The following is a 72,089-nucleotide window of genomic DNA, read 5'->3' on the forward strand; positions in this document are numbered from 1 at the left end:
TCCTTGGGGAAGGTGATGAACCTTTTAGCAGCACGAGGCCGAACTCGTGCTGGGGGGGTGAGTTCAGTTCTGGTGCAAAAGCAGTCCTGGACCGGGACTGATGGTAAAAGTGATGAAGCTGTTTGGCCCGCTTCAGTTGTGTGAAGTAGCATTTTTAGCGGTGACTCGTCTCCATTCCTGTGGGAGGCCATGTGGAGTGCTAGTGGTGGAGCCCTTCTCATCTTCCTCCGACAAAATGCCCCATTCTCTAAGCAAATCGATCCCTTTTTCCAGGGATGTGATGGTAAAGGATTGATTATCTTTGGTGATAGAGAGCTTAGTAGGATAACCCCACCTGTACAAGATCTTGTGGTTGCGCAGAATCTTTGTCACTGTGTTGAGGTTTTTCCTCTTTTGCAGAGTATATTGCGACAAGTCACTGAAAAATTGCAATCAGTGATATTGTGGAGGGAGCGACTCTTGTTTCCTCATAAATATCATCAGCCGCTCCTTTACGTGGAAAAAGTGCAATCTCATAAGAACATCCCTAGGCACTTGTTCCGATAGGTGGGATGGTTTTGGTAGGCGATGGATCCTATCAATAGTAACGTCCAAGTCGCTGAGATCAGGGAGCAAGGCTTTGAACATATTGGCGACATAGAGGGTGAGGTCCGACTGTTGTACTGATTCAGGGATGCCCCTTATTTTAAGGTTGTTCCTCCTGGATCTGTCCTCCATGTCCGCCATCTTTGCTTTAACCCATTCCATGTCAGTTTCCCGCTCATCATGAGCATCTACCAAATCGTTGATAGTGCCTGCAAATTCCTCCATTTTTGCTTCCACATGATCCACCCTGTTTCCCAATGCTAGTATATCCGTGTGGAATCTGTGCATGTGCTTAGCCATATCAGATTGCAATGTGCTACGCAAGGATAGTAACATATCCTTTAAAACTGTGTCCAACACAGGCTGGTTTTGTGTAGGAAATGTCTCAATAGGTTCAGGTAAATCTCTAGTGTCCTCCCCTGAATCCGAGGCCTGGCTCGCCGCCGGGCTCAATACATCCTCATCTAGTCTGGGTTTAGCTTTAACCGGGCTGCGGGAGGATGGGGTGGAGGGGGAGGCGGATTTCTCCTCATCTAAGTCTGTATTTAAGAGAGATGTACCTTTCGCCGTCGGTTTGTGTTTAGGTGCCGGTCTCCTCACTGTGTAGGCCTCGGCGCCATCTTGCTCCACCTCTCTCCCGCTGAGCGGATAGAAATCGGTCAAGCGCTGCGGTTTGCGGTGCTGGCGACGTCTCCCCGACATGGTGGACAGTGCTGTGGTGAGTCCCGCTGCTATAACAAGGCAGGGGGCCGTTGAGCTGAGTCGCTATAAGCCGCTGTAGTCCCGGTTCGCTCGGAGCTCTGGGCTCACACGTCCATGCAGCTCCGCAGTCAGGCCACGCCCCCCTGTTTTTTTCACCTTAATGCATAGGAGGCATTAAGGTGAAAAAAAACATGAGGGTTTACAACCCCTGTAATGCAAGATCTTGAGAAAGCTGGGTTTAGGGTAAGTATCTTTTCTAACTTTCTTTGAAGAATATTTTTTTTTAAGGTATGATGCAGCATTTTGATATGGGGTTGGGGGACCTAATGCAATAATAAGTCATTGCTTTTTATTGAAAGGCCCACTTTAAAGACTAATAAACAGAAGATAAAACAACTCTCATAAAATTCACCCAAACCATTATACAGTAGTTGCATTTTGACAACTGCATTTATTTTTAATTACCAATTGAATAATTGAAACAGTATTTAAATATTCTTATCATTGTTTTGGCAACTAATGGTTTGCTTAATGCCAAGCAAGGTTGTTATTGTCAAACGGGAAATCAGATCAGGGCCAGAAAAATAATTAGTTTATAACATGTTTCATATGATTCTTGAATTAATGGTAATCATTCAAGACTTAAAATTAATTGTGTCACTACCCTACCTAGGAATATTTCTACTATATTGGATAGATATGGTTTAAATTATTGTGTTAATTTCAATAGAACATAAAAGCACCTTTTTAAATGTTTAGTAGCTAGGTTCAAATTATGTATGATTACCAATAATGGCTGTTTTAGTGAGCAGGTTGAATAATTTGTAAAATGTTTATGAATCTCGTGCCATCTTTTCTATATCACCTTAGAGAAATATGATGTTTTATTAACATGTCTGACAATACTGACAAAACAGGCAGTAAAATCTGTGGTGATTTCAAACAATAATTCAAATGGATGTTTGAATTGTCTTTAGCTTTTATATAATGTGATTAAAAAAAACATTTTTAGAGCAGAAGCTGTTTCTGCATTATTAAAAAAAAAAAAAAAAAAAAAGATGCAAACAGATCCTCTGCCCTCTGTCTACCATGGAACTTCTACGAAAACATTAATTGGCACTGACAGAATTCCCCAAATGAAAGGGGTTTGCTCTGGATGAAACAGATAACACATTTACCATAGATGCACCAAGGAAAAAATATGAACATAAATGTGGCAAATAAACTGCATGCTCCCTGAAGTACTAATACATATTTTGAGTTCTTTACAGTGACCTTGAAGAACATCCCATGAACACCCAAAATTAAGTATGCCATTTTTTTTTTTAAATCTGTATTTTATTGCTGTTTTGTTAAACAAGATATACTTGCAAAAGTAATACGATTTGATTTACGTTAATTTCCTAAAATGCATTGTCTTTATCTATGCTTCATAATAATGCATGCCTGTAGGTAAAGCCACATTTGCTCATAACAAATGTTCCTGCTTATTGGTTGAATTTTACCAGGGTTGCCAACTGTCATTAAATTCACGGATAGTTTGAAAAATCTGTGATTTTTACAGTTGGCAACCCTGTCATGTACAGTTTCTTTTTCTCTGTACCAGTCTACCAGTCAGCTCTCACTGAATAAAAATGATACGCCTAACTACAGTATATACACTAATAATAAAACCCTTCAGAAATTAAATTACAAAAACTCTGGAAAGAGCTGTGCACCTTCATTCTTAAAAAAAGCCCAAAATTATCAAAATTATACAGGAGGACAAACCGTGCTCAAAAAATGGTAAATTACTGTGCATAAAATCCCAATCACTGTGCTTACCCTAAATTCTAAATTCTTTCTCAATTCATAAACAATAAAAAAAACATGACAATTGTGTAACGTCTACGTGCTGCAATCCACAACAATCAATCATAAAGTGCTTTCTATGACACAAGAACCTGAGAGGTGATTACATTTTGAAAAGTTAATGAATGTAAACGTCAAAATAAAAAGACACTTTTAGTGGGCATTTCCCCACAAAGATGTCATATACTCAATCCACCACCACAGGTTGTGGTGTATAAGTGTGATTTTAATTATTTCTTAATAAAAGCCTAATATACTATACCATGAGGGATTCCTTCATATTCTCCCCTTTTGAATGAGCCATGTATAGGATATTTTCATTTCAAACATTTTTTATTATGTTTTCATAAGTTTTAAACAACAGATGTAAAATCATATCTATAATATATATATATATATATATATATATATATATATATATATATATATATATATATATATATATATATATATATATATATTAGATGATACAATGTTACTTATGACATATATGACTGAAATTAAGATATGTTTATCTTTGTAATAACAATGGAGAATAGAAATAATTCAGTAGAATTTTGTATCTGTGGTTTTGAGGAAATAGCAAGATAGTTAAAATATTTATGGGATTGAGCGTTAGGAATGTTACAGGGCAATCAGGAGAAATAGGTAGGTTTAGGATAGAAATACGTTTTTCCAGGGCCAAGTTCCTACAAATTGGCCTGGCATTATCTGGAAATTTAAGAAATATTTCAGATTATCCCATAAGACACCTACGATAATAAAATATCTAGTGTTAAACGAAGGAGAAACTTAATTTGTGATATGATCAAGGGACATTGGGATGAATAATGGGGTATGTCTCCAGAGGGGGTCAGTAGTCTCAGGAGGTAAAAATTAATGAATTAAGTCATGTGATAGATTATAGGTCTTAAGCCCTTAAGGGACTAATAAAGATGTGTCAAAGCCCGGTGGGAGGAAATGTTCAATCCATGGTTTCCACGGGGCTTCAATTTTAGATATATTATCTAGATAGATAGCTTCTGTTTTTGCATGAATTGAGGATTGGGTATCGCTTTGTTTGATTGATGCTATATTAAGTGAATCTATTTTCCAAGCTTTTGCTTTGACTTGTTTTGCTGCTGTTGTTGTTACAAGGAGCATGAGTTTAAATTGGCGGTTTGGTTTACTATTCTGGAGTGCAGTAGGTGCGTCAGGCAGTAATATAACTTTTAACATTGTGGAAAGAATATTAAATACTTCTGACCAAAAGGATCTGACAGTATTACATTCCCACCAGATATGTGCCTGTGTTCCCAGAATAGAGCAGCCGTGAAGGCAGTGGGATATTGTGGAGAGAATTTTTAAGTACCATCTCGTGAGTACTTTATAATTGATTTTGTGTGCCTCTATATTCGGGGATGCAGACTTTGTTGTGTGCCAGATTTGAGACCAATTTATGTCTACAGATTGTAATTGGTCATATAGGTTAGAGGAGTAGAGGTAATGTGCCATAGCAATTGGGAATATAAATTGGAAATGAGACCACGTTTATGTGGATCAGATTTACAAGCTTGTTCGAATATAGTAAAACTTGGTGATTTCATAGCAGAGGGTACATTGTTGGGTAAAAGTTTTTAATTTGAAGATAGCTGAAAGTTTTTTTATGTGGGAGATCATAGTTTTCATGAAAAGTTGGAAATGGTGTGATTAATGAAGATTTATAGAAATGATGAGCACAGGTTAAACCAGCTCTTAAACATGCAGAGAATGAGGTTGGCGAGGACCAAGCCAGGTAGAATGAGGGATTATGGAGGAAGGAGAGAAGAGAATTATGTCTAGATTGTAGGCCAAATTGGGTTTTTAATCTATTCCAGATGGACAGGCTGTGTTTGGTAATGGGATTCATTACTGTTCGACGTTGCATTGGGTTTAGCTAGGGAAGATTTTTTATGGATAGAGGGTTGCAGTCAACTGCTACCCATAGTGGGATTTCCATCTTAACATGGTATTTGGAAAGTTGTGATAATTAGGCTGCATAATAATATTTTGTAAAATCTGGAATACCCAAACCACCCTGAATTTTAAGAACATATAGGGTATGTTTAGGAATTCAAGGTTTTGTCTTACCCAATATAAAATCTAAGATGGTGATTGTATAGATACAGGGGGTACCCAAAAAAGCTATAGGAGTTTTAGGAGGATGGACATTTTTATCACAGTAATTTGCCTAACCAGGCCAATGGTATGGTTGAGCAATTATTGAGACGTTTATTAAGTTGTGAAAGCATTGGTGGGTAATTTGTAGTATAGAGCTTCAAAGGGTTAGCTGTGAAGTTAATTCCCAAATAGGAGATAAACGTTGTAGACCAGGCGAATGGTAGAGAGTGAAGAAGTTGGGTTTGGATGGCTGGCATCAATAATATATTTAGAGCTTTGGATTTGTGTGGGTTTATTGAAAGGCCTGATACTTGTTTGAATTTGGAAAGGAAGTTCAGAAGAGTTGGCGCTGAAGAATAGGTGAAGTAGGGAATATTAAGACATCATCTGCAAACAGACATAATTTATGTTTATAACCACCAAGTTCAAGTCCTTTAATATTTGGGTTGGATCTAATGAGCTGAGCCAGGGGTTCAATTGCCAATGCAAACAGGAGAGGGGATAGGGGACATCCCTGTCTGGTACCTCTCTCAACATTAATGGGATCAGATTTAAATCCTGAATAGGTGATATATGCTTTCGGATGTTGATATAATGCAGCTATTCATGTATTCATTTATTCATTCAGCTATTCATTTATTAAAAAAAAAAAAAAAAGTTCCACAAGGTCTTCTTCTTCTCTTCGGACCAAAAAAAAAAAAACGTAACTGACCCGTCTCCATGGGAGGCTCTCTCTGTATGACACATCTTTGCTAATGACACTTCTTTGCTTCGACACTTCACTTATAACTGAGATGATGTTCCCGGGTGACCCCGACCCCTCTGACACATGGGAACTTCCCTATGGCTTCCCCATAGTCAGAGCGGGACAGGCCACCTGGTCATGTAAACGGGTGGCCCCGGGCCCCCTCTGACACCCCAGGGAAGCCATTGGGAAGTCCCTGTGCGTCAGAGGGGGGCGGGGTCACCTGGGAACGTCATGGCTGGGCCCGCCCTCAGTTATAAAAGAAGTGTCAAAGCAAAGACGCATCATACAGAGGGAGCCTCCCATGGAGGCAGGTCGGTCACTTTTTTTTGTCCGTCGGCAGAGCAAGAGAAGAAGGAGCGTTCGTGGGACATTTTTATTTTTTATTTTTTTAGTAAAGGTCCCAAGTCGTGTCATGTAATTTTTACAGTTTTCAAAATTTTTTGTACCCCATTACCATTGCACACGGGGGGAGGCCAGTATCTGGGGGTCCCCTTGTTAAAGGAGGCTTCCAGGCTTCCAGATTCTGGTAAGCCCCCCGGCAGACCCCCACAACGACTGGGCAAGGGTTGTGGAGATGAGTCCCTTGTCCTCATCAAAATGGGGACACGGTGCTTTGGGGGGCTGCTACAAAGCACCCACCCCATGTTGAGGGCATGTGGCCTGGTATGCTTCAGGTGGGGGGGGCGCTCTCTCATCCCCTCTCTTTTCCTGCAGCCTGCCAGGTTGCGTGCTCAGATAAGGATCTGGTATGAATTATTGGGGGGACACCCATTTGGTGCGGGGACCCCCACGGCATTTTTCAAAAAAAAATTGGCGTGGGGTTCCACTTAATACCCATAGCAGACCTGAAGGGCCACAATACTGTAGAGAATGGCCCTTGTAGAAGTGATTTCTCTGTAGAGGTCCTACATGCCCAATGCTGAGTCATTGCTAGAGCTCTCCATTTGGGAGTGATGGACGAACTTCCGATGGGACGTTTCGCGAACGCGAACGCTGGGCCGATAGTAACTGTAACGTTCGCGGTGGGCCCCATTGACTTCAATGGGAGGTGAACTTTACAAACCTACAGGTCAAATTTGCAGCCACAAAATAATTACTAGCTGTGCACACATAGTCCCACCACATGGCCAATGACATAACACATGTATGAGGTGAATCTGGGATCGACAACTACAAGCATTCTTTTTTTATATGTGAAATTGTGACAATTCAGGACTGTGGAGCGCATGAAGGCAATGGAGGAGAGGGAAGGTCAGGGTAGGCAAAGAAGAGGGTGCAGGAGATGATCACCAGCAGCGTGACATACAGCAATGACACCTGCACCGTGATAGAGTGATCTGACACCAGCACCGTGATAGAGAGCACTGACATCAGCAGCGTGACATACAGCAATGACACCTGCACTGTGATAGAGTGATCTGACACCAGCACCATGATAGAGAGCACTGACATCAGCAGCGTGCCATACAGCAATGACACCTGCACCGTGATACAGTGATCTGACACCAGCACCATGATAGAGAGCACTGACAACAGCACCATGCCATAAAGCACTGACACCAGCACCGTGATATACAGCACTGACACCAGCACCGTGATATACAGCACTGACACCTGCCCCGTAAGCAGCCCCAGGAGTAAGTCAGCATAGCACAGGGATTGGGGGAGCTCCTCATAATATGCACAGCAGAGGTACAGCCCCAGGAGTAAGTCAGCATAGCACAGGGATGGTGGGAGCCCATCATAATAAGCAGCCCCAGGAGTAAGTCAGCATAGCACAGGGATGGTGGGAGCCCCTCATAATGAGCATAGCACAGGGATGGTGGGAGCCCCTCATAATATGCACAGCAGAGGTACAGCCCCAGGGAAAAGTCAGCACAGCACAGGGATGGTGGGAGCCCCTCATAATAAGCAGCCCCAGGAGGAAGTCAGCACAGCACAGGGATGGTGGGAGCCCCTCATAATGAGCATAGCACAGGGATGGTGGGAGCCCCTCATAATATGCACAGCAGAGGTACAGCCCCAGGAGGAAGTCAGCACAGCACAGGGATGGTGGGAGCCCCTCATAATAAGCAGCCCCAGAAGGAAGTCAGCACAGCACAGGGATGGTGGGAGCCCATCATAATAAGCAGCCCTAGGAGGAAGTCAGCATAGCACAGGGATGGTGGGAGCCCCTCATAATGAGCATAGCACAGGGATGGTGGGAGCCCCTCATAATATGCACAGCAGAGGTACAGCCCCAGGAGGAAGTCAGCACAGCACAGGGATGGTGGGAGCCCCTCATAATAAGCAGCCCCAGGAGGAAGTCAGCACAGCACAGGGATGGTGGGAGCCCCTCATAATAAGCAGCCCCAGGAGAAATATGACACCGCTCAACCTCTTCAAACAGGAGGGTACAGGTATATAGTACGGTGTGCTTTTTTAGTACAAGGAAGTGAGCCAAATGAAGAAAGAAGGTCTGTGTGCTCGATTAAAAAAATCGTTTCTAGACATATATATGGTCTACTGGTCACATGTGTTGAATTCCTCCGAGATCCATGCCTCATTCATTTTTAGAAATGTGAGGTAGTTAACACTGTCGTGAGCTAGGCGAGTACGCTTATAGGTCACGATCCCCCCTGCTGCGCTGAACGTCCTTTCGGACAGGACACTGGACGAGGGGCAAGACAACAGTTCGATTGCAAATTGGGCAAGCTCTGGCCAGAGGTCAAGCCTGCCCACCCAGTAGTCCAGGGGTTCATCACTCCTCAGAGCGTCCACATCGGCAGTTAACCCGATGTAGTCGGACACCTGTCGGTCTAGGCGTTCCCTGATGCTGGATCCGGATGACACCTGTCGATGGGTCAGCTGAAAGAATGACCTCATCTTGCAGGCGCTGTTGAATTGGTACCCACAACACCTTCTCTGGGAGTGGGAATTGCTCCTCTGCCAGCGCACGCAAAAAGTGCTCCATTCTGACAGCCCTCTGTGACTGCGGTAACATTTCCGCCATTTTGTGTTTGTACCGGGGGTCTAAGTACGTTGCCACCCAGTACTGGTCCTTGACCCTTATGCTTTTTATACGGGGTCCCTGTTAAAACACTGGAGCATGAAGGCCCCCATTTGCACTAAACTGGAAGCGGTGTGGTGGCCTGGCACCTGCTCATCATCCAGGATAATGTCGTCCTCTTCATTCTCCTCTCCCCATCCACGCACAACAGAGATCCCAGAAAGGTTTAAAGCATGCTCTTCTTGCTCCTCCTCATCCGCCCCGGCACCATCCTCCTCTGACTCCTCTTCCGACTCCTGTTGTTGACTTGTCTCAGATCGAGTAGCCCCCCCTGGGAATTCATCCAGCATTGCGACTTCCTCATCTTCCTGCTCCTGCTCCTCCACAGCTTGATCAATGACACGACGCAATGCACGCTCTATAAAGAAGGCATAAGGTACCATGTCACTGATGGCGCCATGGCTGCGACTGACCAGTTTGGTGATCTCCTCAAATGGCCGCAGAAGTCTGCATGCGTCGCGCATGAGCAGCCACTGGCGCGGTGAAAAAAAAAACAGCTCCCCAGAACCTGTTTTGCCGCAGAGTTCATACAGGTAGACGTTAACTGCACGTTTCTGCTGGAGCAGCCTATCAAGCATATAGAAGGTTGAGTTCCATTGCATCGGGCAATCTCAAATAAGACGTCTAACCGGCAGATTGTGTCGCCGCTGAATGTCAGCAAGGCGAGCCATGGCCGTGTAAGATCTTCTGAAATGGGCCGAGATTTTCCTTGCCTGCCGCAAGATGTCCTGGACCCCAGGGTATTTGACAACGAATCGCTGCACGACCAAGTTTAAGACGTGTGCCATGCACGGCACGTGCATAATTTTGCCCTGTTTCAATGCGCTAAGCAGATTTGCACTGTTGTCATACACCACTTTACCAACTGTCAAATTGAGCAGTGTTAGCCACTGATCTGCCTGTGAATGCAAAGCTGAAAGGAGAGCCTGGCCAGTGTGGCTCTTGGCTTCCAGGCACAACAGACGCAGAACGGCATGGCAACGTCTCACCTGGCATGTCGAATAGGTTCTGGGGAGCTTGGGCAGCGCAGCGGAAGAAACGCTAGCAGCAGAAAAGGAGGAGTCAACCGAGGAGGAGAGGGAGGAGGATGGAGTAGGAGGAGGAGGATGAGGAGAAGAAGAGCCAGGCCTGCATGCAATCCGTGGCGGTAAAACCAAATCTACACGGGTGCCACGGGTTACATGCTTGACGGCCGTCAGAAGGTTCACCCAGTGGGCAGTAAACGTGATATACCTTCCCTGCCCGTGTTTGCTAGACCACGTGTCTGTGGTCAGATGTATCTTGGCACCGACACTGTGTGCCAGAGATACATTCACTTGCCGCTGAACATGGCCATATAGCCCTGGGATTCCCTTCTCTGAGAAATACTTCCTTCCTGGGACCTTCCATTGTGGTGTTCCAATGGCCACAAATTTTCGAAAGGCCTCTGAGTCCACCAGTTTATATGGCAGTAGTTGGTGGGCTATGAGTTCTGATAAGCCAGCCGTCAACCGTTGGGCAAGAGGGTTATCCGGCGTCATCATTTTTTACGCTCAAACATTAGGCCCACGGAAGCCTGCCTTTTTGCAGAAAAACGTGAGCTTGGCGTGATGGAAGGTGGAGTGGAGGACAATTGTGAGGAGAGAAGAAAAGGAGAAGTAGAAGACGAGGCTGGACGGTGAGAGCCTGGAGTGTGGCTTTGAGTGTGGCTTTGTGTGTTCCGTTGCTCCCACTGGGCTCAGTGATGGCAGCTCATGGGCCTTCTTAAGGCGGTCATCCCTAGGTGAGTGTTGTGCTTACCGCGACTAATGCGTTGACTGCAAAGATTGCAGATGGCAACACTATTGTCAGCAACGGACACGTAAAAAAAAAGCCCACACTGCACTGGGGGTGCACATAGCAGAGAGTGAAGAAGAGGGTGCAGATCGAGAGGATGAGGAGGGTGCAGAAGAGTAAGGCTGAGTGAGCCACTCAACCAATTCTGGTGCTTCCTTTGACGTAATCGCACGCACCTTCTGCAATTTCCCACTTTGGCTCAAGCCTGTTGCTCCTGCCCTACCCCTACCACCCCTGCGGAAGGGCCTGCCTCTTCCTCTGCCTGTCATTTTTTAAATGACCCTGTGACAAAACTCTCTAGAGACGTGCAGTATGTATGTGGAAGAAGGTATATAACACCCCGCTTCAATCTGTTTTTTTTGGGGGCCACTGGTCTATCACACCAGTTACAATACTTTTTTTCTGGATTGCGCTTGTCACTCTTTGTAGTATCGCTGCAGAACCGCTCATATATATATACTATGCTTTCTATATGTGCAAGTATTTTATACGTGTATTACACTATATACTGTACACCAAATAGTACACCCTTACCAGTCCTTAGGAGGACCTTTGTGGAACTAGTAGGTTGTGATTAGCAGACTGTACCTCAGTCCCTATACTGATAAAGGACTGCTGCAGAATAGGGCAGCAGTCAGCAGTAGTGCACCCCAACCCTATATATTGTGGACCTATACCAGTCCTTAAGGATTAGCAGACTGTACCTCACTCAACCCTATATACTCGAGTACGCTATACCTTACCAGTCCTTATAAGGACCTTTGTGGAACTAGTAGGTTGTGATTAGCAGACTGTACCTCAGTCCCTATACTGATAAAGGACTGCTGCAGAATAGGGCAGCAGTCAAAAGTAAAAGTAAAAAGAATGTAAAATGGCCGCCGGATCGTGTCTATTTATAAGTTAGGGGGAATGTCCAAGTGTCCATGTGCTGTAATGTCTCAATTGGCTGTCCTGTACCCCAGATGGATGTGTCATCATAGGTCAAAGTTCTTTTACACAGTAAACACGTAAGTCCGCCGGGCGAACAGCAGCAATAGTCTGCCGATCGGGCGGACCGCGAACAGCCGGAATTCGCCGCGAACCAACCGCTGGGCGAACAGTTCGGCCATGCCTACCATTTGGCAGGGAGCATGCGCATTGCTAAGCTATGGCTATTGTGAGAGCTTTATGTCGGAATCAAAAAGGGTGAATATCAGACCTCTGTGGAGAGATCATTGATTCCACACAAAGAGCAAGCTTCCTTCTCTACAGTGGGTTGGCCAGGGATAGGCTTTTCTAGAAAACAGTTTTTGCATATCTGGATTGTCTTTAGTTGGTTTAACCACTTGCTTACTGGGCACTTAAACCCCCCTCCTGCCCAGATCAATTTTTAGCTTTCAGCGCTGATGCACTTTGAATGACGATTGCGCGGTCATACAACACTGTACCCAAATGAAATTTTTATCATTTTTTCCCCACAAATAGAGCTTTCTTTTGGTGGTATTTAATTACAGCTGGGAGTTTTATTTTTTGCTAAACAAACAAAAAAAGATGCAAAAAAAATAAATAAAAAATCATGTTTAATAGTTATGTTATAAAATTTTGCAAACAGGTCATTTTTCTCCTTCATTGAAATGCGCTGATGAGGTGGCACTGGTGGGCACTGATAGGCTGCACTGGTGGGCACTGATAGGCTGCACTGGTGGGCACTGATAGGCACGGTTAAGGTGGCACCGATAGGCACAGATAAGGCGGTACTGATAGGCACAGATAAGGCAGCACTGATGGGCACAGATACGGCGGCACTGATGGGCAAAGATGGGCACAGATAAGATGGCATGGATGGGTGGCACAGATGGGTGGCACGGATGGGTGGCATGGATGGGTGGCACAGATGGGCAGGGATGAGCACGGATAGGTACCACTGATAGATGGGACTGATGGGCACTGATAGGTGGCACTGATAGGTGGCTCTGGTAGGTGGCACTGCTGCGCACTGATGGGCAGCACTGATGGGCACTGGTAGATGACACTGATGGGCACGGATATGTGGCATATGAGGTGCAGCACTGTTGTTGAGGCAGATTGTGGGCACTGATAGGTGGCACTATGGGCACTGATGGGTGGCACTATGGGCACTGATGGGTGGCACTATGGGCACTGATGGGTGGCACTATGGGCACTAAGGGGTGGTACTGATGGGTGGCACTTTTACTATATGTATGTTGCACTGGCAGGGGGCAGATGGGCACTGATGACTTGGCCGTGATCGGGACTTCAGTCCCAATCACGGCCGGCGCTGATCAGCTTTTTTTTTTCTCCTCGCGCTGTGAGGGTGAGGAGGAAAATAGCCGATTACCGGCTCTGTTGTGATGACATGATCAGCTGTCATTGGCTGACAGCTGATCACGTGGTAAGGGGTCGGGATCGACCCCTTGCTTCGATCCGTGATCAGGCGAGTCTCATATACTCGCTGATCACATGGCGCGCCGCACGCGCCCCTCCGGAGGCACGCAGGCCGCTCGTGCATGGAAGGACGTCAATAGACCTAGTCCTGCCAAAGCAGGTCCGCGCTGTAGCCGCCATTCCCTAGTGGTTAAACTAAAATTAAAAAAAAAAAGTACCTATTATATAATGTTTTTTGTTGGGTTTTATGTCAGCTTTCCCAGTAGTCATAGTCACGAGTCTCTCCTTTAGTTTGCACAAGTGTTTATTTAATCTTCGTCATGTCACTCTTACCCCTAATGCAGGTGGTCAGACACTATAGCTATCTTTAGTGCTGTTCATCTAAAGCAGCCCTTTTCCTATAAGGCAGGCAGGCCTACCGATACTCGTTTGCCCCCAGGTCTTATACACAGTGCTATAGTGCCTAGCCACCATGCTGGGGCAGGTGCAAACTGAGCACAGCAAACGGTTAATTGTGGTGGACAGACAGGCCAACTGGTACACTGACAATCCTGGTACAAGGCAGGCAAGGTTCAGAATACTCAGGGTCAATCCATCATCAAAAGGCAGTCAGAGTTCAGAGAATCGTTCAATATCCGATCTGAGGTCATCAACAAGGGAATCCAATCTAGCAGGACAGACAAACAGGGAGCTTGAGACATGTGTAACAAATGCAATATCGTGAGCATGAGACTGCAGGCTTGGCTGACTTAAATCAGGTTTGGTCTCCACTCAGAGACTAACCACATTAATCACCTTGAAGGTGGACAGACAGACAAGGTGTTGGCCTAAGTACCAAGATGCTTTAAAGATTTAAAGATTTTTCCATGAACACAATACACATCATTTTCATAGTCTCTACATTAAACAATTAATCTCATCATTATTATTATGAAATGCCACAGACCTCTGGTGTAGTGGTAATATTAACAATGCACAATGAAGTAGTTACTGCAGAATTTGCTCATAGAAATGGTAACATCCATGCCTATGCACATGCACATTAGCTAGACAACAAGTTTTATATTGATAGCTGTCAACATGTTTCTGACACCCTGTCATTAACAAAACCACATGGAAATAGATTATTTTAAATGCTTTCTAATGCCGCGTACACACGATTGCACATTCCGACAACAAAATCCATGGGTATTTTTACCAACGGATGTTGGCTCAAACTTGTCTTGCATGCACACGGTTCCACAATGTTGTCGGAAATTCCAAACATCAAGAACGCAGTGACATACGGCGAGCCTAGAAAATTGAAGTTCCATAGCCAGTGCGACTCTTCTGCTTGATTCCTAGCATGAGTAGGAAATTTGTGTGTCAGAATTGTGTACATATGATTGGAATTTCAGTGGTGGATTGGTTGAACACGTTGGTGGCTGTGTTTGTGTTGGCCCACCCACAGCTTAATACCATTGGACTGCCAGTTTGCACACATTTTTTTTTTTTTGATTACAGACTCCGCCCCCTTATAGGCGGGCCTGCCTTAGAAACTTTATAAATTTGATAGCAATGTGGTGGGTTCCATCATGCCCCTGTTGAAGACACTCTTTGTCGAAACGCGTCGGGCTCGCATCTGGCACCCCACATTGCTTTTATTTTGCCTTTGTGATCACTTATCATAATTTCTGTCCATTTTTATGACCTTTTAATAAAACCTGATGGTTAATATTTTTTTGACCTGCACCATTTGGAGCTTTCTTTTTTCTTTGTCACAATTTCCGTGAACCCCCTCCCCTTGTATTCGGGGATGGAATCCCAACTGAGCTACACCTGATTCGGACAACCTGAGGAACATTCCGAAGAACATCCCGAGAGATGCCCCCCAAGGTCTTCCGTCATTTGGAGTCTCCTTGGAATCCAGTCTGATTACCTTCAATCTACCACCTGGTCCTATGTCTGGATCCCAAGCGTTTCTGACTCAACTGTCGTAAGACTGGTGAGTCCACCATATCTGGTAAGAGTATTCTACCTACCTTTTAGATCTCTTCAGACAAGTTGATACATTTGGTTACACTTGATCAGTGAAACGTCTATTTCTTCTGAAGAAGATTTATCACAATTTTTTTGTGCATCAGTTATATCACAGAGGACTTTATTCACTGTTTTTCATAGTATTTATGATTGTACGCAGATTTTTTCTTGTGATTACACTATTATTTAAATTAGCGCTACACTATTTGTTGTTCCTGATTGGAATTTCCGACAATGGATTTTGTTGTTGGAAAATTTGAGATCCAGATCTCAAATTTTGTGTGTAGGAAATTCCAAAGGAAAATGTCCAGTGGAGCCTACACACGGTCGCTTTTTTTCTGACAAAAAGCTCTCATCAAACATTTTCCAGTGGAAAATCCTACCGTGTGTGCACGGCATTACAGTTATATTCCTTTCCATAGATTTTTTATTTTTTTTTTACTTGCAATGTGCTTCTGAACTTGCTTGCTTCATCTGAAGAGTCTATTGCCAAGCACTGTCCCTTCCCTCATTTTACATCATAGCCTTCTACACTTAGGCGAGTGTCTATCTGTGCTACCCCACCCCTCACCCTCCTACATAAAATGTTAAGAAGCTGCCAGTGGAGGAATGAAGGGGAATACTACAGAGTGTCATTTTGGTAACAACTCTGAGATTGCACATATAAGTATTTTATTTGGTGCATTGTTTAATTAAACATTCCTCACTCTTTGTATTGTAGTCGTAGTCCGACAAATATATAAAAATACTTTTTTTCCTTTTTTTTAATATAATAACTGTATCTCAATTACACTATTAAATAGATGGCACTGCACACACACTGCATTCTAAGTATGTATTTGTACTCTGGAGGCTTTATTTATTTTTTTCAGTGAAGCTTTCAGCCTCCATGTAATCACTGTGTTTGAGCTAAAATTGTCTTTACATGATCAGAAACCACTCAGTGGGGACCCTGGCTGGACATGGCATCATGCTGGGGAATGTTGATAAACAGTTTGTTGCCAAGAAGGGTTTAGATTATGACAACAAATAGATAAATCCAGTTTTGTGTAGCATGTGAAGTATTACAATGAGAAAAGAACCGGTGAGATAAGAGTATGGATCAGGCCAACATAATATATGATTGCTATATTGCAAAACATGGGACATAATGTTGTCTGGCCGAACTCTGGCTTATTCAGGAAGCAAAATCATTTGGCCGGTCATTAAGATAAAATAAATCTACTATAATGGGATTTTTATATACAGCTTACCTGTAAAATCCTTTTCTTGAGAGTACATCACGGGACACAGGAGCTTCATTACAAATTGGGTTATATAGGCACCTCTGGTGATTGGACACTGGTTAACCCCAATTAAGGAGAATTCCTCCCCTATATAACCCCTCCCATATGGGAGGCACCTCAGTTTTGTAGCAAAGCAATAACAAACCATGTAAAACCCAAGAGGGGCGGGAGCCCTGTGTCCCGTGATGTACTCTCAAGAAAAGGATTTTACAGGTAAGCTGTATATAAAAATCCAATTTTCTTGATCATACATCACGGGACACAGGAGCTTCATTACATAGTGGGATGTCCCAAAGCAATGCTCAGATTGAGGGGAGGGAGACACAGATCATAATTATAGACCGCCAGGGACCGGAGGACCTAAACTGCAGCCTGCAGTACACTGCGCCCGAAGGCGATATCCTCTTGCCTCTGACATCCACCTGATACAATCTGGTGAATGTGTGGACTGATGACCAAGTTGCAGCCTTACAGATCTGAGCCAGGGAGGCCTGGTGATGCACTGCCCAAGAAGCACTTACAGCTCTAGTAGAGTGCGCTTTCACTTGAAAAGGAGGAATCTTCCCCTTTACACTATAGGCCTGAGAAATAACCTGTCTAATCCACCTTGAGAGAGTGGATTTTGATGCCGCCTGGCCCTTCCCTAGGGCCTTCCGGAAAAATAAATAAGCAATCAGTTTTCCTTATCTGAGCAGTTGCTTGAAGATATATACTGATTGCTCTAACCACATCCAAAGTGTGCAAAGATTCTTCTTCTGCGGACTGTGGAAAAAAGGATTACGTCTTGATTCAAATGGAATCCCGAAACCACCTTAGGTAGAAAGGACCTGTTGGGACGCATGACCACCCGGTCCTTATGAATAATTAGATACGGCTCCTTGCTGGAAAGAGCTGCTAGCTCTGATACTCTTCTAGCCGTAGATATGGCTACCATGAAGACCAGTTTTTTAGTCAGGAGAACTAATGAAGCCAGATGCAAAGGTTCAAATGGTTGCCCCTGCAAAGCCGAGAGAACCAAATTCAGATCCCATTCAGATCCCATGGGCATACCGGAGGTTTGACTGGCGGTCTTATCTGCATGGCCCCCTGGATGAAAGCCCGCACCAGGGAATGCGATGCAAGTGGCTTCTGAAAAAACACTGACAGGGCCGAAATCTGCACCTTGATAGTGCTTATGGCCAAATTCAATTCTAGGCCTGACTGGAGAAAGGCCAAGCTCCTGCTAATGACATACTTTCTAGGATGCCATTTCCTGAGTTCACACCAGGAAACATATGCCCTCCAGATTTTCTAATAAATAAGCCCGGAGGCCGGCTTTCTGGCATTGACCAGAGTAGAAAGGACTGGCCCCGAAAGGCCACAGTCTCTCAGAATGTGGGTCTCAGCAGCCAAACCATCAAATTCAGACTGCGTAAAGCAGGATGGTAAATTGGACCCTGTGGGAGGATCCATGGCCTGCCTATTGCCAACTTCATGATCTCTGCGTACCACGGTCGCCTGGGCCAAGCCAGGGCCACCAAAAGGACCGATTTTGTCTCCCTCTTGACTCTTCCCAGGAACCGCGACAGAAGCGGGCTCGGGGGTAGGCATAGATCAGATTGTACTGATCCCAGGGAACTGTCAGAGCATCTGACCCCTGAGCAAGTGTATCGCTTGTCCTTGGCACAAAATTGTCCAGTTTCCTGTTGAACCTGGATGGAAACAGATCTACGTCTGGAGTACCCCACCTGTGACATATGCTCCGAAACACGTCGGGGTGCAGAGCCCATTCTCCTGGGCATAACTGCTGGCGGCTCAGAAAATCCGCCTGACAATTTTCCTGGAATGAAGACTGCAGAAAGACACGGAACATGCTTTTCTGCCCAGACAAGTATGCGATTCACCTCTTTTTGGGCCACCAGACTCCTTGTACCGCCCTGGTGATTGATATAGGCCACTGCTGTGGCATTGTCGGACTGAACCCGAACAGGGAGACCTCGTAGTCTGTAAGACCACTTTATGAGAGCCATATAAATTGCCCGGATCTCCAGGACATTTATGGGCAATAGCTTCTCGATCGCAGACCATTTCCCCCATGAGCACGTCTCCTCCAACACTGCTCCCCAGCCTGTCAGGCTGGCATCTGTCGTGATAATCTTCCATGGAAGAGGAAGAAAAATTTTGCCCTTCAGCAAATTCTTGGTTTGTAACCACCAGATGAGACTCCTGCGTGTCCCTGGGGAACTGTCCCTGGGGAACTGGCACAACCCCACGGCTGCAACTGTAGGTTGCACTACAGCGCTAGTCATGGAAAAGGAGGCTTTTGATAAGGTTTCCAGCTTCTTATCAGTTGGATCTTTAAATACCTGCGCATTATCCAAGGGACAAGTCAGGTTTTTATTCACGCAAGAAACAACCGCATCAACAGATGGGACCCCCCACTTCTTGGTGAAACTCTCCTCCAGAGGATAATGCATAGAAAACCTTTTAGGAGGAGCAAACAGTTTATCAGGATGTCCCCAATCCTCATACAACAATTCATCCATTAAGGGATGAATTGGAAAGGAATATGCAGTCTGGGGGGCTTTCCTGACTCCCAGGGAAGAAACAGAGGACGTAGCGACTTCAGCAGCAGGCATTCTGAATGTGGTACGCACCAATTCCGTATAATACTGCACCTGTTTTCTGAGCGCCTGGGAGGAAGGGACTCTCTCCTCTTCCTCTGATTCATCTGACTGCTCAAGATCCCTGTCCCAAGACAGGGATCTCTCCTAATTTTCAGAAGAATCATCTGAGAGAGGAATTTCAGCAGAGGGAGGGGATCTACCCCTTTTCCTGCTATCTTTCAGGGAAGCAGAAATAAAATTCATTATTCTCCCTTCAAAACCCTCCAATGTAGCCCTAAGGGAATCCTCAGTGACATAAACCGAGGCTGGGACATTAGAAGAGGCTGCAAAACCTGACAGGGGCACTGACTTGTCTTGAGAGGCTGGCTCCAGGCTTGCAGGGGGGGGGGGGGGTGGTAACTTACAGGCACTTTTAGAACCCCTGGACCTAGGCAGTGATTTACCAGTGCCTTTGCTACCTCCCCCTGAGACCCTCTTACGAGGAGACATAGTCCTAAGCTACAAAGCAGAGGTACTAGTACAAGTGCAATCACTGTTGTGCTTAAAGTCTCACAATAAATATATATGCTTAAACTGCACAACCTGATGCTGAGTAGGTGTCTAAGGTTTTCCTGGATCCAATCCCCTCGGATGCTTACTGCCCACAGCTCCTGTGTCTCCACTTACAGCCCCCTGACGCTCTGGGCTTTTTAAATCTTCCGCCTGGCGCCTGCGCAGTACAGCGCCGTGCACACTGATGTGCACGGCTCACAACCACACTCCCCCCTCCTCCATTAGGCCGGGAACGTGCCTGGAGTGCGTGCATGCGCGCACGCGTGCACGAGGACCGATGGATCCAGGGGGGAAAGGAAAACTCCACCGGATCTGCGTGGGACCCACAGACTACGTGGGACCAATGTGTTACCTTGTTGTGGCAGGGACTGCAATGGAGACGTGAGACAGCTGGAGAACCAGGCTTCACTGAGCGTGTGTACTGAAAGGCATGTAAGTATGCATCAGGCTGCTCTTACTCCCTCTAGTGGTGAAAACCAGGTAAGACATACAACTACTCAAAATTAAGAAATCCATCATATAATTACATACAGTATATAGGATTAACTTCCCTTACCTGTCCTCGCCGCAGGAATTGCTGAAACAGACAAATTCCAGCCTTCACCCATCACGGCGGGCAGTGTTAGCCAACCTTCAGGTTTATCTGGGGCTCTTTCTCGGAAGAGCCTCCTACCTGGACCATGTAAAAGACTGTGCCAGAAACTTTCGTGCGCTCAGTATAAACAGTACATCAAGTCTGGTTTTCCCAGAGCCCAGTCTTCCAATAAGGAGAGGACTTACAGGCCAAACCTCGTTTCTTCGGCTGACGAGGCCCGGGTACCATACCATCTTGGGAGTCAAATATCGTCCCGAGGTATGGATGCGGTTTGTTGTAGCCCTTAGGCTCCCGCAGGGACCTGCACAAAGCTAAAGTTTTATGTGACCAACCACCATAGACACTGGCGAAAAAACTGAGGTGCCTCCCATATGGGAGGGGTTATATAGGGAAGGAATTCTCCTTAATTGGGGTTAACCAGTGTCCAATCACCAGAGGTGCCTATATAACCCACTATGTAATGAAGCTCCTGTGTCCCGTGATGTATGTATCAAGAAATATATATATATATATATATATATATATATATATATATATATATATATCCTTACAATGTTTATACTTTCGTGTCCCAGATCCAAAATGTGTATAAACCCAAGCGCTTAGTGGGCAGCAGTGGAAAAACACAAACACTCTGCAGCTGCTCAAAATTACTAGTCAAAAGAGTAGTAACTGAAAAAATGTATATGTATGATACCATATACCAGAAGTAGTACTCCGTGACCACATAGACCACAGACTACCGCTGGTACCCTGGCAAGCAGCGCTATATAACAGTGTACCTTAGCTGCAAATAAATGAATACAAATACTATTGAATATAAAAATGTGTATGACCGTCTCATATATCATACATTGTACTCACTAAGATGGCGGCGCTGTTCGGTAATCATACAATCAGAGCTCCTTTCAGCTGTGTTTAATGAGCAGAGATGACACGGGGTACATATGGGACCTAAGCAGAGGTATCGGCACCCTCAGATGATGTCCATTAACGGACGGAACGCGTCAGGGTAACGATACAAGGACACACCAGAGTAAGAAGCTAAAGGTACACATTCAGTTGTATGCCCGATGTAGTCCAGGGGAAAACTATCTATGGATTATGCAGTGGTGATGATCTGAATCTTGCCTGTTTTGAATTGTTGTTTGTGAGTGTATTCTTTGTTGCATTTAAATAAATCAGAGTGTTTTTACGGTATTATACTATATACTTTTTCGATTTTCCATTCACGTCATGTCACTATCATTGGGACGTTTGGAGTAATAATCATAACTAAGATCTACGAAGGAGGATTTAAAGAGAGGACCTCGTTGAGTATATGCGAAGTGCTGTTTAGACCCATATATTCCGGTAAGGGTTTTACCAAAAGGGGGTGCTCTTTCCACCTGTCACTGAGAACCCCTGTGTGTGGAAACCACGTGTGGAGGTGTGATAAGAAGAGCGGTGGCGGTGATTAATCTGTTCCAAATATCAAAGAGTCTTTTCGCTTGAAACGTGGATGGTTACTCTCCCAGAAAGAACTGTGGCTTGTATATACAGGCGATATTTGTGCAGTGCCTCTCACAGTGACATTGTATTTAATTTCGGGAGAAGAATAATAAAGGGGAGAGTTTAAATATGCTCACCCGGACTGTATAATAATATCGTATGGGTCAGTACAATGTATGATATATGAGACGGTCATACACATTTTTATATTCAATAGTATTTGTATTCATTTATTTGCAGCTAAGGTACACTGTTATATAGCGCTGCTTGCCAGGGTACCAGCGGTAGTCTGTGGTCTATGTGGTCACGGAGTACTACTTCTGGTATATGGTATCATACATATATATATATATATATATAATGTGTGTTTATATGTATGGTTCAATAACCTAGTTGCCCATCATAAGCCTTGTGATAGCGTTGACCTTCCTTCCTAGTGTCTTGTCTCTGGACTGTTACAGCCTACTTGGCCCCTTACCTGTTGACAAATCTCCTCTCTGAATGGATTTCAAGTTATCTTACTAATTGCTGCCCTCCTTGCCCTTGCCTGGACTTTGAATTATGCTACTTATCTGCACCTGCCCTCACCACCGCTAAGACTGTACTCAGCTCTTAGCCAGTCAAAAGACTAAGATTATTCCAGCATACAGTACCTGCAGTACCTACAATGAAACAAACCAGTTCTTGTAGCCAAATTATGTTGTACTTGGACTATTTCTCTGACTGCTGGTGAGTGTCCCAGCCTGTGAACATAGTAGATTGTGCCATAAAGAAAAAGGAACAAACCCACTTGGGTGATCAATGTACATTATGGGGATTTTAGAAAATTTATAGCAGATTCCCACAATATGCTGCTGTGAAGAAATTGCTTTTTGTATGACCAGACCAATTTTATACCCATTCTGAATGATGAGAGTCTTTCAATAATAATCAGCTGACAGACTTTCTTTGTTCTAAGAAAGCTGCAGTCTGCTGTACATCCCCTTAAAACTGATTAATCCTTGGGTATTACCACACCAGAAGGTACATATATATTGTATGCATGCATAAAATCTCATTTGTATCTTAGCCTTTTGGTAAAATCAGTAAACCACTCACACATGCGGTACATTATATTTTTGAAGCCATTCTGTACACCAACTGTACAAAACACCTTCAGGTTGCTATATTTCATTGCATTTTACTTGTCAGAGGTTTTATGAATAAAAAAAAATTCAAATAGGCCTCAAAATACATGGTCATCTTCCGGTCACAATATCCACCATAGACAATCTGTTTTTCTAACTAAATCAATTTGGTCTACAAACAAGCTCGCTTACCGAACAAAATGCCAGAGCAATGGAGTTTCTAGAATGCACACAAAACTTAAGGTTGGGAAGATGGTCTCTTATTACTTTCGAACTGGGCTATATTTATGAACCAACAAATATTATTTGACCAGATAGACGAAAAATAAATTCTTATATAGGGAGAAGTCTATGCATTTTGTCATTTGTAGACACAACAATTAACAAGCCTGTTTATCCAGTGGCTCACCATTGTCTCAACACTTTGAGAAGACCTCTACTAAAAATAAACTGCTTGTAAAAGTCTACTATTTCCCAGCCCAAATTATTCATATAAAATAAGTCAGTTTCGTGGACTCTATATTGCAAGTGCAAGTCATAAGGTTAACCTCTAGAGATCCGCGCTATAGCCGAATGACAGCTACAGCGCGGACCTGCTTTGCCGGGACTAGGTCTATTGACGTCGTCCCATGCACGAGCTGCCTGCGTGCCCCCTGAGGGGCACGAGCGGCGAGCTCTGTGATCAGCGAGTCTATGAGACTCGCCTGATCACAGATCGGAGCAAGGGATCGAACCCGACCCCTTACCACATGATCAGCTGTCAGCCAATGACAGCTGATCACGTGATCACAACAGAGCCGGTAATCGGCTATTTTTCCTCCTCACGCTGACAGCGTGAGGAGAAAAAAAAGCCGATCACCGGCGGCCGTGAGAGGGACTTCAGTCCAGATCACAGCCAGCTCATCAGTGCCCATCTTCCCCCTGCCAGTGCCACCTAAATATGGAAAAAAGTGCCACCCATCAGTGCAACCCATTATTGCCCATACTGCCACCCATCAGTGCCCATAGTGCCACCCATCAGTGCCCACAGTGCCACCCATCAGTGCCCACAATCTGCCTCAATAACAGTGCTGCACCTTAATGCCACACATCTGTGCCCATCAGTGTCATCTACCAGTGCCCATCAGTGATGCCCATCAGTGCCCAGCAGTGCCACCTATCAGAGCCACCTATCAGTGCCACCTATCAGTGCCCATCAGTCCCATCTATCAGTGGTACCTATCAGTGCCCATCTGTGCCACCCATCCGTGCCACCCATCTGTGCCATCTTATCTGTGCCCATCTTTGCCCATCAGTGCCGCCTTATCTGTGCCCATCAGTACTGCTTTATCTGTGCCTATCGGTGCCACCTTATCTGTGCCTATTAGTGCCGCTTTAACTGTGCCTATCAGTGCCCACCAGTGCAGCCTATCAGTGCCCACCAGTGCAGCCTATCAGTGCCCACCAGTGCCGCCTCATCAGCACATTTCAATGAAGGAGAAAAATGACCTGTTTGCAAAATTGTATAACAAACTATTACCGTATATACTCGAGTATAAGCCGAGATTTTCAGCCTCTTTTTTGAGGCTGAAAGTGCCCCCCTCGGCTTATACTCGAGTCATCGCTGTCTGCCCGCTCGATCAGCGTGTCGAGCAGACAGACAGCGGCCATTCTGATTCAAAAGCCGCGCCTCCGGCTCCGCCTTCGCCTGTGATAGGCGGAACACTGAATTTCCCAGCAGCCTGTGTTCCGCCTATCACGGGCATCTTCTCATCCTCGTACTACGGACGAGGATGATACGACGTCCGTGATAGGCGGAACACAGGCTGCTGGGAAATTCAGTGTTCCGCCTATCACAGGCGAAGGAGGAGGCGCGGCTTTTGAATTTTACAATGGCCGCCGACGAAGAGGGCACGGGACGGAGGCAAGGCAAGGCACGGCACGGCACGGGACAGGACAGGACGGGACGGGACGGGACGAAGGCAAGGCACGACACGGGACAAAGGCTCGGGACACAGGTAGGCTGGACACACACACACACACACACACACACACACACACACACACACATGGAGACACACACACACACGGATGGATGGATGGATGGAGACACACACACACACAGGGATGGATACACACACACACAGGGATGGATGGATGGATGGATGGAGACACACACACACAGGGATGGATGGATGGATGGAGACACACACACACAGGGATGGATGGATGGATGGATGGAGACACACACACACAGGGATGGATGGACACACACACACACAGGGATGGATGGACGGACACACAGGGATGGACGGACACACAGGGATGGACGGACACACAGGGATGGACGGACACACACACAGGGATGGACAGGCATGTCTCACCCTCGGCTTATACACGAGTCAATAAGTTTGCCAGTTTTTTTGGGGGTAAATTGGGGGCCTCGGCTTATATTCGGGTCGGCCTATACTCGAGTATATACGGTAAACATGATTTTTAATTTTTTTTTATTTTGCGTCTTTTTTTGTTTGTTTAGCAAAAAATAAAACCCCCAGCTGTAATTAAATACCACCAAAAGAAAGCTCTATTTTTGGGAAAAAAAATTATAAAAATTTCATTTGGGTACAGTGTTGTATGGCCGCACAATTGTCATTCAGTGCATCAGCGCTGAAAGCTGAAAATTGGTCTGGGCAGGAGGGGGGTTTAAGTGCCCAGTAAGCAAGTGGTTAAAGGGGTTGTAAACCCTCATTTTTTTTTTTTAAATAACAAACATGTCATACTTACCTCCACTGTGCAGTTAATTTTGCACAGAGTGACTCCTCCCCGCATCGAGTGTCCACGTTGGAGAAGGCTCTCCTAAGGTGGACACCCGTCCGGAGGATGACAGTGTTCAGGTAAGTAAAACAAGGGGGGGCTGGGGGGCTGAAGAAGGTTTTTCACCTTAATACATAGAATGCATTAGGGTGAAAATCATGAGGGTTTTCAAACCCTTTAAGACAATATGACACTGTCATTATATACATACATACATACATACAGTGGATATAAAAAGAATACACAACCCTGTTAAAATGTCAAAATGTCAGGTTTCTGTGATGTAAAAAAATGAGACAAAGATAAATCATTTCAGAACTTTATCCACCTTTAATGTGACCAATAAACTGTATAACTCAATTGAAAAACAAACTGAAATCTTTTAGGTGGAGGGAAGTAAAAATAAAATAAAAAATTTAAATAATATGGTTGCATAAGCAATGCGGCGAGCACACCCCGGTGGCGCGCGCGCTCTCCACAATGCCGGTAAGCAGAGGACATCATATGACACCCACCTGGAGGGAGGAACAGTTCCTGTCACCGTCATTTTACAATACACTGGTAGGGAACTGGTTAATATTAATACGGTTTGTTTATTAGTGATCACCATTGTTAAGAATATACAGTATTTGTGTGTTATAATGTAGTCATAATCAATTAAGTAATTTAGGTATGCAAAGATTCGTTTTTTCCTCTTCTCTATGTGTATAACTAATATTTTAATTGCTATGTATAAAATGTTCAATTTAATGCTGCTCTCAAAGGCATTTTATGTTTTCAGGCCAACTAACATAGATGAATCCTTTATTATATAAAAAAATTATTAATTTATCATAAAAAAAATGAGTTACTGGAGTGCGCATGCGCGAGAGCTCCGTGATGGTTGCCTGATTCCAGAGCTCTGCATCACCCCGGCCCGCTGGAACACACATCACCCAGCACAGCCCAGCAGATTGGTCGACGAGCGGCGGCAGGCACAGGAGAGATACCCGGCCACCCCCCTGTATGCCCGGAACGAGCGCCAGGTGCGACCTCCGGCCGCAATTCGCCCAGGCTCGGCAGACAGGGTGTACCAAGATGGCCGCCGTCACACAGACACACGCGGCCAGCGAGGAGAGGAGCCCTGAGCAGAGGCAAGTGATCCTCTCAGCCACCCTAACTTATTCCCAAGTGACCCAGGGCACTCTACATCCACCCCTGGCTCCCTCTCCAGCCTCCACGGAGTCCCTCTTGGGCCACATGATGGAGGATTACTCCCTCTCCCCCATGGGGCCTGATCTTCCACATCAGCACACTACTCCAGCCCCAGGCTTTCAGGTCCAGGACCAGGCCCCTCCACAACAGGATTTATTCCTCAAACTTTCCTGGAGTTACTGGAAAAGGGGCTAGCCAATACTGCTACCAAAATCACCAGTGAGCTGAAATCTGACTTTACCAATTTAGGGTCCAGAATGGAGGCCATTGAACATAAACTGGACTTAACGGTCTCTAAGACCAACCAAAATGCAGCACACATTCAAGTACTCCAGGACCAGCTGGACATGGCCCTCTCAAGGATCGATGACCTCCAGAGCCGCTCCAGGAGATACAACTTTATAATCCGCGATCTCCCAGAATCGGTCACCGATACCCATCAGGCAGTACAGTGGCTTCTCAAGCATCTGATTCCAAACATAACCCCCCATCGTCTGGAGCTGGACAGGGCCCACAGAGCCTTAGGGCACCCCAGGAAATACGGATCCCTGAGAGACGTTATCGTCAAACCACATTTCTACAATGTAAAAGAGGAGGTCATGCAATAAGCGCGCACCAAACCGAAAGTATTGTGCCTGGGACACCAGATACAAATTTTCACGGACCTCTCACCCACCACCATCCAAAAAAGGAGATCACTAAAACCGCTCCTCTCGACCCCAATGCAACAAGACATCAAGTACCGATGGGCCTTCCCATTTGCGGTCAAATTCTCTATTCAAGGTAAACTGCACTCCTCCAGCCTATCAAAGGGTGAAAAACTTCTCTTGCGTCTAATATTGATTTCCTAAGAAGCCCCCATGGACTGTGCTAATGCTCAGCCGAATTCCTCCAAATGCCCGACCCCAACAAGCCCGGTCTCTCCCCTCTGGGACACTGGAAGGTTCAAAAAATCCAAGGACGGAAGACCACCCTAAAATGAGGGCCGTGACCATGTCATCCTCTGCCCCTCTCTGGGCGCCATCCTCGCCAATAAAAGAAATGGCGATCCACCCTGTTGAAGGAACTTTTTGCTCCTAACCCCTGTTGCCATTTTTACTGGCTTTTTCCAGTTGATCATCGAGATTGCACCACTCCGGATGGCACCAACGTGATGGAGAATATGGATTGGAGAATCCTAAACAGCCGCATTCCCGTGACTGGGGACATCCCTAGAGCTCTTTTTTCCTTGTTGTTGTTTTTTTTGTTGCTGATGAATGCTGTTTTTTGCCTACCCAGGCGCTATCCCCGGTCTCGGTGGGTATACTTGCCCACCGAGGATGCCTGGACAGCTCCTTTTCCCCACCGCCCTGGAAGCGGAGGCCTCCCCCTGGCGTTGTCTGGAGTGTCGTCCCAGGAAAATGGGGCTCCAGACGATGCTGTGGCGGACGTGTCTGATTGGTCAATGTGGTTCTTTTCTACTAAGTTTTATCCAGTTATGGAAGTTTGAATTTTCCTAAGTTTGAAAATGCTGTGTTTCATCACCTTTTCTGTTACAATGAGCAAGTTAGGCCCGGGGTGACACCCTGCGCCTCCTCCCCTCCCTTGGATCCTGGTTTCGGTATCGGATCGATGGGACGTCAGCCCCCTCATAGAGGGGTCGGACGGAAAGTGTTAGGAGTCCGGCGGACCAAGTTTGCGCCGGACCCGTTTGGTCTTCTTAGAAGACTTTTGGTATCTTGTTCTCCCCCCCTCCCCTTTCTTCTTTCCAACTCTCTCTTTTTCTCATGCCACTCAGCGGATCGGAAGGTTCCAGGACTCCCAATCTCTCCTGGGACTTCAAATACACTTGATCACCGATGGCGTCAGGGGAAGCCGGCTCAAGGTAGGTTATGGAAGACTAGACGGCATTCCTCCTCTCTGTTCCAATAACTAATCCACACCAAGTAGGTTCTGAGCTTATAATTGCCTCTCACAATGTTCAGGGACTGAACTCCCCCAATAAACGGAGAAAAGCGCTCGATAATTACCGTTCCCTCAAACTAGATATCATAATGCTGCCGGGAACAAACTTTCCGGCCCGGTACAGCCCTAAATTCCTCCACGCACACTTTCCAACCTTCTTCTTGGCTAAGGCAGAGGGTAAGACCAAGGGGGTAGCTATATTATTCTCTAAGCACAGTCAATTCTCCCTGAACTCTGAGTACAAAGATCCGGAGGGCAGATTAATTTTGGTTAAGGGCACAGTGGCAGGCAAACTGTACTCCCTCCTCTCTTATTACACACCTAATAAGGGACAATATAAATTTTTCCAACACCTGTTCAGAACCATAAACCCTTTACTGGAAGGCTCGGTCATCTTGGGTGGCGATTCTAATCTAGCCTTTGACCAAGGGCTGGATAAATCCAGACCCATAGCATCTCAACTTACTCGTCCCACTAGGACCAGCCTGAATGTAGGGAGAATGATACACTCTCAAGGCCTTACAGATATCTGGAGGGAACTCAATCCCTCCAAAAGGGATTACACCCACTACTCACTTTCCCACCAACTTTACGCCAGGATAGACCACATTCTGGTAGCCCCATCCACCATACCCTTGGCTCGCAAAGCCACCATAATTGACATTGCATGGTCGGACCACTCTCTGGTTCTCCTAACCATACAGAACTCCAACACTGGATCTCCCCTATCACACTGGTGCCTTAGCGAATTGCTCCTTAGCATCCCCACTAAAACAAAAGAAATAGAAGACGCTCTCATGGAATACTTTATACTGAATGACCAAGGAGACATCTCCCCTAAAACACTCTGGGCAGCTCACAAAGCCACCATTAGTACTTTAATCAAAATGGGATCCCAAATCAAAAAAGAGAGACAGATAGACATACTTAATTTGGAAAAAACGTACACATCCTTGAAAGAAACTCACAAGAAAACCCCCTCGAATACTCTTCTGGATAAAGTTGACGCGGCCTGACTGGAGCTCAATCTGGCCTTGACTGCTGTTATATTCTTAATATCTAAACTTTACACCACATCCCACACGGATGCGGGGACACTGATCACTGACTTCCTGCGAGACTTACCTATACCGACGCTTACCACAGAACACAAAAACATAATGGAAATACTTTCTCAGCCCAAGAAATTAAAGACGCGATTAGAAATCTCAAAAATGGCGCCGCCCCGGGGTCGGATGGATTGTCAGTACCATACTATAAAGCCTTTGCGGATACCCTAGCCCCCCCACATGGCCAAATTCTTTAACGCAAAAAACGCAGGCTCCCCCCTAGACTCCCAACTCAACACCGCTTACATTACAGTGATCCCCAAGCCAAACAGAAACCCAGAGGAAGTTGAAAACTACAGACCCATATCCCTCATAAATAATGATTTAAAGATTTTGACTAAAATATTAGCCAATCGTCTCTCCTCCTTCATAAGTAGATACATCCACAAGGACAAGGTAGGGTTTATCCCTGGTAGACAGGGACCGGACCAAACTAGAAGGGCCTGTGACATTGGGGAGTTTAGCTCAAGTGGTTAGATGCATTTTCAGTCCACATCAGGCAGGCATTTATAGTTAAGGGCCTGGTAGCCCACATTTATTAAAGGAAAAACAAAACAATAGTACATCCAGGAATCCCACGCAGGGGTTTAACTTCATTCAGCACACAAATGAAAACATACCAAGCCACCTGGCTCTCAATTGTCAGCAGTTCCTCCGCTTGCTCCCAACAGATTTATCGATTCTTTCCAGCCCCCTGGACTCACTGGCTTCCTTAGTCTTCCTGACTCTCAAGGCTGTCAGCCTTTCCCAGTCCTTTACACGGACCTCAGTCTCCCACAGGGCAGACCACTCTCCAAACACAGGCTTGTCTTCCAACATCAGCAAGCTGCTCACACTCCACCATCCTCCACACTCTACCCCCAACAGCCCTTCGTTATATGGGCTGTGCGCAGCTGGGCACACACCCTGCTCGCTATCCTCAAGACCCGGACACAGGGTTGGAGATCCCGTCCCACCCATGACTCAGGGATTTCCAAACTACAGAATCCCATCCAAAACTAGCAAAACCTGGAGAAAACTGACAGAGCAGTTTTCTCCATTTAAACGCTACACTCTGTAGTCTTGCAGTCCTCAGATATGCAAACTCTGTGTCTCTTTTTCCTCCAATTTCATAGGGACAGAGCCTCTCTCTGTCACAGGCCATAGACATCATTTCTATTCTTCAATCCAACTGGAACGGTGGTCCTAAACAGGAGGGGATGCATTTGTCATTAGACCTGCACAAAGCTTTCGACTCCGTAGAACGGATGTACAGTACATATTTTCTATCATGGAACGCTGGGGATTTGACCAATGTTTCATGGGACTGCTTTGTTCCCTTTATTCGTCCCTGAGGGCCTTGATACGCTTACAAGGACACTACTCCTGTCAGTGGCATGAGGGAGGGGAGAGATGCTGCTGATCTGTTATCCCACAGTGGGTCCCTCCCTTTGCCCTACAGCTGCCATTGGTTCACCCAAATCGCTGAGAGCTGTTCCTGTCCTTCCACGCTGACCATTGGAACAGTACACAGGTTTTTTACATGTAAGTGAGATTGGAAAAAAATTGTTGTTAATTTACTTCACACTAATCTGGCATTCTGCTTTGTTCCTTTTGCATGATTGGGAGGGATTCCTCAGATCCATTGGTCAGGAGCTCATGTGTCCTTCTTTCATCTATCCCAACTGCTTCTCCATCCACTACTGTGAACTTTATTGACTTTATGGCGTTCCATTTCTTACTGTATTTTTGAGAGCTGATTGTGCTTGTGATCATCTTAAGTCTGGTAAGATATGGCACACTCCCATCATCTACAGAGACATACATCAGGACACGTCATCATTAAAAGACAACTCCACTCATTGGTTGACAGCTATATTGTGAGAGTCTGATCAGCAGTCATTTTAAATCCTACAACTACTTGTGGAAGGGTAACTCTAATTTCCATTTCTCTTATTATTTGTCTGCTTGAAATAAAATTTTATGATAGCATATTTTCTACCACATTAGATATCCTAACACCCCAAAAGTTTGTAATTTTAATTTGCCGTATTGGCATAACTTCAGTCAGATTTCTCCATGAATTTGATTGTGGGATCACGGGGCAAGTTAGTCAAAAGCAGATTATTATTGACCACATTTTATAAAAACAAGTTAGGTTATCTAAAAAAGGGGAAATTCATTATTGAATTCAACATAATATATATTTACTGTACAGAAACAGAAAATTTTAGAACTTCAATGCAAGAATCTTAGTGTCTATGCATATCCCAATCTGACTATTATTTTATGGTGTTTGTAGAGTGACCTTTTGTAAATAAATATGAATTTATTTTTCATAGTCTCAGTCTGTACTCACAGCGATCTTATCATTTTATTCAAAGGATTTCTGCATGGGCAAGATTAATTTGGGAATAAATAATTGTGTCAGCCTTATTTTATTGTAAGCACTGTTGTCCATCAATTCTTTGAACAATCGCTGTAGCTCAGTAAATACATTTTTCAGGCATTGCCTAACATATAGAAAATAACAATGGTGGCTGAATAAAAAGGAAAGATACATTTTAGTGTAGGAATCCTTTTTTTAGTTTCCTTGCCTCGGGCTAGCCAGCCCCGAGACATAAAGTCAGGTGGATCCGCACCCCAGACCATAGCCTTCCTGGGGGTTGGTCAGGAGGACCAGGACCATGGAGTCAGAACATACTTCTGGACCGGAACCCTGAACCATGTGACAGCCACATCTTAAGTACCCTCTCCCAGAAAGCACAGCAAGAGTGACACTCCCACTGGGCTGGCTCTGAGAGAAAGTAACCTTAAAGCACCCAACCAGACTGTGGTTCCATGCCTGCCAGAAGAGACAGTGCCCCCCTATGGCCAGGCTGAACACCCTATAGTCCAGTCAGACTGATGCTGAGGTCCAAATTTGGAATAATTATACCCAAACCAAACTGCAGTTCAGGTGTAACATTAAATTTCAAAAAACATAGCGCGTGCTCTTCAGAAGCCAGCACTACATTAGTAATATTAAGGTATAACTAAAGGCAAACATTTTTTTTTTTTAGTTTTGGATCGCGTGAAGAGGGATTAGAACACGTGCCAGTTTTTATTGCTGTCTCTGCCCCATCAAGGAAATTCACCCTCTCTATTTGTCCTGTTTACCGTTATCACTAAAAGTAAAAGTAAATGAAAATCCCAAATTTTTGATTGACCCTAGAAAATTAATAAAGGGGAAATCTTCCAATGAGACACCAGATATGGTGACCTGGGGGGCCCCAAGAAATTTCCTTAATTTTAAGGGATTTCCTTACTTCCTGGTTGGCTATGGAACAGAAAGTGTAGGGAAATCTCTACAATATGACACAGATGGCAAAACAAGTCTGACAGGGGTTACAACCCTCCCTTGCTCTATCCAAAATGAAAAAAAAAAAAACCTGCCTATAGTTCTTTTCTGAATTGCAAGATGGCTTCTGCAGCAATTATGTGCTATTTGTTTTTGGTACATTGTCCCCCATGAATATGGAATTATCCTTTAAGTCCTGGGGGTATCAAAGTACCGGTAAGCATATTAGCCTTAAGAGAAATACCAGTGCTATAGGTAAAAACAGCTTGCTATTTTTGCAGAACAGGATGTTAACTGGTAAACCTTAAACATCGACAGGGGTTTTAGTACTTAGGTCCTAAATTTTGATATGAGGCCTTGTCGTTGTAGCAAGTAGTATGCAGTTCTGCCTCTTATTTTCTTTTAGTATATGCTGGTTTTATACAAGACTCAATAGGCGCTAGAGACATCCCATCAAAAAATGTAAATAACTACTTCTTAAATTAATGACATTTAGTTTGATAAAGCCCCTTTTAAAAATAAAATAACGTCTTCACCTATTTATCCTTTGTTGCCTATCAGTACTCCTGATTTCCTGCAATCAGTTCCTGTCTACATGCATGTGCACTGAAAGGAAAGCTGCATGGGTTTTCTCCCAATGGTTTTCCTGAAGATGACAATAGTGAACCACACCTGCATAATGATTAATCTATATTGGAAGCCTGTGTAACAGGGTGACAACACAGCAACACAAATGTGAGAATGGGACAAAACATTGTCATCCACTATAGAGAGTGCCTGAACAAGGACCTTCAAAGCAGGATCAGCAGGAATATTTTTACAAAATGTGCAAATTGAAAAATATTGAAAATTAGATTTGAGATATTTAATTCCTATTTGGTCATACATGTTTTAAAAGATTGCATTACTTTGTATGGTATCCATGCTAATATAGAAAAAAAAAACAGCCACTTTTGTTAAGTAAAATCATGTGTTTTTTTTATTTTTTATATATAAACTATTATATTTTCAGCTGTAGCTACTAGCTATTATCCAATTCTGTATTTGATCACTGGGTATCAATAAATGTGTTGATCTGCCTTTAATGCCGCGTACACACGGTCAAACTGTATGACGTACTTAGTCTGGCGGAAAAGTACGCCAGACTGTCCGTCGGAATTTCTGAACGGGCTACTTGCCCACACACGGCACTTTTTGAGCGGACTAATACGGCATACTAAGTCCGCCGTACTATCCGCCCTACTTTTGAAATGAACGGACTCGCCCACACACGCGGAGGAAAGTCCGCTCATTTCGAGCGCGTCTCCAGGTAGGCGGGGCCCGCGAAGGAGACGTTGCTGGCCCCGCCGCCTGGTATGGACTTAAAGGGGAACCCCAACGCCGAAAAAAATCGGTGTGGGGGTCCCCCCCCCAAGTCCACAACAGACCCTTGTCCGAGCACGCTACCCGGCCGGCCAGGAAAGGGGGGCGAGCGAGCGCCCCCCTCCTGAGCCGTACCAGGCCGCGTGCCCTCAACATGGGGGGGTGCCTTGGGGAAGGGGGGCCGCGCAGCCCCCCCACCCCAAAGCACCTTGTCCCCATGTTGATGAGGACAAGGGCCTCTTCCTGACAACCCTGGCCGTTGGTTGTCGGGGTCTGTGGGCGGGGGGCTTATCGGAATCCGGGAGCCCCCTTTAATAAGGGGGCCCCCGGATACCGGCCCCCCCACCCTATGTGAATCAGTATGGGGTACAATGTACCCCTACCCATTCACCTGTAAAATAAAAGTACAAAAAAAAACACAACTCACGAGATAAAATACTTTATTGCACAGCTCCGGGGGTCTTCCGTCTTCGGGGGTCTTCTCGCCGGACTCCTCCGCTATCTTCTTGTAGCTCTTTTGCTAGCGGAGGAGTCCGCCTTTCTTCCTCACCGCCGGCCTCTTCTCCCGACTTCGGAGGTCTTGTCCCCCTCTTCGGTTCTTCTGCCGGGCCACCGCGCCTTCTTATAGCTCTTTTACAGGCGGTGGCCCGGTCTTCTGTCACCGCCGCCGCCGCTGCCTTCCGTTCTTCTTCTTCTTCTTCTTCTTCTTCTCCTTCTTCTCCAGAAGATGTTGACTCGACGCTCTCTCCGGCCACAATGCCACTTATATAGGGACAAGGGGCGGTGTCACATGGCTTTATGTCACATGGGTTGGTGTCACATGGTGACCCCGCCCCCTTACGATGTCATAGTCCCCATGTGACATCAACCCATGTGACCAACCCATGTGACATAAAGCCATGTGACACCGCCCCTTGTCCCTATATAAGTGGCCCCGCAGCGCGGCCCTGGCATTGTGGCCGGAGAGAGCGTCGAGTCAACATCTCCTGGAGAAGGAGGAGAAGAAGAAGAACGGAAGGCGCCGGCGGCGGCAGAAGAACCGAAGAGGGGGACAAGACCCCCGAAGTCGGGAGAAGAGGCCGGCGGCGAGGAAGAAAGCCGGACTCCTCCGCTAGCAAAAGAGCTACAAGAAGATAGCGGAGGAGTCCGGCGAGAAGACCCCCGAAGACAGAAGACCCCCGGAGCTGTGCAATAAAGTATTTTATCTCGTGTGTTGTGTTTTTTTTTGTACTTTTATTTTACAGGTGAATGGGTAGGGGTACATTGTACCCCATACTGATTCACATAGGGTGGGGGGGCCGGTATCCGGGGGCCCCCTTATTAAAGGGGGCTCCCGGATTCCGATAAGCCCCCCGCCCGCAGACCCCGACAACCAATGGCCAGGGTTGTCGGGAAGAGGCCCTTGTCCTCATCAACATGGGGACAAGGTGCTTTGGGGTGGGGGGGGCACGCGGCCCCCCCTTCCCCAAGGCACCCCCCCATGTTGAGGGCACACCGCCTGGTACGGCTCAGGAGGGGGGGCGCTCGCTCGCCCCCCTTTCCTGGCCGGCCGGGTAGCGTGCTCGGACAAGGGTCTGTTGTGGACTTGGGGGGGACCCCCACGCCAATTTTTTTCGGCGTTGGGGTTCCCCTTTAAGTCCATACCAGGCGGCGGGGCCAGCAACGTCTCCTTCGCGGGCCCCGCCTACCTGGATACCCGCTCGAAATGAGCGGACTTTTCTCCGGGCGGGAAAAGTCCGCTCATTTCAAAAGTACGGCGGGCTGGCATACACACGGCCGGATTGTCCGCCGAAATGCGAGTACGACGGACAGAATTTCGAAAAAAACGAAATTCTTAGTACGCCGGACTGCACGCTGAAAAAGTCCGCTGAAGCCCACACACGAGCGGACTGTCCGCTGAAATGTGTTTCGGTGGACTAAGTAGGCCATACAGTCCGCTCGTGTGTACGCGGCATTAGTTAAAGAAAACTCAAATCCTCCAATTTCCATTATCATTGTTCTGTAAAGTAAACCAGAATGTGTCACTGCAGTAAATATGTTGTTTGCTTAAACGCTGTGCTGCCATAGCACAGGACATGCTACTGTACATGCTAGCATGTTAATCCAGGCACTGCTGTGAGAGACCTTTGCCAATGCAGAAAGAAGTACAGTTGTGGAGGGGCCTCTTTATGGTGGATGAGGAAAATACACAAATACAAATTACAGTATAGGTGACTTGTTACGGTACCAGCACAGATCTCAGTGACATCTTACATTGGTAGCATATTTTTGGCTGTTAACTTCAGCCCTGGAAGGATTTACCCCCTTAATGACCAGGCCATTTTTTGCGATACGGTACTGCATTGCTTTAAATGAAAATTGCGCAGTTGTGTGATGTTGTACCCAAACTTAAATTGATGTCCTTTTTTCCCACAAATATAGTTTTCTTTTGGTGGTATTTGAAAACCTTTGCAGTTTTTATTTTTTGCACTATAAACAAAAAAAGACAGACAATTTTGAAAAAAAAAAAAAAATTCTTTCTGATATAATACATATCCAAAAAATGTTGCTACATATTTTTGGTAAAAAAATAAATAAAAAAATGCAACAAGCATATATTGATTGGTTTGCAAAAAAGTTATAGCATCTACAAAATAGGGGATAGATTTATGGACTTTTATTTTTTATGTTTTTACTGGAAATGGCATCAATCTGCAATTTTTAGCCAGACTACGACATTGCGGTTGACAAATCTGACCCAAAGTGACATTTTTTGGGGACCAATGACATTGTTACAGTTATCAGTACTAAAAAATGCACTGATCGATGTATAAATGACACTGGTATGGAAGGGGTTAACACTAGGGGGAGATTAAGAGGTTAACTGCAACAAACCTAAATGCAGATTGGGAAGCCACAGGAAGGTGCCTTTTAAAAAAAATTAAAGCTAAAGACCTTAGGTGTAGATGGGTAAAAAATAGCAAGTGACAAAACAGTTTGATGGCGATTTGTAAACTTTTATTTTCCGCAACATTTGCACTGGGAAATGTTAACAAAAAGTGCACAAAAAACACTTTACATCACCGCCTGCCATTCCTGTTTCTGATGCTCCATGCTTTTACTCCTATTTTTTAAAAGAATATTAGATTGACAGCCATGTTTATTTTGTTAGAAATTTGCTAGTGGTAGGCCAGTTTTCAGCAGGGAGAACAGGTCCAAATTGAGAGACATAGGGCAAAAGGCAGCTGTTTTTTGATAACAATTTTAACTTCAGTCCTCAAATGCAGGTATGTAAAAATTTCCCAGTGGCAACAGTGAGAACTCACCCAGACGTGAAGGCACATGCTGCTGTTTGTCAATAGAAATTAGAGCTTCATCCCTCAAGTATGTGTATATGGTGGGATCAGCAGAGATAGAGAAAGAAGGTAAATCAACAGTGATGGCTGAATACTGGCTGCTCTGTGTCTAGAAAGAGAAAAAGTATCCATTCTTTGTTGGCCAGTCAGTTATCTCCTCTGCCTACTGTAGCTGATTTTTTTGACTGCTCTGCTAATAATAATAATATGTGAGGACAGAGGTGCACACACGATGATATACCCTCACATTCCAATTCACATATGTAAGACACAGTTTGCTATCAGATCCTTCCTTATCTCTCCTTTATGTCATCAGTGATCTCTCCTTATCCTCACCTTACAACAGTGGATACACACTGACACTATGGCTGTACTCAACCCACCATTTTATAGTGAGGGGCTGGTTTATCAAGTTCCCCTCATCATTAGCTGCAGTTGTTAAAGCATGCTCACAGGGCACTGAGGGCAGATGCCAAAATTCAGCCACTATAAATTTGTCCTAAACCCACTCATTCAAGGCCAGTTTAAATCCCAGCAAATTTCCATGAATTCATCACCATACCTTACCATAAATGATCAGATAAGGTAAAACAAGGCAAAAATGTATTCCCAATTTATACTGTTGTCCAGCCACCACTGGCCTTGGAAGTCTAGCTTCAGGGCCAAAATGGGCCTGATGGTAACTGGATATTAAGACAAGATATATTTCTATGCTCATTAGTCTAAATTCAAGTATTCTCAGATTGCAAGCATAATATTGTCATTCAGTGAGTGTCCAAAAACAGAGAGAAACACAGAAATATTGTTTACATTTGGATTGTATGGGAGCGCAACAGAATTCATTTCAACATATCATCCGCTTGAATGTAAAATAGCACACATGGGGACTCACCTCTAGGAGGAACCCAGAAAGAATGACGTGCCAAGTGTCGTGGGAGAGCGATCTAAAAAACAGTGTCTTTAAACAATAAATTGATCAATATAAGTAAAACTGTCAGAAGATCATGTGAAATAAATCATAGCCAATATATAATCAATGCTCCACATAATAAGGCTAGGTTTATACAGCCTACTATTCTTTTTGTCTGTTTCTGTGTTCTAGTAGGGATAGTAACCCTATCTTTATTATTTGGAGCATTGATTATATATTGGGTATGATTTATTTAGGTACTTTGTTGATCGAGTAACTGCAAGGTCCTCTGTTTTCTAGTGTTTGGCTGATGCCATCCTCCTCTCCTTCCTTTTACAATTAGGACTCCATCCTTTGTAAGTACTATATTATTATGGTCAGCCTACAAACCCATGTCTTACTTATTTATTTCACGCTTACTGCACTTACTGACATTTTCAGAATAAATCACATGATCTTCTGTTTAAAGACACTGGTTGTCGGATCGCTCTCCCACAACACTTTGCACGTCATTCTTTGTGGGTTCCTCCTAAAGGTGAGTCCCCATGTATGCTATTTTCCATTCAAGAGGATGATATGTTGAAATTAATTCTGTTGCGCTCCCATACAATCCAAATGTAAATGATATTGCTGGGTTTCTCTCTGTTTTTGAACAGGATCTCTGTTCTAAGTCAAGAATATAAGGTCCTGAAGAAGCAAAGATGTGAAACGTGTCGACCTCTTGACATTTGTAATAACTGAGATCTCTAATTCATTGATACCCGAGTATTTTTCTAATGATTTTATATTTGTAATATATTTTTAACCCTTTGTAATAAAGACATTTAGTGTTATTATTTTTTTATACATCCCTTACTGATACCGCTAAAGTCCATCATATCAGCTCTATCTCTCAAAGAACTTACTGTACTCAGCAGGGTTGAATTTGTTCTCCTCTTGTCTTGTTGTTAGCTTCTCGAATGCAGTAATACAGTGATAAGATGACAAATCAATAATGCAATTTCAGATTCTATTTAAGGTAATGACTTTCAATAACTTACTCTTTTATGTACTTGCTTTGTTAAAAAAAAAAAAACACTCAGATTAACTCATTGTAACGGCAGCAATCATACAACACATTCATCTTGCAGTGCAGATAGATAGATGTGTGCTAGCTAGAAAGAGATACAATAGGAATAGCAGGATATTTCATTTAGCATTTGTTATCACTGATGATTCAAAGTGTTAAATTGCAACATCAATATTAACATTGTTTTATGTAATTATAAACGTTAAAGCATTTGAACACATTTAAGATTTGTATGTATATTAAATAAAGAAAATAGCTTCCTGCTATGCTAATAAAATAATTACCCAATTATACAACACATAGACAGATTATGGCTTCATCAAATCAATGCATATTTATTGTGTAACTGTAACACAGTGCAATTTAGCCAAGGATTCCAGGCAAACACTACCTCCTTTAATGTGTATAAAAAAAGACTGTTTAATTATGTTAAGCATATATATTGTAGGCAATGTTGGAAGTTTTATGGAGTTATTATTACTGTAAAGATAATCCATTTCAACAGGCAACTTACTTAATGAAATTTACTTCAATATTTAGAAATAAGTACATTGATTCCAATTAATTGCACATAGGCCTTGGGAGTACCCACATGCACTGTTTCATAGTCCAAAGCCTCTGGGATTATGTTTTATTTTTTGCTTGCAAATAGCACACAGTGTAGACTTCAAATCAATTTAAAAAAAGGACTGAATTGATCTATTTTTTGTTGCATTAAAAGTTGAGGGAATATTTAGAAAAACATATTTAAAGTGACCCTGTTTACATAGGGAGACTGTATGTTAAAGCATACCTGTCATAGGCAAGATACTTACCTTTCCAGTAACCTGCTTGTTAATATACAGTCTCTTATCTTCCCCACAGATGCTGGGGGTATTTCACACTTTCGAGTTTGTGAAATACCTGCTCTCTAACTGCATTCTGTGGTTTCTCCTGACAGCTCATATGTCACTAAAGGTGTTGGGGAACACAGTTATTTGACCCATCCAACCAAATACTTGAAGTGGTAGATAAGAAGTGAACAGGTGGCATATCAACAAAGATGAATATAGTGCCTCTTTTTTAAAGGTATGCTTTAACATACAAATTGGCCCTGGGCAAAGGGAGTCACTTTCAGTAGGTGAGTTGCATGGGTTTTACTATAAACTAAATTTATCTTCATGCTCGCCATTCCAATGATCGAGTACTAAGATCATGCACAATGCACTTGGGGATTTGTAATTTTTTTCTTTATTTACTATATATTAGACGTTATGTTCCTTTGTTCTCTTTAACCAAGTAGGTATAAAATATTGCAAATGCATTATGTGGCCAACAGTTGAGCTTTTTTTTTTTTGCTCCTTTTCTCTTTGCTCCTTACTTTCTGTTGTAAAAAAGGCGTGACCGAGGTAGAGCAGTAACTCATCTTTATCATTTCCCTTCTGTCCAAAGTTAAATATCTGAAAAATAAATCTTATTTTCTTCTTTTTCTTTATAAAACCCAACAGCAGAACTCAGACTACGAGTGGTAGTGCAAGATCTACTTTAAAATCCCAACACATAACAAATATGCAAGTAAGGACTTCTGACTTTTCTCTGTTTATTAAATCTCTGGGGTCACACAGAGAATTAAAGCCAATGGCACAGCACTATATACAGGCAAGAATTAAGCAATGACAAAAGTTAAGCAATGGTAGCTCCGATAATTTGTCTCATATCCGATTTACTTTGAACATTAAGCTGACAGGTAAGGACAGTCTTTAGTTAAAGAGAAGTGTATATCCAAAGGTCCAGAGGGCCACACAATAGCTTAGGATTTGTACATCTTGTTTTTAAAAAAATGTGTTAAAAGTGTTCTACATTTATTTTGGACAAACTGTTTCTGTTGTAGAAATCTTATTGAGGAGTTCTCTGCTCTAGCATCTGAAATATTTGATGGAAAGCGGGAATAATAAATTAATAAGGAGATAGGATCGTTTTTTTCTCTGATATGATACATTTTCTTAATTTGATTAATGTTTTTCCTCACAGGAATAAACTGGATCAGGCATTGGATTCTATGCTTATTTTTTTGCAGTGGTCTGCCCTTCTCCCCAGCCAAATAAGTCCATAGTTACATAGTTGGTAAGGTCGAATAAAGACACCAGTCCATCCAATTCAATGTGTGTGTGCATGTGTTTATGCCACTACCATTTCCTATATCCCTGTACATTGCATTCACTAAGAAACACATCCAAAAATGTTTTGAATCATGACCATAACTGGAAGGCATACACAAGATATGACTGGTCCAGAGTTTTGTAAAGTGGTATAATTATATTTTGTTCTCTTGGATAGATACTCTTTTTTTTTATATGGGCTAATAGTCTGCTAGCCTTGCTTGCTGTAGCTTGGTATTGAATGTTATTGCTAAACTATAATTTACTAGTACCCTCAGATCCTTTTTTATCCCTGAATCCCAGAGATTTCCCCCTAGCGAGTAACTTGCACTAATATTTTTTAGCCACAACTGTATTACTTTACATTTTTTTAATATTAAACCTCAATTGCCATGTAGTGCCCACCCCTTTATTTTATTTAGGACTTCTTGTAAAGTTGCTGTTGTGAAGTTATTGCCTTGCTTAGCTTTGTATCATCAGCAAATACTGAGATTGAACTATTTATTCCAACCTATATATCATTTATGAACAAGTTAAACAGAATTGGTCCCAGGACAGAGCTTCGGGGTCCCCCGCCAAAAACTATAGATGATTCAGAAGATATGCTAATTATCCCCACCCCCTGGATACACTCCTGTTACCAGTTTTCTATCCAGGTACATACACTAGTGTCAATACCAACAGACCTCAATTTGAAAATTTGTTTACAAAATGTGTACTATAGCAAATGCTTTGGCTAAATCCAGATACACCATGTCCACAGGCCTTCATTTATCCAAATTACAGCTTACCTCTTCATAGAATGTTAACAGGTTGGTCTGGCAAGAATAATAAAAAAAACAAGCTGGTAACTACTAATCATACTATTTTTATCAGCAAATTCTTAGATGTGGTCCCTTATCATCCTCTCCAATAGTTTTCATACTATTGATGTAAACCTTACTGGTCTATAGTTCCTAGTTTTATATCTTGTTCCTTTTTTAATATTTTTACCACGTTAGCTTTTTCCCAATTAGCTAGTACCATTTCAGTCAGTAAGCCATTCTTAAAACTTGGGAATAACGGTCTGGCTATAACATGACAAAGTTCTTTGAGAACTCTCAGGTGTAAACCATCTGGTCCTGGTGATTTATTCACATTAATTTTTTTTTTAAGCCTTTTTTGAACACTTTATTTATTAGTCATAAAAGTACATTCCATGTAATGTTACTGACAATACTGTCTTGTGTTTTAGACCCCTCTCTTTCCTTTGTAAAAACACAGGAAAGAATATATTTAATACAGTTACCTTCTCCCTGTCACTTGTGATCAACTTACCCAGATCAACTTTTTTGAGGCCAATATGCTCTGAGAAATGATGTGTGATACTGCGCCAAGGAGTATACAAACTAGGAGACTGAGGTGAAATAGGTATAAAGAATATTTGGTAGTCAAAAAGAAGGAATTGCTGCCTCTACATATTACGACCACCAAGATGGAGCAAAGAAAATTAATAAAGAGGTGTAGATGTGTCGCTATTCCTTTTTTAGTTAATGATAGTAAATATCAACCAAGTGTTATGAACCTGCACTTCCTGCAGAATCCTGTGTGGAAATCCTTTTTAAAGTGAAAAAAAATAATAATTTAAATAGGAATAATAAGTGCTATTGTGTTGCACCCTCTGCCTCATATAGGGTTGCAATGAAAAGGGTTGTATGTGTCATGTTCCTGGGGGTTGAGCCCAGTATGCAGGGAGTAGGGATGAGCCGAACACCCCCCGGTTCGGTTCGCACCAGAACTTGCGAACGACCCCCGCGTTCGGTACGAACGTTAGAACCCCATTGAAGTCTATGGGACTCGAACGTTCGAATTGGAAAGTGCTAATTTTAACGGCTAATATGCAAGATAGTGTCCTAAAAAGGGTTTGGGGACCTGCCTTCTGCCTCAGGGGACATGGGTCACTGCAAAAAAAAGTTTTAAAAACTGCCGTTTTGGCGGGAGCACTGATTTTAATGACGATTAAAGTGAAAAAAAAAGTGAAATATTCCTTTAAATATGGTGCCTGGGGGGTGTCTGTAGTATGCCTGTGAAGTGCCACGTGTTTCCCGTGTTTAGAACAGTCCCCCTGCACAAAATGACATTAAACGGAAATAACACCATTTAAAACTGCTTGCGGTTTTAATGTTATATCTGGTTCCTGCAATATGGTTGAAAATCATTGAGAAACATGGCATGGGTAGCCCTCCCTGCCCATTACCAGCCTATTTGGGTCTTGTACGCATATTAAGGGGAACCCCGTACCCATATTAAAAAAAGGAAATGCGTGTGGCCCCCAGGCCCTATATACTCAGAACAGCAGTATACAGGCGGTGCAAACAAGACAGGGACTGTGTAGGTTTGTTGTGTTAAGTTGAATCTGTTTGTCATTTTCAACCGGTACATTTTTAAAGTGTAGCTCCAGTCAAAAAAACTCTTTAAGCTTTTTGGAAAACATAGGGAAGGGTTATCACCCCTGTATAATTTGTTTTGTCGTCCATCTTTTTTCATCTCACTTGCTGCTGTCTCCTTGCGTTTGCAAGTAGGAGATGTTTGTAAGTTGGATGTTTGAAAGTAGGGGCCTGCCCTATATTATAGCGGTATGTACTGGGTACAGAGCACGCAGACAGCACGCACTATCTCCTAACACTACTGACTGCAAGCTCTATTATTAACCACTTGTTAGCCCAATGTTTGCATAAAGTGAAAGATGAAGTTATGCTGAGTAAATAGATATCAAACATGTCACTCTTCAAAAGTGCACATGCCCGTGGAATGGCGCCAAACGTCGCTACTTAAAAAATCCCCATAGGCGACGCTTTAATTTTTTTTTTACTGGTTACATGTTTTGAGTTGCAGAGGAGGTCTAGGACTAGAATTATTGCTCTCGCTCTAACATTCTCGGCGATACCTCACATGTGTGGCACATGCGAGCACATGGGGACATGGGCGCTTTAATTTTTATTTTATTTTTTTATTGTTCATTTTACTTTATTTATGTTAGTTTGACATTTTTTTCCCCAAAAATATATTTTTGATCACTTTTATTCCTATTACAAGAAATGTAAACATCCCTTGTAATAGGAATATGGGGTGACAGGTCCTCTTTACAGTGAAATCTGGGGGGTCAATATGACCCCACATCTCACCTCTAGGCTGGGAAGCCTGAAATAAAAAATAAAAAAAAGATTCTGGCTTTGATCGTACTGGCGAGTTGGTAGAAGCACCGGAGGGCGGTGAGGGGTGGGGGGCGTCTATGGCTGGGTATTTCAGGGTATCACCGAGTATGGCTGGGTATCTCTGAGTATGGCAATTTATGGCAGGGTATTACAGAGTATTGGCGGGGTATTGGCTGGGTACTACAGAGTAATAGCAGGGTACTGCAGAGTATTGGGGGGTACTACAGAGTAATGGCAGGGTACTGCAGAGTATTGGGGGTACTGCAGAGTAATGGCGGGTACTGCAGAGTAATGGCGGGTACTGCAGAGTATTGGGGGTACTGCAGAGTAATGGGGGTTACTGCAGAGTAATGGGGGGTACTGCAGAGTAATGGCGGGTACTGCAGAGTATTGGGGGGGTACTGCAGAGTAATGGGGGTTACTGCAGAGTAATGGGGGTACTGCAGAGTAATTGCGGGTACTGCAGAGTATTGGGGGGTACTGCAGAGTAATGGGGGTTACTGCAGAGTAATGGGGGGTACTGCAGAGTAATGGCGGGTACTGCAGAGTATTGGGGGGTACTGCAGAGTAATGGGGGTTACTGCAGAGTAATGGGGGGTACTGCAGAGTAATGGCAGGGTACTGCACTGCAGAGTAATCGCAGGGTACTGCACTGCAGAGTAATGGTGGGGTACTGCAGAGTAATGGCAGGGTACTGCAGAGTATGCACTGGTATTGCAGAGTATTGGCAGGGAATTGAGGGGTTAAATTCGGTGAGCAGCGATGTGGGCACTGTAGATGCAGCCCACATCGCTGCTGACACCGATCTCTTTCCCCTCCGCTGTACCGATCGGTACAGAGAGGGGAGGGAGGAACAGGCGTCATAACATGACGCCGGTTTGTTTCCAAGTGATCACTCCGTCATTTGACGGAGCAATCACGTGGTAAACGGCCGCTATGAGCTGCCATTTACCGTGATCCGTGATGCGACCCGGCGGTCACGGATGCTCTCGAGTGCGCACACCTCGGGGCACGCGAGAGCAGAATTCTGGGAGGCCGTTAATTAACGGCCTCTCAGAGTTAAACAACCCCCCTGAAGCCGTTAATCGGCAATGGGCAGTTGTTAAGTGGTTAAAGCTAGATCACTAGCTATATAGGTGAGGTGAATATAGTGGTGTATACTGCAGTCAGGGCACAGACAACAACCACTACACAGCAGCAAGATAGGAAATCAGCCAAAAACTATTGGTGTGTACTGTGTTGAAGGTACACAGAACACCCACTGCTTCAGATGCTAAGTAACACACTACACGAGGCCGCCTCAAAGGCGGCCTTATATAGTGTGGGGCGTGCACTACACAGCCTGAGCTATGATTGGCCACAGGCAGGATGCCTGTGGCCAATCATGGCTCTCCTCGCTGCCGGCACTGCGATTGGCCAAGCATGCGGGGTCACAGTGCATGCTTGGCCAATCATGGGGCAGCAATGCACTGCGCCACCGCAGTGCATTGTGGACAGCAAGGAGGTGTTTGCAGTTCAGGAGGATCTGCAAGGAGGATCAGACTGATAGCTGAAGTCAGCAAACAACTGGGAGGTGTCATGTACTCTGGAACACAAGCAGGTGCAGGCAAGCTGGGTCATACACTGGTGGACAGATGCGGTACAGGAGCAGTAGCCAAAGTGTAGTCGTGAAGCAGGCCGGGTTGGTAACAGACAGGCAGCAAAGGACCAAGAAGAAGGCAGAAGAGACATCAGGACAAGCCAGGCTCAAAGACTGGCAGCAAGCAAGGAAGGCCAAGGACAAGGCGGGTAACAGGAGTCAGGTAAGTAGAATAACAGGCAGGAAGGAGTCTCAGGAAATGCTGTAGACTGGACAGCAAGATAGCATGGTGACAGTCTCCTTTAAATAGCACTTTTTGGTGCCAAGTGCGTGCACCAGACAGCTCTTTTAATGTGAACTCTGCGCACAGGAATTCTTCTGCCATCCTGATTGCTATAACATCTTCCTTGACATTGCCCCCCTCCAAGGGGCAGTCTGCGGATGCCCAATTGAGCCATCTTACTTGGGTGCGACGTCTTAAAGCTCATAATCAGTCTTTTTGCATGGATATTGGAACAGTAGGTTTGAGTAAAGCTACCTGAAAAACAGGGTGGATCCGTAATGATTCCCGTAGCTTCAATTCGTAGGTCATACTGTTGATTTTCTTTTTCACTGGGAAGGGACCCACAAACTTAGGGCCCAATTTCTTGGAAGGACATGCCAGTTTTAGGCTCAGGGTAGACAGCCAAACTTGATATCCAGGTTCTAAATTAAGCTCCACCCTTATTTTCCTGTCAAACACCTCCTTATTATATTCCTGGATCCTTGTCATTGTTCCCTGGGGTAATTTGTTGTTAGTGTTGAAGACATTCAGAGTCTCTTGAGCGGCTGGTACTGAGCATTCTGGACTGTTGTTTGACAAAAACAAGGGGTGAAACCTATAATTCGCAAAGAATGGAGATTGATTTGTGGCAGAGTGGACATAGTTGTATGCAAATTCAGCAAGAGGTAGGAGGGGAACCCAATCATCCTGAGAAAATGATGAAAAACAACGCAAGTATTGCTCTAGCGTTTGGTTTGTCCTTTCTGTCTGGCCATTGGTTTGAGGATGATAAGCGGAGGAGAAAGAATGATTGATTTTCAAAAAACCACATAACAATCCATGGGGATTATCCTCCATGGTCTTTCTGGGACAGGTAGTGGCCTCAACAGACCCAAAGCTTTAGACTTGCTGCCCTTGTTCTGCATACAGATGGTGCATGACTCCACATAGTTTTTGCATTCCTTCAGTAACTGTGGCCACCAAAACAAGCACTGGAGAAGCTCAGAGGTCTTGTGCACACCAAAGTGACCAGCCAACTCATGGTCATGGCAGGATTCAAGAACAGCAACTCGCACCTCCCGTGGTATGAAAATCTTATCTTATCTCAACATGATGTCCCTGTTGATGACCGTTTGAGTCGAAACGCGTAGGGTTGGCTATCTGAGAGTCCCATACTGCTTTTTTAAATGTTTTTACACTATTTGTATTACACTATTGTGTCCTTTTTATGTCTCTTTGACTGTAAGAAATTTTCCAATAAAATATTATTGGCTGATCTGCACTATATGGAGCACCTTTTTCCTCCTTTTTTATGATATTCTCTCTACCAGTGAACACTGACGGGTTGTATTCTGAAGCTGTGGATGTTTTTGGAGACTACTTTCAGCCGTGAACCTATCCCTGTGATTGGGACCACGTCATCATACCTAAAGACAACCATCCGGCACCTCGGTATCATATCCAAAGACAACCATTCATGTGCATTTCACCCACTGCCATATGGTACGTGTGTCCCTCATTAAGTGTTTTTGAGCATTGATGTTCTCCGTGTCACAAGCATCATTTCCTTGTGCAGTCATCATCTCCGAGACACCACGGTTGATCCACATTTGGATTTAATTTCTCACATCGACTCACATTTTCCAGTTTTATATTGGTCATTGGACTTTAACCTACACATTGCACAGTACTTTTCACTTTGTGACTTATATTCATTTTTTCACATGGCTATTACAAGCCTTAGCGCTACACAGTTTTTGGTTAAATAACTCCGTAATCAACGGAATTGGATAGGCATTCTCAATCGTGGAATGATTGAGACCCCTATAATCAATACAAAGTCTCAGTTTGCCACTCTTCTTCTTCACAAAGAAGCATCGAGCACCATCAGGGGACGAGGATTTGCAGATGAAACCTCAAGAAAGTGTGTCTGCAACATACTCCTCCATGGCCTTATCCTCCAAGACCGACAAAGGGTAAACCTGGCCACGAGGGGGTATGGCACCAGGTTGAAGATCAATTGCGCAATCATATAACTGGTGTGGAGGCAAACTACCAGCTTGACCTTTATCAAAGACATCGCTAAAATCGCGGTACTCCTTCGGCAGGGAGGAGAATGAAGAGGTGCACAGGACCTTGGCTACCTTCTGGAAGCATGTCTTACTGCATTGTGACGACCAAGAGAGAACCTCATCACGGAGCCAATCAAAAGAGGGGTTGTGCCTCTGTAACCAAGGATAACCAATAATCAGCAGAAATTTAGGTGAGCAAATAATTTGGAATTGGATTATCTCATGGTGAAGTGCCCCTATGGCCATGGACAATGGATCAGTCTCATGAGTCACATGGGCAGGCTGTAGAGGTCTCTCATCAAGAGCCTCAATGACAAGTGGAGTGTCACGCAGCTGCAGCGGAATTGAGTGCTTTGATACAAAGGCAGCATCAATGAACAGGCCTGCAGCTCCTGAGTAGATTAGAGCCTGTATCTTGACGGATGGCTCAGCCCAAAAAAGGTTAACCGAAACCGAAAGGTTCCCCAGAATAACTGGGGAACGAAACAACACCACCTAAGGTCTGTCCATGACAGGACCTCAAGGTTCCCTGGACTAGTAGGACAAGATTTCAAAAAGGGACCTGCCTGACCACAATAAAGGCACAATCTCTCCCTCCTCCTAAGGTTTCTCTCACCCGCAGAGAGACGCGTGAAGTCCATGTGCATGGGTTCATCTTCACTGACCGCCTCGGTGTCAGGAGGAATGGTAGTTGAGGGTCCAGCATTTCTCTCACAGCGTTCGGTCCAGCATTTCTGTTACAGCGTTCTGTCCAGCATTTCTGTCACAGCGTTTGGTCCAGCATTTCTGTCACAAAGTTCTGTCCAGCATTTCTGTCATAGCGTTCTGCCCAGCATTTCTGTCACAGCGTTCTGCCCAGCATTTCTGTCACAGCGTTCTGCCCAGCATTTCTGTCATAGCGTTATGTCCAGCATTTCTGTCATAGCGTTCTGCCCAGCATTTCTGTCATATCATTTGGTCCAGCATTTCTGTCATAGTGTTCTGTCCAGCATTTCTGTCATACAGTTCTGTCCAGCATTTCTGTCATAGCGTTCTGTCCAGTATTTCTGTCACAGCGTTCTGTTCAACATTTCTGTCATAACGTTCTGCCCAGCATTTCTGACATAGCGTTCTGCCCAGCATTTCTGTCATAGCGTTCTGCACAGCATTTCTGTCATAGCGTTCTGTCCAGCATTTCTGTTATAGCGTTCTGTCCAGCATTTTCTGTCATAGCGTACTGTCCAGTATTTCTGTCACAGCGTTCGGTCCAGCATTTCTGTCATAGCGTTCTGTCCAGCATTTCTGTCATAGCGTTCTGTCCAGCTTTTTCTGTCATAGCGTTCTGTCCAGCATTTCTGTCATAGCGGTCTGTCCAGCATTTCTGTCATAGCGTTCTGTCCAGCATTTCTGTCACAAGCGTTCGGGCCATCATTTCTACAGACTCTACAATCTTCTTATAGCCTAGGCCATCTTTATGTAGAGTAACGATTCTATTTTTCAGATCTTCAGAGAGTTCTTTGCCATGAGGTGGCATGTTGAACTTCCAGTGACCAGTATGAGAGAGTGGGAGCGATAACCTCAAATTTAACATATCTACTCCCCATTCACACCTGAGACCTAGTAACACTAACGAGTCACATGACACCGGGGAGGGAAAATGACTAATTGGGCCCAATTAGGACATTTTCACTTAGGTGTGTACTCACTTTTGTTGCCAGCGGACAGCAAATTTACACTGTTATACAAGCTGTACACTCACTACTTTACATTGTAGCAAAGTGTAATTTCTTCAGTGTTGTCACATGAAAAGATATAATAAAATATTTACAAAAATGTGAGGGGTGTACTCACTTTTGTGAGATACTGTATATATACCAATTAATTCAAACAATACTACCTTGAATGAAGATATGGAAGTGTGAAGGCCCAATAGAAGGAGCCATTACCGCAACAGGAAATGTACCCACTACTAGCATGAATAAAACATAGACACAGACTCCACACCCAACACAAGAAACCAAACCACAGTAGCTCAGAATAAGGCCACTCCAAACAAAATAGAAGTAGGTGGAAATGCATCTAACCACTACCCCTATCAACCACTGATACTACTATAGTATTCTATGCATACTAGCTCATTATGCTTTTGCCTTACAGTTTTTTTTGTTGTTTGTTTTTTGTGGGTATACAACCGCTTTAAGTTTATTAATTTCAGTTATTTTTTTCTAAAGTTCCACACTTAATTTAAGGTACACTTAGAGTGTATGAAATAATATGGAATTCTGAAATTAAATTATGATTATAGTGGTTAATTTAGTTAAGTCATTCAGTTACTTGGCTACTAAAGAAAACTCTTTTTTCTTTCAAACAATTATGAATATGGGGTGTGTAACAAAAATTAACATTCTGTGATTGTGCTCAGCTAGGATAATTAACTCTGGGATTTAATAAATATACGGTGTAATGTGATTGTATCAGTTGTTTCCACTGTAATCAAATTCATTTTTATCATTCAGGGAGATAAGTAGAATAGGCACATAATCAACTGCTCATCTGACTCTTTTTAATGGCAGGCTGTACTCCTTCATTATACATGCATTACAGACTCTTATGAGATGTTAGTCTAGGTTCACATCTATCTATCTGTGTTTGATGAGTTTTTCAGCCATGTTTTTTTTAAAGCCACGTTTTTTTTATGAGTTTTTGCATGCAGTTTTCAAGAATTTTGTGTTTTTATTTTTCTCTTTAAACACACTGTAAACACACTGTATATATAGTTGGTTGCTATGGAGGGGGCCTTAACAACTGATGAGTCTTCAGCTGAAAGTTGAATGTAAAAAAAAATTGCCCCAGGTCCATACCAGGCCCTTTGGAATTAAAAAAAAATGGCGTGGGTCCCATACCAAAATACATACCAGATCCTTATCCAAGCATGCTGCCCGGCAGGTCAGACAAGGGAGGGGACAAGCAATCACCCCCCCCCCCCCCCCAGAACCTTGCTAGGTCGCATGCCCTCAACAGGCTCTCCTAGCAAAGTCATTGGATGACCATGCCCCATGCCTATATAGGAGATCCCGGAGAGCCGAAACATTGCAATGGAGAAAGACAGATTCAGGACAAGAGCGGCTTTTTTTGTTTGTTTAGCCGGTAACTGGCGGCGATGAAGAAGATGGCAGCAGCAAGGAAGAAGAAGATGATGGTGGCAAGGAAGGAGACAGCTCCACAGGAGAAGATGGTATTGGGAGAACCTGGGAGATGATGGCATCGGGAGAGTACAGCTCTGGGAGAAGATGGCTCCAGGCTTCTTATTTAATAGTAAAGTAGTTTGTTAACATTTCACAGGTTTTTTTGTGAATGTGTGGTGGAGAGATTGGCTATACATAACCAATCTCACCTGCGCTAACATGCTCCCCTTCACCATAATGGTATAATGCTTCCCTATATAACCCATGTCTTCCTTGTTCCAGAGTAGACAGCTATAATTTCCATCTCAACTCCATCGTTCCTTCATCTGCTCTGCCGGGCAGAGAGACTCTTGGCTTTTTATTCACACACAATCAGTAAGCCACAAACAGCATGTAACCTCAACATATGATATGACCAAATAAGCATACACCAACACAGAAACTCATGGCCCAATACCCAATCGCTTCCTCCATGCAAAATGACATCACAGGAAATTACACTACAGGGGAGGGCATCCACAGGAGTGGGAGGGAGAAGTGTACATGCCTCATCCACTTGAAGCATGTACACTGCCCCCTCCCCCTAGCCACATGCATGCACATCCACCATATTTGTCAGCACGGATCCCACTCAATACTGCTCAGAGTAACCAGTATCTAGTAAGATCATTCTACTTATTCTTACAGGCTTGAAAAGATCTGTGGGGACATTGCCACTGTTGTTGTCAATATATGGTACAAGTACTGTATATTAACAAGGCAGATATCAATGTCCTCTTATTAAAGCAGATATGTATTCAAAATCGATAATGTAGCCACACAGAGATAAAATAATATTTTTCTCTCATTATGCGGACTTCACTTCTCTAATGTGCATAGACATTTGAAGGCAAGAAGTCCAGTGCATTGCGCTTGATACTTACAAACCGGCAAAGCCCCACACACACAGAGAACACATCTCCCAGCCCATGAGAAGGTTTTCTTGTTCAATATTTTTATTGAAAAATTTTCAGCAATATAACAAAACAATGGAGTAATAAATATCCCAAACCGGGAGCCAACATAGCCCTTCAGTAGGGTTTATCAAAAACAAAATTTAAGAAGAGAACAGCAATGTTAATGTAACAACATATTTATAACATATATCAATGCTAATTAATGCCCTGAAGGGTTGTAATGAACCATTGATCAGAGCAAATTAGTGACAATAAATTCTTTGTTTGCTATAGGATAATAAGATTGAGCAGGGGTCGGCAGAGTATCAAAATCTGATTTTGTTCCAGAGGAATCAAGGGAGACACGCAAGCCACCCCAACTGGGATCTAGCTGTGAACTGTACGTGTCCCCCTGCTCCCCCCGGAAATTTCGGTTCTGCCCTCCGCCCCTTCCCTGCCCCTCCAAATTAATTAATTAAATAAATGTAATGACTGCCTAGGTGCATTACTCCAAGTGATGTAGTTAATAATAGATGACTATTGATCAAAATAATGTTTTTATAATAAGTAAAAAGAGAAGAGAGTAATAGAAAAGGAAAGAAATAAGAGAGAGAATAAGTGCATCTGTGATGTGATTATCAAAAAGGAGCGGAGGAGGAAACCAATTACTTGAATAAATCGTTGAGAGAAATTAAGGTAAGTGGCCCGAATATAGGGGAACCTTGATATAGCGAGCCCATGGATCCCAAGTCGCTTCAAACTTGGGCACCCTGTCTAATAATTTTGCAGTGATTTGTTCTTGGGTCATAATCCAAGTAATTTTCTGCTTGGTGACTATCAAAGAAACCTTGTTTGTTTTCCACGCTCTTGCAACAGTAAGTTTTGCTCCTAGGAGCATAAAAAAATAAGATTATTGATGTGTTTGGGAGCACCTTCTATTCCAAGTTTCAGTAGTCCAATAGTAGGAGTTTGTGGAATTCCAATGCCTGTAACTTTCCGTGCCATGTGGAAAAATCTGTTCCAGAAGCCTCTTATACGTGGGCAAGTCCACCAAATATGGTGCATAGTACCCACCTGCTTACAATCCCGAAAACATAGAGGTGAGGTATCAGGAAAAATCTTAGCAAGCCTGGAGGGGACATAATACCAACGTGTGAAAACTTTAATATTTGCCTCTATTAGGTTTATGTTGAGTATTCCCTTATAAGATTTCTGGAAGAGATTGTTCCATTTATTCAGCTCCCAAGACAAACCCATATCAGTCTCCCATGCCTGAGCATATGGAGGCAAGCTGTGTTTACTCACCAATAAGGCGTAGATCAGCGAGATACCACCCCTCTGATCCACGAGTGTACCACACCACTGTTCATAAGCTGTTGGTTTTGGGGGAATGGATTTATCTGTCCATAAAGTGTTTAAAAATGTCTTAATTTGGTTAAATCTAGAATTCTCAGAATTTGGCATTTCCAATTTGTTAATACATTCATTCAGCGTGAGAGGGCCCGATGCTGTTAAGAAATGTCCTATTCTAAACATGCCCTTATTTAACCACCACTGGAAAGCTGTTGTGTTCAATCCTGGAACAAAGTCTTGATTATGAAAGATATGGGCCAATGGTCTCAGGGAAGAAACCAACGAATTCTGTTTATGGAGTGTGTTGCAAAGTACCATCGAGTGAGAAAGTGTCGGGGCCATTATTGGGGGTCTCTGTTTCCGTGGGCACCATATCAGAAAATCTATTGTGTGGAGTGGTACCGCGTGACTCTCCATGGATATCCAGCCCGGTTTTGGTCCTTTAGAGTATATAGAGGAAATTTGTGCTAATTGAGCTGCCTGGTAGTACCACCATAGATTTGGAAGACCTAATCCTCCTTGCGTTTTGGGACGAAAAAGGACCTCCCTTGATAAACGGTGTCCCTTCTTTCCCCAGACAAAATGGATAATGCGTGATTGGAATTTGTTCAGGAAATGTTTGGGTATAGGGATGCCCATGAGAAGGTTTTCATACTGACGGTTTTACAGCTGGTCCCGATTTAACCCAAATGCGTTCTGCTAGAGCGCTCCTTGGTTAAATCAGACACAGGGAGACAGATTACAATCTATAAAACACACATCCTAGAATAAAATATCCACATGAGCCATATAATAAAATGTCCACAACAAAAGGGAAGGGATACTCGATACGCATTCACATGGGGGGTGGGGGGCGGAATCTAGGCGCCCCTTTGTTAATGGGGGTTTCTAGATTCCAAAAAGCCCCCCCGCTTGCAGACCCCAACTACCACTGGCCAAGGTTGTCGGGAAGAGGACCTTGTCCTTATCAACATGGGGGCACCAACTTCCCCGCCAAGTTGAGGGCATGTGGCCTGGTATGGTTCAGGGGTGGGGGGTGCTCGCTCGTCCCCTCCCATTCCGGCATGCTCGGATAAGGTCTGGTATGGATTGGAGGGCATTTTTTTGTACATTTTGGCATGTGGGGTCCCCTCTGAATCCATACTAGACCCAAAGCATAGGTGTGAACCTAGGGCTAATGTCTCATTACTTTTCTGGAATGCTTCTTTGCAATAGTATTATTTATAGTACTACAAAAAAGGGGACAGTGATTATAATTATCATGGGTATATTGGTGGCTGATAATATATGTTCTTTTAGGCACAGAATACATTTAAAAGAGTTATGTGCTCCCCCCCCCCCCACAATTTTTATATATATATATATATATATATATATATATATATATATATAAAACTGTTCATTTCAAAAACTGTTCATTTCAAATACTTAAAGTGGTTGTAAACCCTTACATATATATAAATACCAAGTGAAGTGACTGGCCTCAGGGGATACACAGATATGAAAACAATCCTTCTCCATAAGTTGTACCTTGTACCTTGTTATCTTCTCTACATCCCTTCAAAGTCCAGAATTTATAAATCATGTCTGAGCTGTCAGAAAAAAGGGGCCGGAGAGCTGAAATTACTTTCTGCAGAGCTTAGTGAGGAGAGCTGTGAGGGCTGATTGGAGGGAAGGGACACATCGCCCTTCATACAGCACACAGCAACAGAGCTGAGGCTATCTGTCAGTTGGAGATACCTCCTGTCACCTTTTTTCTCTATGTGTCAGAAATTACTCATGCTGATAGCAGAGGAATGAGGCAGAAAACACAGCAGGAATGTCGCATGAGGTCACTGCGCACTCTGGGGCCAACAGAGCTTGACAGTTAGACAAGCATGGTGGCAGCTGGGTGTGGCCTCTGGGATTCAGGAATGGAGGTGCAGTTTTATGTCTGTGTCCTGGACAGTGGATGACCTTGTCCTCGCACAGATCACAAACTAAATATTTCTACAATGCAGGTTTCTTTTAAAGTTTTCTTTTAAAGTTTAGTTCCCAATTTTCAGATCATTTCAAGGTCTGTATTATTTAACACAGATGCATTAAAAAAAAAAAAAAAAAATGTTATTATAGTGTGGCATAATGTGAAAATAAGGATTAAATATGTAAGCAAACACTGCAGTTACAAGCTCTATTCCTGATTACTTTGAATGGAAAAATCAAGCAATATAAATGAGAATGAGCTACAGCTGCAAAAGATATGCCTTTTATCACAGTAATGGGAAAAGAAAATGCAAATTCCTGTTTCTTTGTTTATCTCAAATATTACGGCGGTGCTATTCAGGTTTGACATGGTATTGAAATGTTTTTTAACACAATACTATTTGCTAAACAACTTTTGCCTTTGAAAGAACTGCGTGAATTCCTGTGAATACATTGTCTGTAGGGGGTTAAAACATCTCTGCATGAAAATACATTATGTCATGTTGATCATTGTCTCAGTTACACAGGTGAGCTGTAAGTGGATGATAATAAATCTCATTAATAATGCCTTGCACAATACACAGGGAGATGATGAATATTTACACCTGACCTCCAAAGACAGATGGTTTCCCACCTGGCTAGTGGCTGCTAGATACTTGTTTAAATGCAATTTCCTTCCATACACATGGTTCAGGAAACATACTGCTTTCAGGGAAAGGAGAAGTAGGGTGCTTCACAGAATAATAACTCCAATCTGATATGTAGGTAAGTGATTGAACCTCATATAATAGATTCCCAAGTCTCACCTGCCTTGACACTTGGAATCGCATTAAGTATTCAAAGTAAAGTTGTCAATATATGGATAGGTTATAAAGGTCAACTGGATTGGAAAAAGAGCGCTTTTTAGGAGTGATTTGTGATTTGAATTTTAGAATGGTAGGTAAGATGACTACATACTGTGTGTTGGTTTGTACAGGCCATGTAGGACCACTTTTTTTGGACCCTTGTGTGATACAGAAGCTTTAGATTAGTAGCCAAATGACAAGATTTTCAAATGTATGTCCAAATCCTTTAATATTTTGTTATGTCACAGTAAAGTCATGTAGCTGACTTTTGACAACTTAACATGAATGGACACTGGTTTCTCAATCAGATGTATGGATGAATGAATGCTGTTACATGTGCATATTCATGTAGAAGAAATAGATGGGTTAGCGCCCAAAGCAGTGTAGTCATTTAGCAGTTGTAAGGCAGGAAACCACAAAGGGTGCTCTGGCTCAAATGTTCAGTCTTAAGCCCCATACACACGGTCGGACTTGTACAAACTTTTCCGTGGACTTTTGTACAAAGTGTGTTGTCCACAAGTTTGTATTGCATACACACGGTCGGACTTTTTGACAACAAACACGAACGTGGTGACGTCACAACGTACTGACGCCGCTTCAAAAGAGGACGTTCAATGACTCCAGCGCCACCTTTGGTCAACTTCTGTATTGTAGTCTGATCGTTTGCAATGGTTCTGAGCATGCGTGTTTGTACCTTGTACAAAAGTCCGATGCTTTTGCATACACACGGTCGGACTTTGCTCCATCGGACTTCTGTTGTCAAAAAGTTTGTCCGTTCGCAGAGCCAACAAAAGTCAGATGAAAACAGAAAAAGTTTGTCCGATGGAGCGTACACACAGTCGGATGTTGCTCCAAAACAGCTAATTTGCATGTTTGTTGTCAAAAAGTCCGACCGTGTGTACGGGCCTTTAGATCGGTAAAAGTACAAATTCAGAAGATGGAGCCGTCAACTCCAATCATCCTTAATCCATTTTTAATCCGTAATCCGTAAGAGAAAAGAAGATTGGAGCAGGAAGGCCCGTCCCACACCTAGGTGACTAAGTAATAACAATGTAGGTGTTGCAAAACAATACAAGGAAATTGGATAATAACAGCTCTGACCCAAAATCAAATGGTCTAGTGTTCAGGGTATTATTTTCTTGAAGGGATGGGTAATAGGAATATGAATAAGTGTGGGGAAAGAATGAAACCAAGAAAGTGGTGGGGGAATGGGTTGAGAAAGCATGTCAATGGTATAGCAATATCAACGTATACTCTACAATAAACAGTAACAGTGGTCATTCCCAGATGGCTCTGATTGGGGCAGGCGATTATGAGTACAGATGATCCTCCATATGGAGGGCATCCTTAACCACTTCCCGACCGCCGCACGACGATGTACGTTGACAGAATGGCACGGGCAGGCATATGGGCGTACCTGTACGTCCCTGCCTTCCCGCGGGTGGGGGGCCCGATCGGGCCCCCCCGGTGCCAGCGGCGGTCGGTATCCGTGCAGGAGCGATCCGGGATGAGGGGGCGGCCATTCATTCATGGCCACCCCCTCGCGATCGCTCCTGACGAATGGGAGTGAAGCATTGCATCACTTCCTCTCCTGTAATGTAAACACAGGAGAGGAAGTGATGTAATCTCTCCTCCGTGTCGGTATTTTTCGTTCCGGCACCAAGGAGAGAGGATCGGTGAGTTGCACCAACACGACACTTCACAGTAGAACATGCCAGGCACACTCACACCCCCCCTTTACCCCCCGATCACCCCCCCAATTACCCCTGCCCCCCCAGTCACAGTGACACCAATGCATTTTTTTTTTTTTTTGCATTGGTGTCATTTGTGACTGTAATAACTGTTAGGGCAGTTAGGGTTAGCCCCCTTTAGTTCTAATGTACCCCCCTAACCCCCCCAATAAAGGTTTAACCCCGTGATCACCCCCCGTCGCCAGTGTCACTAAGGCTGGGTTCACATTGCAGCGGTTTATGAGAACGGATGTGATTCGCACCGCACTGGAGTGCAAATCACATCCGATCTCTGCGATTCGAGTTCAGCCATTCGCCGCACCCGCCGCAAATTCGCACGGGACCCTTTTTTTGGTCCGCAGCAGAATCGGATCGCATGGGTGTTCACACCATGCGATCCGAGTTTGCAGATCGCACTGCGATATGCGAACTGATCTGGGGGTGTCATTAACATTTCACTGACACTCCCAGGAGTTCGCATAGGGCAGTGTGAACTGCCGCCGGGAGGCATGCGATGCGGGAACCCGCCGTGGATTCGTGGCGTTCCCGCATCACTCCAGTGTGAACCCAGCCTAATAAGCGATCGTTTTTCTGATCACTGTATTAGTGTCACAGGTGACGCTAGTTAGGCAGGTAGGTATTTAGGTTCGCCGCAGCTTTTTATAGCGCCAGGGACCCCCATATACTACCGCATAAAGCCCCCTGATTGCCCCCTAGTTAACCCTTTCACCAGTGATCACCATATAACTGTTACAGGTGACGCTGGTTGGTTAGTTATTTTTTTATAGTTTCAGGGCACCCGCCATTTATTACCTAATAAAGGTTTAACCCCCTGATCACCCGGCGGGTGTCATTTGTGACTGTAATAACTGTTAGGGCAGTTAGGGTTAGCCCCCTTTAGTTCTAAGGTACCCCCCTAACCCCCCCAATAAAGGTTTAACCCCGTGATCACCCCCCGTCGCCAGTGTCACTAAGGCTGGGTTCACATTGCAGCGGTTTATGAGAACGGATGTGATTCGCACCGCACTGCAGTGCAAATCACATCCGATCTCTGTGCGATTCGAGTTCAGCCATACAGATAGTATGGCTGAATTCGCGTTGCACCCGCTGCACCCGCTGCACCCACCGCAAACTCGCACGGGACCCTTTTTTTGGTCCGCAGCAGAATCGGATCGCATGGGTGTTCACACCATGCGATCCGAGTTTGCAGATCGCACTGCGATATGCGAACTGATCTGGGGGTGTCATTAACATTTCACTGACACTCCCAGCAGTTTGCATAGGGCAGTGTGAACTGCCGCCGGGAGGCATGCGATGCGGGAACCCGCCGCGGATTCGTGGCGTTCCCGCATCGCTCCAGTGTGAACCCAGCCTAATAAGCGATCGTTTTTCTGATCGCTGTATTAGTGTCACAGGTGACGCTAGTTAGGCAGGTAGGTATTTAGGTTTGCCGCAGCTTTTTATAGCGCCAGGGACCCCCATATACTACCGCATAAAGCCCCCTGATTGCCCCCTAGTTAACCCTTTCACCAGTGATCACCATATAACTGTTACAGGTGACGCTGGTTGGTTAGTTATTTTTTTATAGTTTCAGGGCACCCGCCATTTATTACCTAGTCTCACTAGTGTACCCGTAAATTTAGGAGTGTCTACTTTCCAAAATGGGGTCATTTGGGGGGGGGTTTGTGCCATCTTGGCATTTTATGGCCTTCAAAACTGTAACGCCCTTAGAAAGCCTGAAGGCGGTGCTTGGTTTTTGGGGCCCCGTACGCGGCTAGGCTCCCAAAAAGTACCACATATGTGGTATCCCCGTACTCAGGAGAAGCAGCAGAATTTATTTTGGGGTGTCATTTCACATATGCCCATAGCATGTGTGGGTAATATATCATTTAATGACAACTTTGTGTAAAAAAAAAAAAAAATGTTGTCATTATTCAATCGCTTGAGGCAAAAAAATAAAATATTCAATGGGCTCAACATGCCACTTATCAATTTCCTTAGGGGGTCTACTTTCCAAAATGGGGTCATTTGGGGGGGGTTTGTACTGCCCTGCCATTTTAGCACCTCAAGAAATGAGATAGGCAGTCGTAAACTAAAAGCTGCGTAAATTCCAGAAAACGTACCTTAGTTTGTAGATGTGACAACTTTTGCGCAAACCAATAAATATACAGTTATTGACTTTTTTTTTACCAAAGACATGTGTCCTAAATGTATGACTAAAATTGAGTTTATTGGATTTTTCTAATAACAAAAAGTAGAAAATATCATTTTTTTTCAAAATTTGCGGTCTTTTTACGTTTATATCGCAAAAAATAAAAATCGCAGAGTCAGTCAAATACCTTTAAACGAAAGCTCTATTTGTGGGAAGAAAAGGACGCAAATTTTGTTTGGGTACAACATTGCATGACCGCGCAATTACCAGTTAAAGCAGCGCAGTGCCAAAGTGTAAAAAGACCTCTGGTCATTTACCAGCAAAATGGTCCGGTCTGAAAGTGGTTAATTCATTTTATTGACACATGAAAAAGACTAACCCTTCCACCGCCAGGCCCGTACTGACCTAACAGCGGGGGGGGGGGGGGGGTTATCACACACAATCCAGTGGCTACAGACACCAGGATTGTGTGTGAAATAGCAGGCAGACTCCTGCTTGTCTGGTGAGAGCATTCGGGCAGATCCGCTGCCGCCCAATCGCTCATACACACTCCAGTACCGGCGCTCCTCTGCCACCACGCTCGGCCATCCTTACCGGGCTCTGCTTGCCCATCAGCGGGCCCAGGATCTCCATGGCAGGTGCTGGCGGGTAGAGTAGGGTTGCCACCTCATTCCTTAAACCCAAACACATATTAATTACACAGGTTCTGTGGCTGATTAAAGTGGTTATTAACCACTTGCCGCCCGCCCTATTACAAATAGACGGCGGCAAAGTGGTTTCATAATCCTAACCGGACGTCATATGACGTGATCAGGATTATGAGCCGCTGCGCGCCCCCGGGGGCGCGCATCGCGGCGATCGTTGTTGCGGGGTGTCAGTCTGACACCCGGCAACTACGATCTCGGTAAAGAGTCTCCGACGGAGACTCTTTACCACGTGATCAGCCGTGTCCAATCACGGCTGATCACAGTGTAAATGGGAAGAGCCGGTGATCGGCTTTTCCTCACTCGCGTCTGTCAGACACGAGTAGAGGAGAGCCGATCGGCTGCTTCTCTGACAGGGGGGGGTCTGTGCTGATCGATTATCAGCACAGCCCCCCCAAGGATGCCCACACTGGACCACCAGGGACGCCACCAGACCACCAGGGATGCCCAGCAGAGGTAATCCTCCAGGGATGCCAGTCAGGCACAATGGATGCCAATCAGTGCCCATAATGGATGGTAATCAGTGCCCACAATGGGCATCACTGATTGGCATGCATTATTGTTTGGCACTGATTGGCATCCATTAGTACAGTATAACACCTGTGTTGCTAATGAGTGCCCACCTGTGCTGCTAATGAGTGCCCACCTGTGCCGCTAATTAGTGCCCACCTGTGCCGCCTATCAGTGCCCACCCATGCCCATCTGTGCCGCCTACCCATGCCCATCTGTGCCGCCTACCCATGCCCATCTGTGCCGCCCATCCATGCCAATCCGTGCCAGCTATCAGTGTCAATTTGTGCCACCTATCAGTGTCCATCCGTGTCGCCCATCCGTGTCGCCTATCAGTGTCGCCTATCAGTGTCGCCTATCAGTGTCGCCTATCAGTGTCCATCAATGCCACCTCATCAGTGCCACTTCATTGGTGCCCATCAGTGCCGCCTTATCAGTGCCCATCAGTGTAGCCCCATCAGTGCCCATCCGTGAAGGAGAAAACGTACTTATTTACAAAGTTTTGAAACTGAAACAAAAAAAAAACATTTTTTTTTCAAAATTTTCGGTATTTTTTTATTTGTAGCACAAAAAATAAAAACCGCAGAGGTGATCAAATACCACCAAAAGAAAGCTCTATTTGTGGGAAAAAAATGATAAAAATTTCATTTGGGTACAGTGTAGCATGACCGCGCAATTGTCATTCAAAGTGCGACAGCGCTGAAAGCTCAAAATTGGTCTGGGCAGGAAGGTGTTTAAGTGCCCTGTATTGAAGTGGTTAAACTCACAGTGCATTATCTGCATTAAATTAGCCTCAGAACCTGTGTAATTAATATGTGTTTGGGTTTAAGGGGGTGAGGTGGCAACCCTAGGGTAGAGGGGAAGGAGAAGAGCAGACGCACATCCTCTCAAGCTCTCAGTGTCCCCAGCTTGCATTGCCAGGAAATAATCTTTTACAATGCAATCTGCATTGCAAAACATTCAATGGAGCACAGGGGAGATGTAGAGGGACTTTTAGACTTGTCATATCTCAGTAAAGAGAACCTGTCACCTAAAAATCATCACATAGGGGACTGTTTGTCCCCAATGTGATAAAAAGAAAAAGTTAAGTAGAAAAAAAAAAATGTTGCAAAGAAAATAGTTACACCCAAGCACATAATCCCCCCCAAAATTCTTTTGAGCCCCCCACCCCCACATATACACACTCATGAATGTAAACGTATGCATTGGGGCACCTACATGTGAAAACACTGATTGCGATACACATTACATATCACCACACACGCAGGAGTGAGAGCCATAATTCTAACACAAGACCTCCTATGTAACACTAAAGTGGTTGTAAACCCTTACAAACCACTTTGACCTACAGGTAAGCCTAGATTAAGGCTTACCTCTAGGCCCAAGAAATATCTCCTAACCTATACGGTTTAGGAGATATTTACCTGAAGACAGCCACCGACAGCCACCGCTGTCTACGGCGCATGCTTTTGAAGCCTCGTCTATAGAGAATATAGGATACTGAAAATTTTTATAATGAAATGGGGTCAGTGGCGCTACCTCAAATGTGCACATATATGTAAAAAATCCCTAAGGGACCTCCCTCAGACCAACCCCCCTTTAGGTACTCTTAACCAAAGGAGAAGGATATGGGGAGGGGGGGCTAATCTGTATTAGATCCCCAAAACCAGAGGGCATCCCTCAATATCCTCTATCAGTGACTATATATGCTGACTATGTGTGCCAGAATATGCTGGTGTCCTAAATAGGTGCACCTACCATGCAGAAACCAGAACTGTGTCAAACATAATTATAATCACCCTGTGCATAACAACATGTATAATTACTAATAATCTGTGTTGGTATGTGTAATAGCCAAATTTCAAAAATGAATAACTAATTTGCAAAATAAGATTGAAATTAGGACTGATAGATTACCCACACAATCGGATACTGTGCCAATATCACGCCCCTATGTCAAAGATATATACACATAGCAAATTAATATACTGTGCATCCAAATCTAAACCATATACAAATATATATACCCAAGTGAATAAATAAATAATTAAAAATAAAAATAAAAAATAAAAATAATAATAGTATTAATAATGAAGATGGTGTGACTTGTTTAATTAATCTCCCTCATATCAGTGAGAACAGCGATGTTAAAGCCTCTCCTACATTGCTATCTGCATAGTTCTGCTTCCCAGCAAGAGGTCTGGTTGCTGTTTTACCCAAATGCAGCTGAAAGTTGATTGGTCTACTGCCCTCTCACTCAGATCTGCACCTGCCTCCTCCTGAAGTCCAGGCTGTGCGGGAAGTACAATGTGTAGATTGGAGAATAAAATGTCTGCTGGAGTTAAAAACCAGTGCCCCCTCTTGTCACAGTTGTACACTGACCCTGTATGTGTATGTGTGTGTGTGTGTGGGGGAGGGGGGCACTGTGTGTCCTGAGCAGGGACAGTGTACTCACAATGGGGGAGCCCCTGTCATGTGAATTAGGGAAACTGCACTCATATTGAGAGACCCTGTGTGTCCTGAGGATGGGGGCAATGTTCTTATAATGGGGACCCCCTGAGTGACCTCAGGATGAAGACCTCAGTACATCTTATGATGGGGACCCCCTGTATGACCTGGGGATGGAGGCTTTGTACACCTTGTAATGAAGGGCACACTTTGTGACCTGAGAATTAGGACTTAGTGTGCTTTATAATTAGGGATCCACTTTCTGCTCTAAGTGGGGGCTCTATGTGCCTTATAATAAGGGGGTCCACTCTGTGACCTGAGGATGACCATATACTCTTTACTCCATGTAGCGGTGACACTTTGGTCATTCATGTGTAAATTTAGTTTTTGCCTCAGAACGGTAATGGGGTTCTGAGGGTTAATTATGTAGGTTAACTTTGACATCAGTTTGGCTGGGCTGTGTTAGAGTTCTGCCTGGTCATGTGTACAGTGAGGTGCACATGACAGGCCAGAACCAGGCCTGGTTGGACGTTTTGGGTATCAGCTTCCTCGCAGCCAATCAGTGAGTGTGCCGGGCCCCGCTGAGGAGTCTGGGGAGGGGTACTTAAGATTTTGAGATCACATGTTACGGGGGTTCGTCCATGAGGCCCGAGCGGTCTGTTCCGGATTCTGGACCGGGGTAGCCCGCGAGGGGCCCCGACCACGGGAGCGTTAGTCGCTCCGCAATATGCTTCGGTTCGTTAACCCCAATAGACCCGTCTGGTCTGGGTTAGGGATCCGTCTGTTCCAGAGTCTCGGAACCGGCTGGTCCGAGGCGCAGTAACTGAGGGAGGATTCAAGGTGCTCTTGGCTTAGAGAGGCACCGCAGCTCGTGCAAGTGACCGGGAGAGGACTCTTCGGAGGAGGGCCAGCAAGCTGGCAGCCTGAGAAGTGCCTGGTTACTGAGTTGTGAAGGACATTGGTGAATCCATGCTTTTTCCAGTACTGTCAAGGAGACAGAGAACGTTCCAGGTACTGAGGAAAAAGGTTCCTGTTCACTTTCAGTTACAACTTGTCAGAGATTTCACAAGTTCTGAGTCAAAGCGCTGATTGCCATAATCTCTGGCTAGAGATTTGTTCAGCCTTGAAGTGCTCAGCTACGAGTGGCTACTCTCTGGGTGGTACTAGAGACTTTGTTATATCTGCAGTCCAAGGTGCCTGAGTTCTTTCACTCTTGCCCTCTGTTTCCATACGAGACTGTGTTTGTTGGATGTTACCCCTGCAAATAAAAAAACCTTTCAAAAGGACTTTATTGGTGTCAGCGTCCAAAGTTGTTGGGTACCAACCCTGGGAACCCCTAGACGTGGAAGAACAAGCCAAGCAGAGGTAACCGGTAAGCCCAAAAAGTTAAGGCCGCCCTGCCGAGGCTTATGGCCGATACACATGGGGGCTCGCAGTCCGGGATTTACAGTTACCTCGCACGGCCTTGGAACAGAGGGTGAAGAATGCTTTTTTTGAACTGCGCCATAAAGATCAGCACCATTTTGGAGAGACTTTCACTGAGGTGTATAAGCATGGGAGGAGCCTGTACTGAAAGCCCGCAAAATCACACAGGAGCCAGCACCCAGTGGGAGGAGTCTAGGCGGATCTTTTCTACGCACGAGGCACCGCGTGAGTGTGGTGCAGAAGGAAGAGGAGAGTTCATTTTTCTCAGAGTTGGAGAAAAAGTTTTTTGGAATGTACCGCGTCCGGGTGTGCAACCTGTGCCAGGACCCAGTATGCCTCTTGGAAGGGGTCCCGCAGGAATACAGCCCCTTGATTCCATGTTCACAGACACGGGCATTTACTTGCTGCCGCAGGTCTATTAGTTTCCTAAACTCCCTGCTTGTCTTGCTAATATAGGTTTTTTGACAGGGGCATACAATTCTATATACCACCTATGATGATATGCAATTAAGAAAATAATGAATTGATAAGTACACCTACCATAGGAGTCTTGGAATTTTCTCCACATATTTGCATACAGAACAATGTCCTCATGCAAACATTCCTTTTAGGAGAGGTTGGATACAACATGATCCTTGTAAACTTCTCTTCAACTCTCACTATGCACCAATATATCACCTATTGTTCACCTATAGGTCATGGTCTTGGAGTTCCTCTGTCATGCTGGAGTGCACTGTGAGAGAGTGTAACATCTTATCATCCATGGTCTTTCCCCCAAAATGTTTTCCAATATTTATCAACATTAATATATGCCAGCGTTTATTCAACAGTGCTTGCAACTGATGCCAGTGTGTTCCATACTTGGTAACCAACCCAATTCTGTCTGTCTCTTTTTGCACATTTCTCCTCTCTCTTTTTTCCAATATTTGTGTGCTATCCCACTGTAAAGCCTGGATCCTACCTTTATCTAGAACCAATCTAGAGTATCCTCTTGCCCTAAATCTCTCTTTTAGACCCAGGCTTTCTATGTGGTAACCTTCAATATTTAAACAGTTCTTCCTGTTCTGTAGAAACTGACCTTATGGCGTACATTTTATTAGTGAACATGGGCGATGGCTGGTGGTATCGAGAAGCATATTTCCTGCTGCTGGCTTGTGGTAAGTGGTGATCTCAATAATGTCCCCCATTTTTCTTAACTTTAGATCTAAAAATTTCATTCCTTGCTTGTCAACTTTATATTTGAGAAAAAATATTCATATCATTGCTATTTAATTCAGCCATAAACAGGTGAAACCCTTATGCTGTGTACACACGTTCGGACTTTCCAGCGGACTTGGTCTAGCGGACCAGAGTCCGTCGGACAATTCAATTGTGTGTGTGCTCCAGCCGACTTTTTCTTCCACAAAGTCCGGCGGACCTCGATTTAAAACATGTTTTAAATCTTTCTGCCGAAAGTCTGCCGGTTCCAGTTCCTGTCGGTAAGTCCGCTCACCTGTATGCTGGTCCACCGGATCAACTACAACACAACGGCAACTACAACACCTGCCCACAAGAATGTTTCCAGCGTGATCCTATCGCGCTGGTTCTCAGCTACAGGGTACCATACACCAGGCCCTTAGGTCTGGTATGGATTTTAAGGGTAACCCCCTACAGCGAAAAAACGGCATTGGGGTCCCCCCAAGATCCTTACCAGACCCTTATCCGAGCACGCAGCCCGGCCGGTCAGGAAAGAGGGTTGTGGACGAGCGAGTCCCGGGGCATGCTGGGGCTGTGATGTCATAAGGGGCAGGGTCACCATGTGACATCACCCAATGACCCCGCTACTTATGCCTATATAAGTCACTGCACACTGTGTCCATGGCATTACAGCGGAAGAGAGTGTTGTGTCAACATAGGAAGAACAGAAGAAGGAAGAAGAAGAAGAAGAAGAAGAAGAAGAATCCGGCGATGTCGAAGGAAAGCCGGGCTCCTCCGCTAGCAAAAGAGCGGCAAAAAAGCAGAAGATAGCGGAGGAGCCCGGCGAGAAGAACCAGAAAGCGTGGAGAAGTCGGAAGAAGACCCCTGAAGTCGGAAGAAGACCCCCCGGAGCTGTCTAATAAACTACTTTAAAAACCTGTGTAGTGTGTTTTTCTATTGACACTTTTTCCCCCCAGGTGAATGAGTAGGGGTAAGATGTACCCCATACTAATTCACATAGGTTGGGGGCCGGTATCTGGGGGCCCCCTTATTAAAGGGGGCTCCCGGATTCTGATAAGCCCCCTGCCCGCAGACCCTAACAACAAATGGCCAGGGTTGTCGAGAAGAGGCCCTTGTGCTCATCAACATGGGGACAAGGTGCTTTGGGGTGGGGCGGCCGCAGGGTGCCCCCCTTCCCTAAAGCACCCACCCCCCATGTTGAGGGCATGTTGGCTTGGTACGGTACAGAAGGGAGGGCGCTCGCTCGTTCCCACTCCCTTTCCCAACCGGCAGGGCTGCATGCTCGGATAAGGGTCTGGTATGGATTTTGGGGGGACCCCCACGCTGTTTTTTCGGCGTAGGGGGTTACCCTTAAAACCCATACCAGGCGACAGGGCTCGCAAGATGTCAATCTCGCCGATGAAAGTGGCGAGATTGACTTCCTTCTCTAGTTCCCTCGTGCCTGGAGTCACGTTCAAAATGAACGGACTTTAGTCCATATGTGGGCAAGTCCGTTCCTTTTGAAAGTCCGTCGGACCTCCGTCAAAAGTCCAATGGGAAGTCTGTCGGACTAGGTCAGTTGGTAAGTCAGTTTGGGTGTGGGCAAGTCTGCTCGTTTGAAAAGTCCGGTGGACCTCCACTGCAGAGTCCGGCGGATTGTCCGCCGGAAAGTCCGATCGTGTGTATGCGGCATTACACTGAGCCTCTACACACCACCAGCAAATTGTCCATATAGCTATAGCACACCCACAGCACCACATTTTTTCTGATATCTCAGACTGGTGTACACCATTTCTTTTTCCCATCAGATTAAATGCAGGCATGCATATGTGGGAGCACATGCTGCACTGGGAACACCCCTTGTCTGGTGATAGAACTTTTTATCAAAAATAGAAAAGGTATTATGCAAAACAAAATCTAAAAGTTCAAAATTCATTATATTGGTCAGACAAAGGATGCCTTATGTCAAGCCGCTGGGCCACACCATGTACCCTCATCTGGTGGGGGATAGATTTGTATAAAGATTCCATGTCCACCCCCGCCAGTACATCCCTGTGGGGGGTTACGGCTTGTTTACTGGTGTTTTTTTTTATATTTTGTATGTCTATAATAATAAATAAATATTTTTGGTAGCCTACAGTAGGTGCCATATATTTTGTAGTTTTTTGTATATGGCTGTTGGATGGACCTCCCCTGATTTATAGCTTCAGACACCATTAATGACAGCTTTCAGGATCTCAAGTCTTTGTGGGTTTTTAGTAAATGACCGCCCACCCCCTCCCTCCCCCTCTATACTCACTAAGCAGCTAAACAGAATGGGGGTGGGATATGGCATCTTGATTGATGGAGGCTTCACCTACCTTTTTTTCTAAGACACAGGCTGGATGAGCATGACAAAGATTTTTTTTTTGTGGACATGTGACCAGTAGCAGAGGACTAGAAGCTGCCACTATTTCCCTACACACAGGCTGAGAAAAAACTGGGATATGTGACAGTTGTATACCGATTAGAGAAAAAAGGTATTTTGATTTTTAAAAAAATACTTAGCCCTTGTACACGCGGCCGGACATTCCGACAACAAAATCTATCGAAACTTGTGTTGCATACACACGGTTGGACAAAGTTGTCGGAAAATCCGATCGTTCAGAACGTGATGACATTATTTCGTTACGAAAAGACTACGTTCAGGCTAGTAGCCAATAGCTTTGGTCTAGGAATTTGATCTGAGCATGCGTGGCACTTTGTCCGATCGGAATTCTCTACACACAATCGGACAAAGTCCGATCAGATCATGTTGTCGGAAAGTTTTACAGCCCAGCTCTAAAACTTTGTCCGTCGGATATTCCGACAGAAACAGTCCGATGGAGCCCACACACAGTCAGATTATCCGACAACACGGTCCGATCAGACATTTTCTGTCGGAATCTCCGACCGTGTGTACAAGGGCTTACAGTGCCATCATCCACATACAAATAAGAGAAGGGATACTGCAAACTAAACAGCATGTGTTTAGTATCAATTTAACAAATTCAAATGCTGATCTTATGGGTTTATTTATAATTAGTTAGGGTATCTATGAGAAGAAAATAATTACTTAATTTAATCTGGTGTATATATATATATATATATATATATATATATATATACATATACATACACACACACACACACACACACACATAATATATACATATATAATGTGTGTGTTTTAGCGGGGAACATTTAGGTAATTCATTGTTAATATAATTTTGGTGCTTGTGCCACCCTATCAATATAACTGTTAATTGTGTTTAAGTGACTTATTGTAAAACAAATCTTTATTTATTCCTCTAGTTTCATATCCATACTTTCACATAATTTTATTGTGCCTAAAAGAATATCTGCATTGAGCAGTGAATCTCAGGACATATTAATTTGTCAGCTTAATTGTTTTAAATAATATTTTTTTTTATTGGAGACACTGCTATACATTGCTCAATTAATCACTTAAGCCCCGGACCAATTTTCAGCCAAAGGACCAAGCCTCTTTTTGTGATTCGGTACTGCGTCACTTTAACTGACAATTGCGCGGTCATGCGACGTGGCTCCCAAAAAAAATTGGCGTTCTTTTTTTCCCACAAATAGTGCTTTCTTTTGGCGGCATTTGATCACCTCTGCGGTTTTTATTTTTTGCTCTATAAACAAAAATAGAGCGACAATTTTGAAAAAAATTCAATATTTTTTACTTTTTGCTACCCTGTTTCCCCGAATATAAGACTTAGCGTGATTGTCGATGATGGCTGCAATATAAGCCCTACCCTGTTTCCCCAAAAACAAGCCCTACCCTGAAAATAAGGACTTTAACTAGGGCTTATTTGGGGGGTAGGGCTTATATTGCAGCCATCACCAACAATCACGCTAGGTCTTATTTTCGGGTAAGCAGGGTATAATAAATATCCCCAAAAAATATATAAAAAAACGTTTTTTTCCTCATTTTAGGCCCAAACATATTCTTCTACATATTTTTGGTAAAAAAAAAAATCGCAATTAGCGATTATTGATTGGTTTGCGCAAAAGTTATAGCGTTTACAAAATAGGGGATAGTTTTATAGCATTTTTATTAAAAAAAATGTGTTACTAGTAATGGTGGCGATCATGCAATTTTTATTGTGACTGCGACATTACGGCGGGACATTTTTGACACATTTTTGGGACCATTGTTATTTATACAGCAATCAGTGCTATTGAAATGCACTGATTCCTGTGTAAATGACACTGACAGTGAAGGAGTTAACCACTAGGGGGCGAGGAGGGGTTATGGGTGACATTATTTTTTTTTTATGTAGGGGGCGTGGCCTGGCATGTGATGTCACGGATCGTCTTTCCCTATAACAGGGAACAGATGATCGGTGACAGCCACAGTAGGAAGCACGGGGAGAGGTTTGTTTACACAGACCTCTCCTCGTTCTTCAGCTC

Source organism: Lithobates pipiens, unplaced genomic scaffold, assembly GCF_037356315.1.
Source record: "Lithobates pipiens isolate NorthernLeopardFrog02 unplaced genomic scaffold, aLitPip1_a1.2 Scaffold_18, whole genome shotgun sequence".
In the NCBI taxonomy this organism is placed as follows: domain Eukaryota; kingdom Metazoa; phylum Chordata; class Amphibia; order Anura; family Ranidae; genus Lithobates; species Lithobates pipiens.